The sequence below is a fragment of the Anas acuta genome, chromosome 23 (genome assembly GCF_963932015.1).
Source record: "Anas acuta chromosome 23, bAnaAcu1.1, whole genome shotgun sequence".
NCBI classification, from domain to species: domain Eukaryota; kingdom Metazoa; phylum Chordata; class Aves; order Anseriformes; family Anatidae; genus Anas; species Anas acuta.
The window spans coordinates 4,124,884-4,194,093 of NC_089001.1; the positions used below are offsets into that span (position 1 = coordinate 4,124,884).

The 69,210-nt window shown below is 45.4% G+C and overlaps 1 protein-coding gene and 1 long non-coding RNA gene across 3 annotated transcripts; one reads left to right on the plus strand and one right to left on the minus strand.

Moving 5' to 3' along the window:
* The first annotated feature begins 2,895 nt into the window (after nucleotides 1-2,895).
* SIK2 (salt inducible kinase 2) lies at nucleotides 2,896-51,315 on the plus strand. Of its 2 annotated transcripts, XM_068658991.1 has the most exons (15): nucleotides 2,896-3,140; nucleotides 11,021-11,137; nucleotides 11,957-12,020; nucleotides 21,686-21,847; nucleotides 32,273-32,397; nucleotides 34,454-34,577; nucleotides 36,577-36,797; nucleotides 38,002-38,154; nucleotides 39,769-39,933; nucleotides 42,748-42,976; nucleotides 43,644-43,928; nucleotides 44,038-44,201; nucleotides 45,286-45,399; nucleotides 46,108-46,199; nucleotides 47,530-51,315. In XM_068658991.1, the coding sequence occupies exons 1-15, from the start codon at nucleotides 2,970-2,972 to the stop codon at nucleotides 48,125-48,127; spliced, it is 2,784 nt and encodes a 927-aa protein (XP_068515092.1). In that variant the 5' UTR covers nucleotides 2,896-2,969; the 3' UTR covers nucleotides 48,128-51,315. The 2 variants fall into 2 exon arrangements, with proteins under 2 accessions (XP_068515092.1, XP_068515094.1); XM_068658993.1 differs by lacking the exon at nucleotides 45,286-45,399.
* LOC137843589 (uncharacterized) lies at nucleotides 13,561-22,030 on the minus strand. The gene is made up of 4 exons (XR_011089583.1): nucleotides 16,930-22,030; nucleotides 16,560-16,786; nucleotides 16,002-16,117; nucleotides 13,561-14,264 (listed from the first exon to the last, which is right to left on the minus strand). It is a non-coding gene; the product is annotated as an uncharacterized lncRNA (long non-coding RNA).
* Nucleotides 51,316-69,210: the final 17,895 nt, after the last annotated feature.

The window sequence follows — 69,210 nt, forward strand, 5'->3', positions numbered from 1 at the left end:
GCTATTTATGTCCTTTCCTTATTTTGTGCACGCAGTTTACATTTCAGAGGGCTTTTATTGTTTAAATTGTGTTGCGCTGGAAGTTAATGTCCATGGCCTCCAATCACAGTCACTACTTTTCTCACCTCAGGGATCTTGTCTGATTTTGAGATTAGAAAGGTAAGCAGAAGTATGAGTGTTTTCTCTCCTATCTGAATTCATTGTAAAAAAAAAAAAAAAAAAAAAAAAAAACAAAAAAATAAATAAAAATCTATCTTCTGTGCAGAACAGCTGATTGTGATGAGAAAAAAAAAAGTTCTTTTTGAAATGAGGGTAATTGAAATTCTTTGAAATACCCATGTCCCATTGCTGTTTCTCTGGGGATATTGTTTTTTATGCGACTGTGGCCAGATTGTACCACGAAACAGATCTTGTGGAAAGAGATGGCTTGGGAGTGACAGATACGCAAAACTTAACATTCCTCCAAAAATCAGCTCTTGCCAGTGCCTCTAAAATTTGATGAATTGAGTTAACTGTAATATTTGTCTCTTTTTGAAATGCATTCATAGTAACTTCTTGAGAAAGTGTACTTTTGTACTTGGAAACTGCATAGCTTTTGAGTTATCATAGGGAGAAATTTTCTCTCTGCTTTACATGGTGCCATAAACTTTTCTGGCCAGCTTTACTTTTCCCATCTGGAACAATTTTGCCCTAATCTGTTACGAAGCAGCTTGTAATAAACTGCAGTTCCTTGAATACAACTCTTATTATTGTCAGTGGCTTAATCCCCTACACAGCCTGCTATTGGTACCAAGGAAAATTGACACTGAAATTAAAATACAAAACAAGAACACTTTAAAGATCAGCTGCTGGATACTCCAGCACTTGTAACTTACCAGAGAAGTCTGTCTCCTTGATTTCTCTTCTTATAAATTCTTCAACATGCACATGACATTCTCGCAGCAGTTTGTTTGCCTGGAACATGTCTTACTGATGGTGAAGCATTCTTATGCTTATTTTAAGCACCAAGAAATGGCTTTTCCACTGAGTCACTGTGGAGGTTATTCAGCGTTCTAACACACTGGAGTTTCATTGCTGATGAACGATGTCTTGTACCAGTTTGGCCCTAGGGAGAAAATGGAATACTTTAGCATTGTGTCTTATCCCCATTTTACAGATCGGAAAGGTGGCCTAAGGTTACAGACTCTGCCAGAAGTGATGCCACCCAGTGACTGAACTGGAATTAGGAGAAAGTAAGAATGCACGCATCTAATCCACCACTTTAGGTATTGATGGCAGTGCTGGTTCTTAACCTGGCTTTGTTTCTGTATACCACAGGCCACTCTAACCTCTGTTAGGCACGTAACCTTGTGCACAAAGGAAAAACAGAAATTAAAAGCATTTGCCTGTAGAAATACAGATAGGTGGTATCATTTCTTTGGCATTGAGTGCTTGCTAGTGTTGGGTCTGCAAGAATGTGAGTTGCATTTACAACTTCAATCCTGATAAAAGGAAAATCTCCCATGAAACAGCCTTAATGGGATATACAAGGAAACTGCTTCTCTGTTTAAATCTATTCTATTAAACTCTCATTCTCACTGCTGAAATCCATTCCTAAAATGACACCAAGGATAAACCAACTAAGAGAATTTAAACTTAACTTTGAAGGGTAGTGTTGGGTTATGTGCCTAATCCCCCCTGGAGATTTATCTCAAACCTTTATCGTTTTGTTTCCCCTCACACTATAAAATGTTACTGGGCAGCGAAGTGTGCGTTCCTTCACTTATCCTTCACTTATCCATCTGCAGTGCTTTTGTTCTAATGCGATACCTGGGTGAGGAAAAGGTAATTTTCTGATCTTTGACATCTGGAATTAGCAGAGCACCGTAGCTGCAGTGTTATGTGGCAGAAGCAGCAGCCACTAGAGGGCAAATGTGCTTTACAGTTGCTGTCAGTCGGCTGTTGAAAATTGCCTGGACGTGCTCCTCTTATTTTGTCCAAGAAAAAAAATATTTTGTTCCGAGGAGCACTTGAATTACCTTCTTTGAAGCACAGCAAAAGCCATTAGTGGCTCTGGACAAAGAGTGGTTTTGTGACTGCCGTTCCTCCAGCAGCGGCATGAAGAAATGCTTTTGCAACCCGACTTTTCAGGCCAGAAATGACATTATGCTGTGTGGCATGAGAAAGTTTCTGCAAACAAAGTTTTCTGTTGCAAATGAAAAATATTTTATAATTGATACTGGGCCAACGTTGTCAAGTTTTACATGGATTAGAGCGGGCGGCAATAAAGTTAACTTTTGACTAGTAAGATTTTGTATGGATATGTGAGTGTGAACAGGAACCAGGCAATATTTTGTCCTTCTTTTGGTGGTACAGAGCAGCACCATGTAGGGATTTAGAATAAAAAAGCTACTTTTAGCATCGTGAGCTTCATCGTGCTAGCATGACTGAGTGGCTGGTGGCTGGGGTTTCTGGAACCGCCACGAGGCGTTGTCAGGTAGGTGAGCAGGAGGGAGGTTTCACAAGCAGCAGCCCGGGCTTGCATCATGCTTGGTGCATGCAGGATTACGGGGAGCTTGATTATGGGGAGCTTGATTACTGGGAGCTTGCTCACATCCCCATCCATCACCACCAGGAAGGGTGGATGGCTGACTAACCCCCCTCAGTCCCCACCGGGGCTTCATGTGGGGGCTGAGCGGGGCGGCAACCCCACGGTGCTTTCACACAGCAGCGATACCACGGCGAGGCACGTTGCAGGAGGGCCCCCACATGAGGCCAAATTCCCCCATTCCCCCTTATCCCCTCCCGTTCCCCCCCCCGGCGCCATTTTGGCCCCGGTTGCCACGGCGACGCCGCGCCCGGGCTGACGCGGGCCGTGACGAGAGGGGCGGGAGCGGGGCCGGGGGTTGAGGGGGGCGGGCCCGGGCGGGGCGGGGCCGCGGGGCCGCAGCCGGAGCCGGGCCGGAGCCGCCGCCGCCGCCGCTCCCAGCATGGTGATGGCCGAGCCCCGGCGGCCGCCCCCTGCGCTGCTGCCGCTGCCCCGCGGGGCCGTGGCCGGGGCCGGGGCAGTCCGAGTGGGCTTCTACGACATCGAGGGCACGCTGGGCAAAGGCAACTTCGCCGTGGTCAAGCTGGCGAGGCACCGCATCACGCGCAGCGAGGTGAGCGGAGACCCCCCCAGTGTCCCCCCGGTGCCCCTCTCGGTGTCCCCCCCGGTGCTCCCGGTGCCCTCACGGTACCCCCGGGGACGGGTCGCAGCCGTATCCCCCGCGGCCTGCAGCCCCGCGGCCTGGGGAGGGGGCTCCGGGTGGTCCCGGGCTCGGTGCCCCCCGGGCTCGGTGCCCCCCGTGGGGCTCGGTCCCCTCCGGTGCCGTTGTGCGACCCCCGGAGGGGGACAGGCGAGGCAGCGGCTGGGGTCGCCCCCCGGCCCCGGTGCTGTGCTGGGAAGGGCTGCCCGCAGTGCCCTGCACCGGGGGGAAGGGGTTGGGGAGCAAACAAAACCCCCAAATCCCGTTTTTTTGAGGTCAATAATGGGAAAACACCCGCAAGGAGCCGGTTACCGGGCGCTGAGGTGGTAAGCTCGCTCCTCGCAGCAATAAAAAACGCCCCTGGTTTGGACTTCTAACAAAAACAAACACGTTGTTCTCGCCCTGCCGCGGCGGCCGAGCCTCGCATCCCAAATATTGAGTTTCTCGTTCCTCCGCTTGCCCAACGCCGCGGTAATCGCCCCTAAATCCTTCCTCGGGAGTTGAGCAAAGACCTGGCGGCGTTGGGGCGCTCCGTGCCGAGTTGGCTGCCACATGCCCAACTTCCAAGGGCTTGGCTTGCAGGCTGGGGGTGGCTGTTTACTCTGCGGCCCCCAGGCAGGCTGTGCGATGGGTATAAAAACTTCAATCCCGAGTCTGAGTTGTCGTTTTAGAACATCTGCTTGTTGGCGATTAACAGCTCCCCAATCCAGCTTGGCTTCCCCACCTGCACCTTAACAGACCGCTGAATTCCCGTGCATCCCGATCAGTGCGAGCTTGAGTGTTGTCAACCGCCTTTCCTTTATTGAGGAGCCAAGGCTCTGGTCTGCAGCTTTTTCTGCACCATTTTCACAGCAGGTTTGCCCGTGTTAGGGGTCTGCATCCAGGTCTTTCCGTTCCTCAGTACAGCTTCGTTGACTTTCTGCAGCCGGAGGTGCAAGCGCGTTGCCTGGAGCTTAGCCGAGGTAGTTGCTGGAAGTATTCACACGGTCTTTGAGGAAGAGGAACCCTATCAAGAGCACTTCTGGTGATGTCAGGGGAAACTTATTCCAGCCAAGAACTACTTCAAATAAGTGCTTCAAGATTGGGCCAACCTCACTTAATTTAGTGTTAGCTGACTGCACACGTAGGAAAGTACAAATCCTGCTAATGCTGTTTTTGGTGGAAGACTGTTCCTATTCCAGGCTTGTTCTAAGCTGTAGTTTATGTTTCTTGAGTTGCTAACTTTTCAGTTCATCTGTGTGCAGAGTAGGACAGCCTCTACTAAAGTTCCAGCGGAATAATATGTAGCTGCTTAGGTTCTGGCACGAACTCACCCTCAGGTCCGTACTGCAGGGAGATCTGCAGTGTGCTGCTCTGAGACCTGCTCAGAAAGTCCTTAAAAGAAGCTCTTCCACTGTCTGAGGTCCTCCTGAATGTTCCTGTTTGAACGGCCCGAATCCCAAGCCTGTTTGTTGTTTGGCCCTTTTACTGTGGGTACTTGGAAACCGTGTTTTAGGTGGCTTTGACATATGAAAATATATTTGCTTGGTTTTTTACATAACTGTGACTAGCTAGTAACTGTCAGATTAAAAGAAAAGATGGCATTTACTATCTTGAAAGGTCATAATTTAGGCAGTGTGTAAAGAATCCATCCTCTTTATGGGAAATCTAAGCAAAACATAGGTCAAAATAAAAAGAAACCAGGCCTGAAGCAAGAGATACCCCATTTCCTACCCTGTCTTGTGTGCATACAATCTCAGAAACTGCAGGTTGAATCCTACATTCATGCAACAATGAAACTACATGATTAAATAGTCAAACAGAAGGGTGAAAGTTGACAAAAGTGGGGGGATTGAATACATGTTTATAGTGACCCTCCTTAATGACAGACTATGCTGGCTGCTTCGGAGGGGACTGCGTGGCTGAATATGACCTTTGCTTTGCTGCCTGTTTGTGTTTGTTGCCATTTAAGTTAATGACACGTGTTTTCCTGCCATGCTTATTTATCACGTTGCCAAGAAATCCTGTGATCTCAGAGTAACTTTTGTTAACGAAACATGCACAAATAAGCAACTTTTTTTTTTTCCTTGGAAGGAGGAGAGACTAAGAAAAGACAACATAAATGATCGGAAACATAAAGTTGAGGAAGGTGTGTGTTTGCTTCTAGTGAAATATGATGAGGTGTGAAATATGAATGGTAGCAAGAGACTTTTGCTTGCTGTTGCCAATAGGTGAAGGTAGCAAAAAGCAACTCACTTTAAAGATGATGGCAAGTCTTTGAGAATGATCTGCATGGGAGAACTACGTCACTTCCACCCCTGAGCTCTGCACTTAACATCCCCTGGGGTTTGTCACCCCCAGGAGAGTGCTGGCCGCTGCCTCTCAAATGAAAATTAAACCCTTCCGACTGATAGTTCCTCGCGGGGCACAGTGATGCTTTTAGCTATGTTACGTTATGGGTGATTCATGCTGTTCTCTGAGAAATCCCAGCTCCTGGTAGCAGACAGGAGGCTGGTTTACGTGCGAGGAACGTGTAAAAGGGAGTGACAAAGTAGAGAGAGCAGCTCCCTGCACTGTGCAGCCAGCAGTTTGGCTTAGTGGAGTAATTCGGTGGGAAAATGAAGCCATTGCCAAAAAAGACTCCGGGTACAGATCTGTTTGCAGCCGTGGGCTCTGTGGATGTGTCGCAAGGGGCACAGGAGGAAAGCGTTTGTGCAGGCAGAGCAGAGCAGCCCCGCAGGTACACCGGGCTGCAGCTCCGGCAGGTAACGCTACACAAATTCCTGGTAGCCAAACCCTTGGCTGTTGCAAACTGGAGTTGCTCCAGATTGCGGAAGGACACTTGCTAATTCCAATGCCTCTTACTTCTCTGATGCATTGGGTTAGCAACTCAAGTCTGAACTTCTCTAACCTGGGTGAACCTTAAAGCTTACACTGATGTGGACAAACTTTGTCTGTTAACTTGTCAGGCCATGTTAGGGGGATGTTCTTGGAAAGACTAGTAAGAGAGGTAGATGGATGATGTGAAACCAACGGAAATTGAAACCTGGAGCAGCTGAAGGACAGAGCAACTTTCTTCTAACAAGCCTTGCAGCTTTGCTGCTTGACAGTTTCAGTTCCCAGATGCCAGATGAGGGTTGAGCAAACTCCAGTTCGCTAACTCTCTAGCAAAAGAGGGAAGGAAGTGTGTGCTATCCCTAATATTTTTTTTTTCTAAATTAAAAATGAATAATGTTCAAGCATGTCTTTGCAGCGTTCGTAAGTTTTTAAGCAGCAAAAATGGGCAAGGGAGGAAGAGAAGGGAAGGAACAGCCTAGCAGAATTTCTGCTTTTCTCATTTTCTTCAGTGACCTTGAAGTTGTCTTGGAGTACATATTCATATGTCATGTTTGGTTGTACTTTTTTGTTTTCTTTTTAGGAGATGTGATAACTTTTATTTAAAAAATAAATAAAAATAAATGCTAGAATCACAGAATCTGTGTAACTGTCCTTAATCTGGCATGTGCTAAGTTGGCTTATTCGTGTTGAGGTAATGATTGAGCATAGCAGAGAAATGAGAATTCATTGCTACGTGCAGTCAGTCTCTGTGCATTGCTTTCAGAAGATCAAAGTGATGCCACAGCATCTCTAATATGCTGGTAGTTGTTAGCAAGATGTATATTCAGGAAGAAAACACACTTTTCATTGAGGAAACTCTTCCCCATCCTGAAGCAGCTTCTCCACCTCTAAGAATTACTTCCCCTTTTCCTGTCATCGTGACACAGCTGAGATTACGGACAAAAATGAGCCGCTGCTGCTGAATGCACTGTTCCTTCCCATGGCGTTGTGAAGAAGTGGCTGGATTTTAAGTATTTCCAAGTGCTTTTTCTCTAAACCTCCTAGGGACCTGACAAGATGCATGAGAGCTGAAGATTGAGAATAGGCTGAGATATCTCATCTGCATTTGACTGCAGAAGCAGCGGTGCCAGCTGCTCCTGTGCTTCTTTTCACACAGAAGCCTGCTGCTGTGTGCATGTACATAATATGCACATTGAGAGTTGTACCAAGATTGCAAATACCTTTTTTTCCTTCAAGTAGCCACATGCTTTTCCTGTGTGTTCAAAAAACAACTGCTTAATAGTACCAAATAATTCCACGTTATAAGGCAAAAGCGGTTTGCTCTAATGTGTTTTTTGTTTTAATTAAAACCCTATTTCAAGTGCAAGTATGGCTTACTCTTCATTATTTTGCTTGACTTCCTCTTGCATCTCAAATAACGTATTCCTGATTTAGGGGAGAACTGTGCTTGGGATTATTTCAGATACTTGAGGTTGAACTAAGGTGGATAAACAACACATCTAAGCCCTTATGTATAGAGAGCCGTCCAGTGGAAGTATTCAATCTTTAAAAGTGAAGAAGGAGAAATGAGTTTTATCTAATTTTTTTCTGGGGCAATAGATACTTTTGTAATCTGGGCCAGCAAAGTTAAAAGCTGCTTGGAACTCCTTGCGGACGTTAGGAGCTGGGAGCTGCAGCGCTCCGAGTTGTGCGTGGTATCTGGAGAAAGCTGGCAACAGCCATCGGGAGACCGGCTTGGAAGTGGTAACAGGCTGTATTTGAAATATTTATACTTTCAGTAAAAGGAATACTTAAAATTTAAGAGCAAACTGTGGAAGTGCCAAACTATACTGGAAGAAACGCCAAGAGTCTGTGTACTTGCAAAGCTAGATTGCTTCAATAGGGTGAGGTGATGGGAGTCGAGCTTCGATGGAAAAAGTGGCAACAGCAAACTGTAAGCTGCACAGCCCCCCCCCAGCCTGCTCTGTTCAGCAAGAGCCACAGAGGATGGGCTGCTGTTACTTGCTTCAAATTGCCCAAAAAACTCTTTAATTTATTACTTTGCAGTCTCACTGTTGTGTGTTTTTTTTTTTTTTTTCTCTTCCACGGTAGACCAAGCCCCTTTTATTTGCAGTTCTGTATAGGTTTGCTTTTATTAGCTTCTCTGCACTGCATGCATTCCGATGTGCAAGAAGAGTAAATAAGAAAAAGTTACTCTAAGTTACTCTTTGTTTTTTTGCTTGCTTTTTAAGAGAGTTTCATAAATGAAAATGCTCAGTGACAAGAAGGAGAAATTAAATGGACCGGAGCCTGGGGAGTCCAGAAGTTAAGTGCTGTGGGTTTTAGGCAAGGTTTCTGCACCGTGCTGTCTGTGTGAAGAATCATAGGAACAGAATATCCGAGCTGGAAGGGATCACAAGGATCATCGAGTCCCAACTCCTGGAGGTGAAGAAAGAAGCTGCTGTGAATGCCTCAAGTTAGCAAGACTGACGCTGTGTAAATCACTAATTAGGGTGCCAGTAAAGTTTAAATACCGAACAAGGCAGCAAGATTTTATTGCATTACACTAGGTTGATGAAGAAGGCATTTGGACTGTCCAGAACACCAGATCTACCCAAGATGAGAGAGGGCTTGTTGCTTGACTGAAAGATGCATTACTGGTTTGTGATGGGAATGCAAGATTGCCCCAGATTGATCTTTTCATTGGTTTGTAAATAAGAAAGAGTGGTTTCCATTTCTTTTAATTTTGGAGGTCACCCAAATAACAGGTGTAAACCAGGGCAGATGTGGAGAAGGAATAAGAAACCGTCTTGTGTCTCTGGTTGTTTCCAGAGAGGCAGCAGAAAATAAATTAGAGGAAGTGGGGAAATGAGACACGTGGTTTGTTTTTTAATAAATATTTCCTGATGTATGTTTAAGAACTTGGTCTGGCTTCAGTGGTTTGCTTTGATTTCTTTGATATTTTGCAACTTTCTAGCAAAGGGATTTCTTCGGGCTAATAAATTCTGCCCGGAAAAAAACAGTCAGTTTATTAGGTGTGATCTTACGTTAGGCTAGGGAGATTTAAAGGGGGGGGTGTGGTGGGTTTTCTGTAAGCTGTAGGAACGAGGCTTTGCATCCTCTGCTGCCACACGGCATGAAGTCAGGCCAAAAAAGGAAGCAGTTTGCTGCTCTGCCTGGGCCAGCGCAGGGACCTGCAGGGAGAGGAGCTGCTGGGGAGCAGGCTCAGCGCGAGCCTGGAGCTGTGTGTTGGGACAGCCCCATCCGATGAATGCTGTTTTGCTTCCTCTCCTGTCCTGTTTCTTTGCGGGGGTGAAGGCAGGCATTTATTATCCAGCTTTATGCGTGCACTGAGCATCAGACAGCAAATAGGTGGTGTAGCTGGAAGGAAGGGGAGCAGGACAGGAGGGTAACGGGTCAGAACAGAAGCAGGTTATCTGTGTTTACCTTTGTGCTTTAAAGGTGTTCTCTTCTGAGTGAAAAGACCAACTTTGAACAGGAGATGCAAAATCTCTTAGGACCTGTTGTGGGCAATACAGTTCCTGAGCACTTCTCAGTGCACACTGACAGCATGCGGGAGCAGGCAGGGGAGGTGCTGCAAATACAGGTAGCTGGCAGGAGCACGTTTTGAAAGAAGACAAAGACATTTCCGAGACGTTTTTTGAAGGGAAAACGTGTTTTGACAAGATCAGGCATCAGGATCCTCTAAGTTGGCGCATGTCATGTGGGGATGGAAGGTGAGAACTGGGGAGGAGGAGGAGGTGGAGGTCAGTAGGGAGTGCTTGAAAAGCATTTTCAGTGCTTTCTTCCCAAGTGTCCACTGCTAAGCTTTGAAAAATAAAGGCCCTGGAGTAGTTGAGTGTTTAATGATGAGGGATATGGAACTTTAGGTTTCTTTGCTTTATCTTTAATGCGTCATTAAAAAGCATATTGTTTTTGATGAAAAAGTTCACTGAGTGGCAGTGAATTCTGCATTAATCAAACATCGTTTAAAAACAAATCCATTAAAAATATTTGATTTGAAAAGCTGAACCTTGTTCCGTCTCATCTAAGTAGGAGTGCATCCTGCATCTTAAAACCAAGCATTCTTCATTGACTACAAGGCTAGATCAGCTTACTTGCTCATAGCAGAATCTTATTTTTCTGGGGGTTTGGTTAGACAAGTAGACCTCTGAGGAGGCTGTCAAGGAAAAGCACACTGAAATGAAGTCAGTAAACAGTTAATTCTGAATTCAGGTGGGTCCATAATCAGCCTTGCTGGAGATAATGAGGTTCACCTCCTGTGGATTTTGTCTCCTGCATAACAGCTGTCTCCTATAGTTCAATACCTTGTGAAATGCAGTTATAATTGGAAGCATTTGTGTGATTTGCATTGTTTGCTCCTGCTTCAGCATTAATAATGTGATATTCAGGGTGAATAAACACTATTTTATATTTAATACTTAGTATTGTAATCCTTTGTGTGATTTTTAGCAGCTATATTTTTGCTCCTTCTTGGTGTAAAAAAAAACACGTTTAGTTTCTTACTCTTTCCTGTTTAAAATGTTTGGTCTCCTAACCAGCTGTCACTCTCTGCAATTCACTTTGCAGATATTGACTAAAAATAGTCAGTAGGACCCTGATCTGTTCCTGAACTAATTGAGACGAGGTTTGACTGACAGATGTATCCGTAGAGGTTTTTCCCTGAGTGGATGAATTGCAGTTGTCCCTTTATAATAGCATATTAATTGAAATTAAAACAAGCATATAACAGTTGAAAATACCCGGACCGCTGTGTTTTGATTCTTTGTGTTGAGCCATCAGTTTTTCTTTTCAAATACCACTTTTGCATCTGTGGAATTCAAATGGACTACCTTGGCCCCAGAAATGGATATCATTAGGCTTCCTATAAAGTTTTTTATTTTTTTAAAACACTTCTGTGTGTCCTCAGTTGTTCCCACTTGCTGCTGATAAATTTGGGGGAGAGTTTTAATCTCACTTTTGCTATTTGGCTGCAGGTGGCAATAAAAATCATTGACAAATCTCAGCTGGATGCTGTGAATCTGGAGAAGATCTACCGAGAGGTGCAGATAATGAAGATGCTTGATCATCCACACATTATAAAGCTCTACCAGGTATGGTTAGCAGTGTCTTTTCCTTTCTTGTCCTCTCTGCTCCTGTTTCAAGAGTTTGCACTGTTGTCTTCTTGTAGATTAGCAGTACAAGACAAACTCAACTATTCTGGAATTGATTTGCATTGGATGGGTGTTTAACATTTTTGAAAGCACATCGTTTGAGGTCTTGTTCATTCTACTGTAGCAACTAGGCTGCCCTTGTTAGATACTGAAAAGTATCTGAAATCTGCATGAAATACACAGAAAGCTGTAAATGTGATGTTAGTGAAAGAGCTGAGTTTGAGATACCTGGTGATGAAACTTTGATGTGTGTAATTAGAAAAGGTACGATGTAAGCTAGAGCAAGGTGGGAATATTCAACGTGATGTCTACAACGAGCACGAGCTAGAAGGATCGCTGTGGAGGACGTCATGGTTTTCTTTGGTTGAGCCTTGGCTGAGAGAGCAAGCTGAGGAGTACTTGTAGCTTTTCTTATCTTTGGATAAGATATGAGGATGTGTCAGTCCAGACTCTGCAAATGTGTTCGTGGTGTAAATGCACGTACCAAGCAAGAGGTACCCAAAGACTTTATCTTGAAGTGCATTTACTAGAAGACAGATAACTAGTTGTTCCGTAGGTTTGTTTCTGCTGTGTGAACACTCCCCTTGAAATTGCTGAGATAACTTGCAGAAACAAATTGAAAAATTGTGATAATTGGATGTCTAAGACAGACTTTCACCTCTTTACCAAGAGAATACTATGAAAATAAGTACTATTGTGGCTTTGTTTGCTTTTTGCTCTTCCTACAACTTACTTAATGTACAATTTCTCCATCAACAGGTGATGGAGACCAAAAGCATGCTGTACCTTGTGACAGAATTTGCCAAAAATGGAGAAATTTTTGGTAAGCAAGAGAATGTTTCAAATGTTAAGTTCAGCGCTTTAACTTCAGCAATTTGAAAACTGTATTTATTTTGCCCAAAAATTCATTTTTATTTTAGCATGTAATTTTCTTTTCTGTCTCGAAAAACACGTGACAACTGGCACTGCTGCTCTATTTAGTTCTAAAAACTTTAGGAAAAACCATTACAGTTTGAGTTTCCAACATAAATTTTTGCTGTAAGGGGAATTAGCTGCTGTACAGTTGGAATTAATATGTACAGTTGGAATTAATATGCTCTTGATCTGGAACGTATATTGTTGTGTCTCACCTTCAAAATGTGAGTTGAAAAATGACAAAAGAGATGATGAAATATGAATTTGCATGGGGAGAGATTGAGTTAAAATGGTTATTAGTCAGGTTTTGTTGGGCACCTACTGAGTAGAGTGACCTGTCTTTTGTGGTGCTAGATAGAAGTGTTAAAGTACTATTTAATAGCAAGAAGTATATTTCCAGGAGTGATGCAAAGGTAAAGTGACTGGGGTAGTAAGTTACTACAGTGAGACAGTGGGTTTTGACCTGAGAGTTTGTTGGAACTGGAAAAAAACTCATGGATTTTAATTTCACAATGCAACATAGCATGTGCACAGTACAGTTGACTCACTTTTTCCTGTCTTTCTTAACACTGAGTTAATTTTTCATCCAAGATGGAAACAAGATGGATATTTGTCATGTGAGCCTATTTAGGCTTAGCATGATTTAACAAAATGTAGCAATATGCAAATAGATTTATCATATCAGTGCAGTGGGAGACTAACGACCGTGTATGATCATCTATTGATGATCAAACTCCATTGTGCCATTACCAGCTGAGGGTTTAACACAGCAATGAAGGGATTATACTCAAAGAGAGAGGAGCTGGAGGCTGGTGACCCTTGGGCTTGTGTGAACGAGGCGGTGAGACCTCATCTGTAGAAATAGTGCTCCCAGGTACATCTTCTTGCTTGGACAGTGTAATACCAGCACAACTCATCCTGAAAATGTTGGTCCCGTTCTGTTAGAGCTTGTTTGGCCACATTATTTGTTAGCAATATTTGAGTGTAGGTCTAGGAAAGCTGGAAGTTGGAAAGAGCACTGTTAAGATGCATGCTGCTCATGAACTGTTACGTGTTGTTTGTGGAGTAAACCTACAGGAATCTAAAGAGATTCCTGGAGGAACTCAGATGTCTGAGGCAGTACTAATGTTCTTGTTGATTTGGAAAAATTGTGCAGTTACTGTTACGGAAAGGCAATCATGCTGATGTGTGATTCAGACTTCATGTAGCATCTTCCCATAACTTGAGAGGTGGAGATAATATGCAATGAAAACAGGATAAGAGATTGAAATACTGGTGTGTTGTTTGCCTTACAAATGCCGCCAGGGCCCCCTGGAGGGCCCTAGTGATTGGAGAGCAGAAGAGGTGGAGCGTGACTGATTTTCATTTTTTGCACTGGGGGACGGGGGTGGATTTCATGGAAACAAATCAAATGTTCAAAGTCCCTTCTTTGTTTTCTGGGTTATCTCTTTTTTTTTTTTTCCACCTTTAGGTCCTTATCTTTGGACTGTTTGTAATAAGCAGGATATCACGTCCGCGGCAATTTCAACATAACTTGGAAGTAGAGAAAATCTGGGGTAGTATTTATGAAAAATAAATATTTAAATAAATATAAACAGAAGTAGAAAGGAGACTCAAGCTGCACCATGTTTTCCTTTTTCCCATCTTGATCATTCATTGGGTGTGCTGAATTTGTCACTTCCAGACTAATGGGGTATGAAATAGTCTCACTTTTCCACCATTAGTTTTCAAACAGCGCAGACAGTGGGATGGTCCTCTGCAGTTCTGTACCCAAGTGTCTTTGAAGTTTTTAACGTTTTGCTGTGTGTCTTTGTGGTCTAGAAGTTTTTACTTTTTCTCTCCTAAAGCAAGGTGATTAGAAACCTGTGGAACCTGCTGTTACTTCAGTTAATCGGCCTCCTGGCATCATTTAACTATTGTGCTCAGGTTTGTTCTTTGACTGACCTGTGACTGCACTGGAGGGGGATTTAAAACAACAACAACAAAAAAATCTCTAGGTTTGTGGCAAGATTTAAGTTTTTACCTGAAAAGCCGATCCCTCTGTTACCCGCTGGGAGTGAGAGGCCTCTCGGGGATCTGGTTCGGAGCGAGGCCTTACAGAGCTTCGACTCTCCCTCCACAGGAGCCTCTCCTTTTCTGACTGCAGAAGGAGCTGAGAGAGAGAGAGTAAACCCAGTAAGTTGAAGTTGACCTTTGTGGTCACTCCTCTGAGAAACTCAATGATTTAGAAATTTTTTGAGAGTATAAAGTTGTCCCTTCCGACCTTCCCCTTTCAGGAGGTGCTGTAAAGAGCACAGCGTGCTCTTCAGGATGGGTCTCGGTAGACTGATTGGCGAATGTTCCCTTAATGCCTTGTCACACTTTCAGGATCACTGTGAGTAGCCTGGTGCTAACCTCACTGAGGCTTTTCAGTTCTGCTAACCCATCAGTTCATAGTGCTGACTGGTGGTTCCCGGACAGGATTACTTTTATCCCCTACACCGATATTCTTTGCTGTCTTCATAGCTACAGTAACGTTTTCTGCACTCAGCAGTTGTGAATTTTACCTTTTGCCAGCTAATATTGTTGCAGTAAATACTGTTTTTAGTCTAGGCACTTCAAATGTGGTTACATTTTTCTTTTCTTTTTTTTTTTTAAAAAAAAGAACAAGTCCTTAGACTTAATAAAATACTTGAAAAAAGGTTTCAGTTGTGCTTATTCTACTTTACAGATCTACAAAGTTTTAAACTTGCTGTTTCTGCTGATTTTTTTTGAAGTATCTTTACAGCCACCACTTTGTAACCTTCAGCATCACTCACCTGAAGCCTCTTAAACAGCTGAGACACAGATTAACTGTTAGCTAAACTAATTACAGTCAACCTATTCTGAAGGGCTAATTCTCTAGTTTTTCATTAGTGACCATTGGGTTTCTTTATATTACAAAAATCCAGACTGTGGAGGGTGAAGCTGACTATTAAGCCTAAAAATAACCCAACTGTTCAGCAAGGGGAAAATGAATATCCAAGGCTTCGGATAGTTTTTTTTCCTACTACTGTGAAAGTAGTTCACCCCCTCTTGCCTGCTGTCTGGCATGCTCACTACAGGTGTATTTTTAAAGCAGTAAACATGACCAAAAGAGTTCAAGACTGACTATCAGCTTGTGTGACTTTTGTCTGGTTGACCTTTTAACTATTTAAAGGAATTTGCTACTTTTGGCTGACATTTAAGAAAAATTCATTTGATCTTGTCCTTCAGTTTTCTGAGGGTGACTGTACCTGTGTATGTACTTTTCTGGTACTCTTTTTTTTCTACTACATCCTGGAAATGTGAAGGAGAAAGAGACTAAAGCATAGGTAAGAGGCATTTCAATTACCAGCTATGGTCCTTGGAAGAACAGCTTAACTATATTTGCCTACTCACTTCTGTTATCTTTCATCTCACAGCTGACTTTCCTAATGTGTTTAGGTGTTCCTTACAACCTTCAGCCTGTTTTGCAACCGGGCAGTAGATACTGAGGACCTTGCAGCCTTTTAGAGAAGCTGCAGGGAACAGTGGGTTAGTGCCAGGCTGTACTCTTGTGCCCATAGTACAGAGAGACAGAGAGATAATGATTCCCCTTGTAACTAGTACTTTGCAATATTGCAGTATCCTTGCTCAGTAGATAAAGACAACAGCGTCTTCCAACTACTCTAGACTCTTTCAGCATAAATATTAATCCTTAGGGAGGCATTTGATACTATAAACCTCTGTACTTACATTTTCAGCTTCTCAGAATCTTGGTCCCGTTTCAGTGAACAATAACCTTGCAGTCTCTCCAGAAACACTTCTCCGTAAAGGAGACATTCAGGCATGTCTTTCGTTTGTTAGAGTATTAATAATTATGTCTGTATCTGTAAGATCCTAGTCTTACCTAGCGGTTTGTCGTGGACAATTTCATTTGTTTTTGGGCACAGTTGGAAAGCTGGACTGGAATAGGCTTGAGCAGCTCTCAGTTTTGTCCTAGCCTTGGCACAGGATCATCTGTCTCTAGAAAGAGGGATATTGTAACCTCATTAGACAAGAATATACAGGATCTGTTTTTTTTAGTTTAATAGTTATTCTTCCTCGTGGATCATCTGGATTTCCTTACCTGAAGTTCTAACCCATTATTATCACTCGTGTTAATAGGCATTCATAAGACTGGAAATGCAGTGTGTCCCCCTAATATGCAAATAGTCATTCTTTACTAAGCTTGAACTGTGTGAGTGATGTTTTGCCTGTCTTACACTGAACCCAAATCATCAAATAGTTGAGGCTGGAAGGGATGTGTAGGGAATGTCTAGTCCAGCCCTGTGGCTCAGAGCAGGGTCAACCAGAGCAGGTTGCACAGGATCACGGGTGAATACTCTGCAGTCTCTGTGGCCAACCTGTTCTAGCATTTGACAACATGCACAGAGGGAAGAAAAAAAACATGTTTAAATGGGATTACCTTGTTTCAGTCTGTTCCTCTTGTCCTTTCACTGGCTATTGGTAATAAAAGTGACTTTTTTTCCTCCTGTCAAGTATTTATACACAGCTATACAATTCCTTTCTGAACGTGGTCTTCAGGCTGAATGCCCTCCGCTCTCTCAGCCTCCCACCGTGTGATGGGCACTCCAGTCCTTTAACCATCCTCATTGTGCTTCACTGTGCTCTCTCCAGCCTGTCCCTGTCTCCCTAGCAGAGAGAACATAGCAAAAAACATACGCAGTTGTTCACCTAGCTGAAGGACAGTAATTTGAGTGAAAAGCACTGGCCAGTGCTTGACAACGTCTCTGAGTCATGTTTTGAAGTGGATGCCATCTTCATGTTTCACTTACCCAGTAAACAGATGTACTCTGTGGTACTGAAAAGGTCGGACAGGAAGCTGCTTTTGAGCAAAAGTCCTGCTTCTGCCTGCTGTGGATCCAGCTGAATCTAAGATGACTTCTGGTTTCTATCTCACTACAGAAAAATGGAGGAAAAAAAACAAACAACTTAAAGCTTGTAGATGAAGGGTATGAAGTGAGGATGAGATTCACCAAACTATGTTTATAAAGGCATATAAAGGCTTTGTCATTTCTGTAGTTGCAAATTACAAGGGGGTGCTTTGCTCTTCACCTAAGTTACTCCTGGGTGCTAGCTCCAGAACTACACGTGAGTGTGCAACCAGCGTCCAGCCTCGAGCTGTGATGGCAGGATGTCTCTAGCAAATTTCAGCTGCCTTTAAGTCCTTGCTGAAATCCAGGAGCTGGCACCATGCCTGTGTCCCAGCCTGTCCTATTTGAAACTAGTTAATGTACAAACAGTATCCTTGTGTGCACCAGCTTCACCTGTTAGGAGAGATCATGGCATATTCTACTTCACCAGGAGATAAAGTAGCGTATTTCAGAATAAATTGCCCATTCCATGCAGGCTGCTAGACTTGGTGGAAAGTGCAAGGCCAAGACTACTGCTAAAGGCGGTTTGGAAGCTCTAAATGAGCCCTGACAGGCTAAAGCTGTGAAAGCAAATGACAGTTTAGGTCCATTAACGTATTTGCTGCATTGCTAACAAAGGATGGATTAACAGCTTACAGGGCTGGCTTGCATTCAGTGTGATTTAGTTTGTGTCTTTGATATCTGACTTCACCTTGCCATCATGTGATTTGTCAGTCACTCTGTGACTGAGTGATATTTTGCTTGCAAATATTATGATCTCCCCTTGCTGCCAGGCTTTTGTTTGTTCTCGTGCTTTGCCAAGTTAAACCAGCTGAAAAGGCATTAAGACCCAAGCAGGTTAGAAGCTCTGAGGAGAGTTTTTAGATCTGCAGCTTTTGTAGATCAGATCGAACAAAGTGCTGAAAAATGTTTGTGAGGGTTGCTGAAACGATTGTACTGCAGCTGAGGTCTCTCTTGTTGCACTCCAACTGAGATCCCCCAAGAAAACATCTTTGAAACAAACCTGTTTTACTGAGCATATTAACAGGATGATGTATTAATGATTGCAAGGGTTATTTAAACCATATGAGTGACGATGTATTTCAGAACTATCAATTCTTCAATTATCAATGCTCCACGCAGTAGCAGCATTGCCTCATTGCCCAAGTAGCAGCAAAGAACTTGTCATGTACAAGAGCACGAGGTCAGCGAGGTTGTTGGTCTTACACGATCCAACGACAATATTTTTTTCATGGTTTTACTAATTTCTGCAAGAATTCTCATGGTTTGTGCCCCCTTCCTCTGAACAGCATATTTCTTCCTTTGACTTTTCTTCTAGTAACAACAAAGCTGACATTCACCTTCTGTGAAGTTTTACTGGAAATGTATTTTCTGGTTTTAGTGTGCTTGATACGAGCTGTGTATCACAGAGAAAGCAGAACAGCTTAAATGAAAACATCACGAGCACCTATAACGCCCATAAACAATATGATGTTAGCTTAAAAAAACAAGCAAACAAACCACACAACCTAACAAAACCAGGTATTCTGTGTTACCTTGCTGCTTTGGCATCGTGTTGGGCACGATGATCCTTTTTGGGTCATTGAGGTTACGTAACTAGCTTGGAAGAGCTGATTAATCATTTACTTAGGGATTTTGTCACAGATCCTTGTAAGTAAACAGAGGTAGACCGAAAACCTCCGTTCCGTTGTGTTCTTTTTCCTGCTTGCAGAAGCAGCTGTTTTAACCTGCTAACTGAATTCAGACTGAAATGGTTGTGCCAGCTGGTCTCTAAATGATGAGTCTTGTTCGTGGGACCTTTGCGTAAATGATAATTAGAAGGGACTGGTGGCAGCTCAAACAGTTATTTTAAGACTTATTTCATAAATTTCCTAGTTTTGCGTCATTGAATTTGAACGTATTAAGCAGTGGTTTTTTTTTGTTGCTGTTTGTTTGTTTTTTCCTCACGTATTCCTTAGCTTTGAAAGAGCATTTCAAGACAGGACTCCGTGCTGAGGGAAGGCAGTCAGAGACCAGGGACTCGAGCTGTAGTCTTCCACATTTTCAGGGTACTGCCTTCATCCTGCGTGTACCTGCAGGCTGGTGAAATCTTCCAGTGATTTGGCTGGTAATGCCAGTAGGGAAGGAGAGTGTTTCGTGCCTCCACTAGCTGTATTCAAGTGGAATTTGTTAGCTGGTGTTCTGTGATGCAGTGAGATACAATCTTCAAGTCATCACTGCATTGCTATGTTTTATTCTGTATCTCCTAGATATTGCAATCAATTTTTTTTAATGTTAAATTATTAGCTCTAGTTTCACTGCTGATATATTTTTTCATGTTGCTCAGATGCCGTTAGTGTATTCTTAAACTAATGATAAGCTGGTTTTAAATTGTTACTGTAAATAAAAAAAAAATACAAAAAAGTTTTGTTTACCTAATCTGAAAGGCTTTGGCTTTGCCAAAACAAATCAAACAGCTCAGCGCGCTGATGTAGAGCTGAAATGGCACAGGAGAACTGCTGACAGCACAGTGAAATTGCTGAAACAAAAGATACACAGTTGTGTTTTTTAAATCCCCAATTTAAAATTGTTAGGTAGTTGAGTGTTGCTCAGTGGCACTCCGTTGCACGTCCCGTTGCAGTGTGCACAACAGCCCAGCTTCCCCGGGGGTGCTTTCCATGGTGTGCCATACAGCATCGGGGTATTCACGGGGTCACGTAAGCATTTGTGGCAGAACTGAGGAATCCAGAGCTGATGAGGAAATCTTCTCCTGATGGCACCGCCATGACACAGTTCCTACACATCTTCGTACTGCTGTTCCTCTGCATTTTTTCTAGTTCGGACTGAAAGTTGATGTCTTTGCGGTATGCTAAGGCCAGTCGTCTTGCACAAACATGAGTCCAAAGCAGTTCTGCTAAATTTGGCTAATTTTCCATAGCTTTACAGGTAACTGAAAGCACAACTCTGGTTGTCTCACGTTCCTGTTGGTCCTTTGCCCGCTTATTTGCCAAATATCAGTAAAGCACCTTCTTTAGTGTTTTGGAAAGTTAGTATTCATACAGTAACTCATTAGGCTGTACTTCATCACCTCACTGTGAGTACAGAGTAAGCTTACCTGCCATGGAAATGAAACGTGGGACTGCAAGTTAATGTAACAACATTATAATGTTATTAGGAACCAAAGTACCAACTTATTTTAGGAACATTAGATTATATAAATTTAATTTTGTCTTTTCTGATTTATCCAAGCAGAAATCAACAGTCCATAGGCAAGCTTTTCCAAAAGCTTATTGGGTCATTGATCATCATATGTGTGACTTAAGTGCATTATATTGTAGATCATGGGTAGCTGCTATTGCCCTGTCCAGCTAGTCTGTTCCCGACTGCATTTCTTTTCCTCCTAGCCCCTCTGATAGATGTGGGGAGAGGGATGAAAATCCATGCACAGGTTATGTTACGTGACTGGACATTCTACGTGATTAGCACATTCAGAACACCTCTGTATGTGATGTCTGATAACATCACATTACGTACACGAGTAAATAGTCCTCACAATTAAAAGCTGAGCTTGTATCAACTTGTACAAGGGGAGGTGTGTTTGTGTGATGCAGGAGGCCATGGCATAGCCTCACATCCCTCTGTCATCTCACAGAAAGAAAGGGGCACCGATTGTGCATCTTGTAAACAAAATCTGCTTTTTTTAATCTTGGAAAAAAAATAACCAAACTCTTATAATTCATCCCATAAGCTCATTTCTTGCTCTCTGTTTTGCTGTTTAATTTCAGTGCTAGTTGTGCTGCAGCAATTGGCTGGAGATTGGTTAGTGTTAGGTCAGAGGTTGGACTCGATGATCTTGAGGTCTCTTCCAAGCTAGACAATTCTGTGAGAAACGCCCAGCCTTTGCCCGTCATCCCTGCCCAGCACACCGATGTGCATTTTCTGCACCTTGGCCATTAACCACGTTCTTTGTGGGATGTAGGAGGCAATTCTGAACCCATCCTAATGGCTGGTTCTTTGCTTTTTCTGCGTTGTAAGAGCAAGAAAAGAACTGGCTGTAGAAGCTGTTTCTGTCAAGACTCGCACAGCTGCTGCTTCGCTTGTTTTTGTTCTTGGGGATAAATGACGTCGTCAGCTTCAGAGCTATCATTTGTTTCAGGGCTAACATTAGTTTTACAACATAATCAAATATGAAAACAAAATGTTCTTTCTGCTTGTGATGCAACGAAGACAAGAGAGAGGTCAGGATGGGTACCTTATGGTTATTTGTTTTAATTTCCGAAGGAAAAATGCTTTTAGCCACCACATAGTGTGCTGAGGCTGGGCAGGAAGGTGTGTGGCGTGAAGCTGCTGGGAATTGATGAGAAGCTGAAAAGCACCTGGTGATGGGGAAGCAAGATACTCCAAGTATTCCTCATTCCACAGGAGTTATGTGAAAATATTTATCAGAATAGTCAGCCGTAAAAGAAGAAATAAAAGGTTGAGTTTCACAGTTCCACTAGGCAGCAGCTTTTTTGTCCCTACTCTTTAGGAGAGGAGAATGCAAGAATAATGTGTTAGAAGCTGGGATCAGCTGAAATTTTGAGTAGTTGATGCATTTGAGTATATTTGACAGAAATCACTTAATTTCCAGGGTTACTGCTTGCTGTCTAATCTGTTTAAACCGACTTTATTTTAACAGATTACCTCGCCAGCCATGGCCGTCTGAGTGAGTCTGAGGCCAGGCGCAAATTCTGGCAGATCCTCTCGGCAGTGGAGTATTGCCATGGCCGAAAGATTGTGCACCGTGACCTGAAGGCTGAAAATCTTCTGCTCGACAACAACATGAACATCAAAATAGCAGGTACCCAGAATGCAGATGCTATTCAGTCACACCTGATTTTTGTGAAGGTTGCTCCAGCAGTTCCCTTGCTGCTGCCCAAGAAATCCTGCTGTGCTTAAGGCAGAGAAAATCAGAGTGGTAATGCATACAATATCTTTGCACGATGGATATCACAGTGCACATAGCTCAAAGAAATCCTAGATTAGCTCTATTATAGTTTCAGGAAAAAGGAAATAATTTTTAGAGTTATGGTTGTTTTTTTGTGGGTGTCATAACATGCCTATAATGCTGCCAGATGTTCAGGTTAAAACAGAGTTAATCAAATAACTTCTTTCAACGTTAGAAAAACTCAAAATGGAAGCTTATTGATTTTTTTCTTTTTGCATGCATGATTTCATTTTAATTATAAATTTAGACACAGCAGATGTTGCTAGCAATGGAAATCATTTTGTCGGTTGTCAACTCATTACAATTCCACGAATCCTTCCATACTGACTTTAGCCTGGAGACACTTGAAACGGCAAGGCTAGATAACATCTTGATTTGGAGGACTGTTGAACTTCAATCATCAATAATACAGGAGCAGGAAAGGAAGACTAACTGCTGGAAGAAGCTGGTTTGTATTGGTGTAAGCTTGTGAGTTGTGAGAAGGAAGTGTGAATAGACTTTCAATTGGCTGAGAAGGATGAAGTGATGAAACATTTCTGAGTTATAGATCATGGCTGGATTATTTTACCCTTGAATTTCCTCTCTGGCATTTCTGAAATGGATGAACTGAAAATGCATCTAGATCTCTAATGCCTTCTGTAAGGGTAAGGCTTCAGAAAAGTGTTACATGTACCAGCAGATCTCTAAAACATGTGCTCCTTTTTATCTATGGAGTATGAAGACAGCATCCCGAAAGATTTTGAAGGAAATTTAGCATCTGTTTAATTGGTTAGCATCTGTCACGAAGATTCACCCCTTTCTCAGTGATACTACCGTAGATGTTGGGAAGACTAAGCATTCACTCTATTTCTGGGGATTAACTTCCTCCTTAGGAAAAATCTTTCAAATTCTTTCAAGTCACCTTTATCAGAATGGAAAATCAACACAATCTTTTACAATGAGCACGTCACCTTTGAGATCAAAACTATTGCTCGAGCAAGAAATTTTATCCTTCTTTTAACCTGTAGCCATTGCTCACAAAACGGGTTATCGTTGGATATAATACGGGATGTTTCTGATGGACTAAGAAGGATTTCTTACCAGTGTATGTATCAGTGGGGCAGCTTTCCCAGATCCTGGATGTGTTTGTTGCTTTTGTATTGACCTTTACTTTTGTCTGTACATTGGAAACATTCCGTTCTTCATTCCTGTACCCCCACCTTCCCACCTCTAGCATGTTTTTCTAATGGCTGAAGAGTTTACAGAAAGGTTAAGTAAGGGAAAGGTTACGGAAAATTGTGATGTGCGTTGGAGAGCCGTGATTTGAATAGATTATTAGGCTAATTTTTGTTAGTCAAATCTGAACGTCAGGCGTTTTGTTTTGGCAGAAGGAATGGTGCATAAAACAGATTCTCTGAAGCTAAAAAGGGAAGCCTAGTAATCTGCTCTTTGATGACAAGTGCTCTGTATTTCATGGCTCTTTAGCATGTCAGAGTGGGAATTCTACAGAAGGTTCATGAAAGCAGTAAAAATGGTTTTGTTGTTTAATGCTTCATATAAATAGCGGAGGTTTTGCAGCAGCCTCTATTTGATTTTATATTAAGCTATTTAAGGCTAACTTTTAATTTTCTCTATACTCTATTGTTGGGTTTCATATTACTGTTGGAATGTAATGATATTAAAAGTTACTATTATGAATCAATATATATGAAGCAAAAGGATTTTACAACTGTTGTAGCAGGAAGGTGCAGTTCTGGTATGAGTTTGAGTTCTAACTTAGGGCTTTTGATGCCTGAAGAAAACAGAAGAAACAGTGTAGGATAGAGATGATGTCTGGACTTGATGCCAAAGTGGCCCAAGTATAAGTCACGGAGTGGGGCCCTCATCAGTGGTCTCTCTTCGTTAGCACTGTAGGCAAGCACATTCCCTGCCTCCATGAACACTGCAGTGAGAGCATAACAAAGGCTCCCAAAAATACTTCCTCAAAGGCATCTCAGGAGACCTGTTACCCAGGGAAAGGCTAGAGACGTTGACTGCTCTGTCACAGGGAATTTCGATGTACAGGTTCTCCAGAGACTCGGTAATAACCGAAAGCACTGATAAATGGTTGTTACCAGATTCCATCAGCTGCTGCTGTCTCTTCTCTCCTCTTGGCTGCTCTTGTGCTCTACCTCTGTATTGCAGAAAGCTAATTACAGATGGTCTGTATGTAAATGATTACATTAACTAGTGGTGATTCACATGGTCTGTTTCTTTGGCGTAGCTTTGTCGAGCTTTATCAGATTGATAGCACTTCCCGTGTCCAGCTGCAGTGATAAAGTAACTGGAGAAAAGTTAAGCTTGCCAGAAACCGTGTCGTGATTTGTCCCAAACCAGTTATTTTATTTTTCTCTGCAAAGGAGATAGATGATAAACCATTCTGTGCAATTCATCTGAGATTTTGGAGTTAGCCAGCACTGCACAGATCCCCGAGAACAGTCTCTTCCAGTGGCTCATATTCTTCATGGTTCATTTATCAAATTGTGCAAGAACAAAGGGCAGCCAGGATCCCAACTCTGATAGCTAGAATTACTCTCTAATTAGAATTAATCTAGCAATTTAAAAACAGCACAGTAACTGATGAATTATTTTGATAGAAAGCTCTGCAGCATCGGTGTCTGCATTGGGCCCAGCACTGTGTGTGGGGCTGGACCTTGCTGAACACTCCAAGCAGCTACGAAATCCACATAGATACTCGTGGCCATTCCAGGCTCCTCTTAACTTCCACAGGATCTCTTGATTTATTCTGATGGCTTCTAAGTCTTTTACTGAAGCTTTTAATCTTTAAGAATACAACTTTTTCAGTTAAATACTGAAACACGCGTAAAGTTATCTCTGTATTTCAGCTAGTAGGAGAATCAGCTAAGACTCGAAAGTAAGCATTCCTAAAACTATAAGCTGATGAGACTGCCACCTTTTATGTTGAAACAAGTAAGCTGGATTGAGATGTAATGCTTTTGTGTTAATACTGCTCTAAAAGAAAGAGGATAGATCGAATTCCAAGGATCTTTCATTTCTATCCTAGTAACTGGGCAAGAAGCAGGGGATGCATTAAGGAATTGAGATGAGAGCTTTGATACTGTTATTTTCTAGAAGGTATTAGGGAGTTGGGAGCACAAGCCTCAAACTTAAATTTGAGCATATTTAACGTAAAAAATAGTCTTAATCGGATAAAATGGCCAGTGAGAAAATTACAGCTGAAGACTTCCAAACCAGGCATTCTCCATAAAATTTGTTTTTAGTACTGGCGAGGTAAAGCTCCTTTGTTCTTCTCAAAGTTATTGCCTGTGGGCAGCCAGTTTGTTCGTGTACCTTTCGCATTTTGCTGGTTTCTGAAGGGATCGCAGGGGCTGGATTTCAGTGGCTGATTGCTGATAAGCTGTGCTGCCATCAGATAAAACTTGTTCAGTTTCCATGCAGAGAGATGCCTCTGCAGCTGTGAGCAGAAAGTGCAGCTTAGAATTGAGGATGGAATAGTGAGGTTCTCTCCGTGTCCTTCCAGCCCCACAGAACCGCCAGATTAAGATGCTTTCTAAATGTGTCTGCAGAAATCATTGCATCCTGGTGGTAAAGCTGCTGCGTGCGAAGCAGATCAGGTAGGAGACTGTTATTTTGAAGGAGGTTGTAGTGCTGGCTCGTCTTGCTGGTGGACAGTAAAATATGCATTGACGTCAGAACTGGCTGATCAGCATTCAGTTCATGAAGTGGGTCAGGTTTGTTTCTAACACACTCATACCTTTCCTTTATCAGTACCTCTCCTCCCGATTATCTCCTCTGCTCGCTCCTATTGCTGTTGTAACAAAAGATCCATGTGGCTCTGTGAAGCCAGGCTGATTGAATCCTTTTGGCAATTTAAGAAGAGTGGATTAATTAGAGCTCGGAGGCTAGAATCCCTTCTGAAGGGTTTTTAGAGGTACAAATTAAAGACCACCTCATATTGCTAGATGCACAGCAGAAGTTGCAGTGGCTCTGGCAGGGAGCTTCTGTTTCTCAAATTGCAAACTGGTCTGAAATCTTACTCTGTTTCCATTTTTAACGGGAAAACAGATTCCATTTGAATGATGTATGTGCAAAAAATTATACCTTCTAAATTCAAGATTATTCTAAAGAGGGTAATGAGATTGAGAAACAAAATGCCCCAAATGTTGAGAGGCAGTATTTGCAGATTGCACAAACACGGAGTTTATTCAGCTGAACACAATGCCATAAATGACTGTATTTTTTTAACGTGCAGATTCAGGCAAATGTTAAGAAGATAAAGATCACTCCATTATATAATCTCAGTCCTCTGGTAACAAGTCCAATTTCGGTCCTTTTAGATTTCCGTGGTTGGGATGTGTTTTGTGGAGGGCTGGCACATGTTCCTTTAAATGCCGGTAATGTTCTTAAAATTTGTTTCTCTGTTATGAGAAACCGTAACACCGTGCTTAGGTTAAAAATGGTTACCTTTGATCCAGAATGATAGCGGTAGATCAGCAATTGCAAAGCAGAAACAAAGTAGGGGGGAGAGAAAGAGAGGCTAATGATTGTTTTGTGCTTAATTGAATCCTGGCTACTCTTAACACTTCAAAAAGTGGGACAACTACTCCGACAGTGCAGTAATTAAATGCTGAGGAAGCCCAATGGATCGAGCATCCAGTATGCTATCTAGACCTTTAACTTCTTCTTTGAAATGGCTTTAATGGATCCTATTAATTCTTGAGGTCCTAAAAAAAAAATGGTTTAGCATAATTGGAAGAAACAAGTGTGGAAAGTATGATGGAAACACAAGGAGGTAACCGTAATAATTTATGTGCCCTAGCAAATAATGCTGATCTCCCTGCACAGGTAATTATTTTGTCTAACAATAGAATGTAATTGGATTTCTAAAGGTAAGAGCAAATTGCTGAAATATGCATCACTGTGTTTTTAAGTTTTATGTCATGTGAAAAAGTGCAGCACAAATTAATAGATACCTGGCTTTTACTGTACTTTTAATTGTTGATGCATGCTATTTCTTCAGCAAAAACTTCAAACTGAAGGATAGTAGTATTCTTTGCCCTTGAAAAAGGGGAAGAAATTGAAGTTGCAGATCAAAGACAGCGTAAAGGAACCGTTTGCCAGGTTGTAAGACATACACTTCTAGGCAAGGTGCACAGACTGGTGAGGAAATTCCCTACTGGCTCAGATCCATCTGGCAGTGACCGGGACAGTACACAAAGCTGGCCACTTTTTGCAGCCTGCTGCCCTTGTTCTCATTTCCCTGAACCCCAGCAGCCAGTATTGTTTTATTGGAGCCTGTCTAGAGTGCACCTTTGCCTTCTTCTAGTATCAATTTATAGACCTTTCATTCATGGATTTGGCTAATAAAACTTAATCATCTCTGCCATCACAAGACCATCAGATGGAAGCAGACTGCTGCTGTTGCACTAGTCAAGCGCTGTCTTTATGGCATTAAATTCTGTGATTTGTTGCTCAGGAAGGGAGCAGAAGGTCGCAGCCTTGCAAGGACAGTGCCAGTAAGTTGTAAGACGTCCCTGCTCTTGAGCTACTTACGGTAAATGTAAAGAAAACTATTGTGTTACGAAATGAAGCATGTAAAGATAACAGCAAAAAGCAAAAATCCCAGTTATAACATAAACCTGCAGCTCCTCTAATACTGACCAGTCGTACTTGAAGGCTTTGTTCTGTCTTTCGCTGTTTGGATTTGTTTATTTTTCTTCCTGAATTGGCTTCGACGTGTTCACATTTACCAGAAACCTAACGTTAAATCCAGTCTGGATAGGCAAAAAGTTTCCCTTTCTTAGGAGCTGAAATTTAATGTATTTCCAGGCAGGTCATGCTTCCCGTAGCTGTGTTTACAAATATACCTACACCTACTTGTGAAGCTGGTACAAAGACTGAGGAGGGTGGCACCTGAGTAGGAGCTGCAGTTCAGAGATAAAGATTGATATTTATCTGCAGTGCTTAGAGGATGTTGAAAACCTGACAAACTCGAGATAAGTGAAAGGAGAGATCAAATCTAATGACACCTGTACAGACGGCAGAACGCTTCTGAGAGAAGAAATTGCTTCATGTCTCCCAAGTATTGTCAAGGTTGCCAAGCCAATGATGTGTGAAGAAAAGTCTCCTCAAAGAGAATAAAAAAAACTCACAACAAAAGTCTGGCTGTGATAAGAAGAAGGCAGGTGACACACAATTGGGGGATTTTATCTGTTTTAGGAGATTCTGTTGTTGCTCCCTCTGTTACTGCGCTGTTATGGATCTCCTGTGTGGTCTGACCTTCAGACGGCTTCTGGCATCGGAGCCTTCTCACGGATAGGCACTGGGGCTCTCTGATGATGACCAGGTCCTAAAAGTTCACTGCTGTGACTCTGGGTATCTGATTTTCAGGCTTTGAGCCAGTACAGTGACCTTGGACTGACTCTGGAGATTGTATTCTCTTGAGAGTTTCACCTGGAACAGGTCATTGCAGTAGCATAAGATGGTCTCTTGTAAGAAATGTTAATTTTCTGGAACACTGTTTTATGTTAAGGTTAAGTGTAGGGTTAATTTTAATTTAACATTGGGTTACATGGGAGTTTGGAGCTTAAATATTTGTCTTTTAAATGTCCAGTCTGACTGTTAGCAGTGCAAAGATGGTTGAGGGATGGGAGTGTCCCACGTCATCACAAAAATGATGATCATTAGCAGTCAGCACGCAGATACACAAATCCTAAATCCCTAAGGAGCTGGTGTTACTGTGGATCTGATTGAATCAATTGATTCAGTTGATTGAATTGAATTGATCACTGTGGCCAGCAAGCTCAATGATTTGTATTTAAGCGAGCATTTGCTTTAGAGAAATCCTTCAAATTTTTATTTAGACTTTTAAAGCAATCAATCCACCCAATGCTGCTCTGCTGACCTAGGAGATGATACTAAGTCAAACAGGGTAAGATAAATCATTAAGTCTAACAGTTTCAAAGTTATGTATGCCCCAGAGTCCCTTTATCCAAGCAGTTTGCTTAGGTCTGAAGACTCTACTCATCATCTTCCTTCCAGCAGATTCTCACGATTTATTTCTTCCAAACTGAAGCTTTGGACTGCAGCTCCTTAGTTGTCCCTAGGACTGCTTGAGCAGGTCTGGTGTCGGATCAGACTTACTGTTCTAATCTTGAATGGAGGTTGACAGGGCTATCTGATGATGTTCTGATCACCTGTTGCAGAACATTTTTGAAGATGCACTTACTGTGGCAGAACAACGCTGACAAGTGGTGTCGGTGAGGTTAGATGGCATTGCTGTATCGAGCTGTTCCTTCAGGATTACTACAAGTGAGCTTTAGAAAGAGGAGAAACACAAGGAGGACAGAAAGACATGAATTATGCGTGTGTAGCTGTGGCTGATCTGCAGTTCCCAGCTGCTTACCTAAATCAAATGGATCACCAGCACAAGGTGTGTAGAGAAGGCTGGTTTGTATTCCGGGTGCCCCCAGGAATATAACTGTTAAATGCAATAGTTATCTGTTACCTTATGGTGTGTGTTACCCGCTGTAGAGATTTCCATCCTGAGAGCTGGTTGGTTGCATAGTCTTGGCTCTCCATAATTCCTCTATTCTTCCTAATTAGTGCATTTCATTAGAGACAACTAAAAATATCCTACTTAGATTAGTGGTTCTTCGCAACACAATGGAGACTTGCAGTGCAATGCGGTAAGGAAGCAGAGGTGAGGAAGGCATTAAAGGGGAAGTCTTTGTCATAAGAATGAGCCTGTGGTACAAAAAGACTTGGGATCTCCTTCCAAGTCGTGTAGATGTCTTGCTGAAATCATTAGTGAACTCATAGTTAAAAGAATTAATGACAACAGCCAAAAGGCCTGTGAGGTCATGCTTTTTTTTATGGGACTCAGATAACTTTTGAACCTGTTGCTTGGCTGTAACCAAATTTGACAGAGAGTAGAAGTCTCAAAGGGCAAAAACATTCCTGCAGCTCGTGTGTAGGTGCTGTGGCAGTAGGTGATAAGTCTTGCCCACGGATGCAGTTGCAAAAGGAGCCTATACCGTGGTACATGCTAAGGAAAATTACTCTTAAAGGCAGTTTTGGTGTTCCTGAAGCTGCCTCCTCTGCCTGTGTTCGCTTTTTGATGTACGCTGCAGGAGTTCTGTTCAATGAAGTGCTGGAGCTCGTGTCCTTCTGTTAGGAAAAAGCAGCCAAATACCTTTGTGAAGTTAAACAGAAGGTACAATTCCCTTTCCACACTGCTCCTCCACAACAATAACAGGTTAGCTTTATCTAAGCCTAGAAAGTTTTTCTGTTTAATATCTCTGTGTTGCTTTGATTCCGAGGGCTGTCTCATGGTTTATAGCTCAGGACATAAAACAGGAGCCAGGCCCTTCCCTCTGCGTAACGCAGCCCGTGCAAACAGCAGTAAAAGAGGTTGGACCAGCAGCGCCTCTACGGTGTCTGGTAACCACAGCGGTTATCAGCGCTGCTATCTGCTGATCAGCATTGTAATAACATACCTCTGAGGTATTCGGGGGTTGATAGCACTAAATCAACAGCCTGATTGCTGTACATCAGCACTGCTGAATTTCACAGGATTCCTCGAGTCACACCAGCGTTACTCCGCAGGAGCCTGGTGAGCTCCAAGGGTAAAAGCATTATCACTTCAGAAAAGAAACACAAAGCAACTTGTAACCAGCTGCATGCTTTGCTCCAGCGTGCAAAACGTAGCAGGGAACAGCTAAAGCTCCTTCACCCAGGAGCAAACCAGCGCTGAACAGCAGCAGTGTCACTGTGCTTGGGGGTCTCTGCATGTCACACGCTGATGCTCCGCTCTGTAGTTCCCTTGGAGATGCAGCTGACTTGTCAGTGCATTGAAGCTAGTTTGCCTGAAAGTCTTAAATCCAAAAAGTGTTTGTCCTTGTTATCAGATCTGTTTCCTTTGTTTTAGTATTAACAGCATTTGTTGTCACAGAGAGCACAGAGAGTGGGCCACAGCAGAAGTGGAACAGAGGGCTCAGCAGTGCTGCTGGGAGCAACAGGGAGAGGTGCTGGCTTTGCTGAAATCCATGAGAAAAGTGCTAGGCTTGAGCAGAGCCAGGATTTTGGTTCATGGCGTGAACGGGTCTGCCCTAATGTAGTACTTCAGTGGCTTTTATTACAGAAGACTGATGAATAAGTGGAGCCATGTATGATAATTCTGAGTAGTGTTACTGAAGGAGCACGTTCAGGATGTTTATCTGCAAGGGATGTACAAGAGACCATTAGGAGACAGTAAGAATAAAAAATGCTGAAGCAAAAGATGTGTGAACAAAGCAAAGGGAGCAAGAGGGATAGGTTATAAGAACTGGAAGGTCTGGGCTGTGAAGATCTCTAAAATACAGATAAAGGTGAAGTGAATGGCAAGACAGCTACAGGTTGGCCACCAGGGCATGGTAACACCTACCTGGAATCCTGCAGTTTGAAAACAATCAGCTTTAGATAAGCCAGTTTCCTCAATATCGTTGTTGTTGCTGTTTTGTTGTGGTAAAAAAAACCAACATGCAGTGAAGCTGAAAAAATCGCATCAGACTTTTTTCTGAATTCACCTCTCTATTCAGTTGTGGCTGTCATTTCGCTTTTCACTATTGGATTATTACCCATTGTGACTAATACCGAAGTCCCAAAGCCTGGTTCCATGTTAAGCCATAAAAAGCCATTTAAAAGAGCGGCTCAGTTGTAAAATGGCAAGTTTCACTTGGAGAATGAAGGGGTTGTAGACAATCCAAGGAGCAGAGCTTCCTCCCTAGCAGAAGGCTGCGTGTTTTCCCATGCCTGTTGCTTTTGGCAGAGTACCCTCCTCCCTTCTCCAGGATTGATGCTTTTGTTGTCAATATTTGTTGTTTGTTCAAGGCTAGAGAGCACCTAAAGAAAACTCAAGAAGTCTCAGATGCAGTGCTGAATCTCAGATATCTCTTGGCAAGTAAATAAGCTCATATGTATGCGATGTGATTGTCAGCTCGTTGAATTTTAGTGATAGCTGTTTCTAAACTGGGATTTAGCAAACTGGTAGAAGTTTACTCGAAGTTCCTACAGGTTGTGAAGTTTTGCAGAGTATTTTTATAATCATGCAGTTGTGAAAATAGCTGTATAGGGCATTCAGCATCCTAATAATGCTTTCAGTGAGCGTAATGATAAAAAGGTCTGTGACAGAGCCTTTTGTGAATGACAGTGAATTTCCAGGTCCAGCCTATGCATATAATTATTAGGTTTGTTGCCCAACTGGAGATGGGAGTGACTTTCCCCTTAATTTCTTCACAGATTTTGGATTTGGAAATTTCTATAAGAGTGGCGAGCCTCTGACAACATGGTGTGGAAGCCCACCATACGCAGCCCCAGAAGTCTTTGAAGGACAGCAATACGAGGGACCCCAGCTGGATATTTGGGTATTGTTTTTCTTTTTTTTTATATGGATTCAAGTCAACTTCAGGAAAGTTGGAACAAAGTTTTACCTTTGAGTTTTCTTAAGCTGCAGACAAGCTGTTCTTCTTTGGCTTCATTTCTTGACTGTCATAAAATGCTTCGTAACACTAAATGAAATTGAAGTTACCCATCCAAGTGGCTATTAAATGTACGTTGTAGATCTACGTAAGCACAGCAGAGGAAAAATTGTACCTCCTCCAAAAGCTGTCTGGACTGAATGCATGCACTTTGCTGTTTCAGTGCATTTAGTATCTTCTGTATTAAGTTTGAATTGAACCTGTAAGGCTGGTAAGTTCTTCACTCTGAGCAACTGAAACATGGTAGAGATGAGGAGTGTTTTCCTCAGCCACAGTTGTGCCACAAACATTTGTAGTGCAGGCAGCTGCACGGTTTTGAATCTGTGTGCGTTCATGGGTTCTCTGTGGAAGAGGACAGAGAGAGCAACCACATTCCTGTGCAATGGAAAAGGGACTGAAAGGAACTGAAGTGGTTCTCTGTACCCTTCGTGCATTGTCAGAGTTTGCTTTGCATTCCTTTTTTTAAAAATTTATTTCAGTATTCTGGTACTTACAGTGACAGATTCGTATTCTGAAACAAGCAGAGACAGTGCAAGTTGGCAGTCTCTGATCTGGCATTAGGCTTGCAGTGATAACGTTATACATTTCACAACACGCACGCTGACATTTTCGTCAGAGCCTGGTACGCAACAGGACTAAGTCACCTTTCAGCTGCTAACCTCATTTAAGTTATTCTAGTCAACAAATAAACACTGTGCTTTTATGGGCATGTGTGTGTATGCATCTGTCTATCGTATATCACACACACATATATGTAAAACCTGTAGTAACTGGCACATAAACCTACAGCAGACCTCAGCTCCATTATTCTTCTAAGCAGCACAGGCACTGTTTGAATGGCAAAAGTGAACCTCCAAGCTTTGGTAAATATTTCTTTAAATGCATTACATCCTAAATCATGAACTGAATAAAAGTGCTACAAAGAGAAGCACATGTGCATTTATAGGTGAGATAAAACCCATTATCTTCTTCACTTATCTTCTGAGATAAGGACTCTGTATTTCTTTTGCGACATCCAGTTGCAGAATAGGTCTGCTGCAAGTGCTAAGCTGGCAGGAAGAATGCAGCAATCCCCAGTTCAAATTTTGTCAGGGCAAGGAAGGAAATGACTTTTTAAAATACATATTTGATTTTAAAATCTCTGTGTACTTAAAAGGTTTTAAGGTGAATATTAAATACTTGCTTTTTTTCCCTGGAGGAATCCAGTGCTGTGACTCTCTGTGCCAGCTGATGGCATGAGGGTTTGGTGTGGTTATTTCATCTGCTGTGGTTATTTCGTCTAGTGTGGCGCTGTATTTCTCTTGGCCTATACTGCAAGACTATTTCCACTTGCAGTGCCAATTAACTTGCATACTTTAAAAAATGAGTCTGGCAGTTGGATGAGGGCTATTGCCCAAATTGTCTCCTTTTGCTCATTTTACATAATCCCTCGTGCTCAGCACCATATGCAGCAAGGCAGAGTCATTAGGTGGTGTTCCCCTGAAGCTCACTGTTGGTGAAGTTACCGGCGTGCTTCTTACCCAGGTTTTGCAAGCTGGTAAATGTGAGAAGTTGCAATTTCTAATTTTGGGTGGCTGTTTGAGGTTTGGTTTTGTTTGAACAAAGTTCAAATTAATAGTCTCTAATTGTCACCTGAAGTGGGGGCTCACTTTGCAGCTCTCATTTAGTCACATGTGGCTCTAGCAGGATGCTCACTCTCTGACCTGTTACACTTCACTTTACCTGCTTATCAGCACGAGGTGCCGCCAGCCTTAGCTGTTTGAGGTGAGCTGACAGTTCCTAATGCCTAGGGATCTCCAGAAATGTAACTCTTTTTTTGTATAAATTTCCTGTTTCTGCAGAACATAATTTATTTTTTTTCCTCTGATAGGATTTAGCTAACCAACCCCAACAACCTTGCAGGTAGCTTGACAAATGAAACAAATATTCTCTTTTTTTACAGAGCATGGGTGTAGTTCTTTATGTTTTGGTCTGTGGAGCATTACCTTTTGATGGGCCAACACTCCCCATCCTGAGGCAACGAGTTCTGGAAGGAAGGTTCAGGATACCTTATTTTATGTCAGAAGGTAACAATTTGTCCTCTCCTACTCTTATCAAATTAAACCTTGAATAAATTCTAGAACAATCTCTGTTGTGATACAGTGAAGGGTGGTGCACTTGCCCACCAGACTAGAGCATGGCAGGCTGTTTTTCATTTTGCTAAGAAACACAAGTAAGCCTAGGTGAGTTGTATGCCTTTGCTGCTAGGTAGGGGAACCAGCCCATCTTTCCTAGAGACCACGGTGTGGCTTGCCTAAGGGCAAGGAGAGATCTGAAATGGAAGGTGAAGGACCTCTCATCCTACAGTGACCAGAAATATGGGGGTGCAGAGGGAGAGGCGCATTTGTGTAGCAATTCACTTTCATTCTGCAAGGCCATAAACATTTCAATTGGGATAGAAAATCCACTGGGAGCAGTGTGGCTGCCCTGCTGAAGCTGTGCATTGGGTGTCTGCTAAACAGAAGCAAAGAAGTGCGCAACCAATTCACGTGCCAGGCTCTCAGAGTCATGTATCTGACACTCCCACACATGACAAAGAGTCTATCAGATCTCTCCCTTGATTAATTGCTGGGTTTCACTCTCCCTCGTGCCTGTTCAGACAAGAACAAATGGGGCCATTTTTGCACAGGGCTTGATGGTGTCCTTCAGCTTCCCTATACTAAAAGGGTCTAAAACCTGAGTACTTGATACCAACTTTGCTGAATCAAATCCCCCTTTCAGTATACTACTTTCTATGAGATTTTTTTTCTTTTTAAGGGAATTAAAAATAAGTTTTCAGCCCTGTTGTTCAGGATTCTGTGGTGCAAAACATTCTGTTCCTCCCCTTTTTCTTCCTGGCTGCGTCTCAAAATAGCCACTACAGAGTAGCTATAGCTGAGCTAGTTAGCTCAGCACTTGGTCGCTTTTAGCAGTGCAATTATGGCACCACAGCAAGCCTTCAGCTTCCTGGCACATTTTGCAGCCTGTGCTGAGCTGTGTTTGTGTCTGTGACTTTGCTGACATAAATACACGAGCTCGATCCAGGTACCTTGGTGCAAGCTGCGGTCCTCGCTGTGCCTGCAGCGCAGATCTGCTCTTTCACTTCCAGCTTTGCTGCTCCTCTTGCTGCTCACCCGGCGCTGCAGGGAGTGGGGAAGGGTGTGCCTGGTAGCAAAACATTGAAACCGAAAGAGGTCAATGGGAATAAATAGCCAGAAATCTCTCTCTAAACTATTTGTCATAGCTACCTGAGTGGCCTGACTCATGGCGACTGCACTGAAGTGATGTTTTTAACCCTGTCCAATGTGTAGTAGTCAGAAAGCAGCAATGGCCTGGGATATTCAGAATTATTCAGCCACCTACAGCACTGATTGTGCTTTGGTCCTGGAATTAAAACAGATAAACCTGCTGTCGTAGTCACCATCTGCTATTCAAAGCCACAGAGGTGTTACTTTCACCTTTGTTTCTGTGACTACTGGTGTGGAAATTTAAAACAAAATTAAAACAGAAGACAATAATCCAGATTTAAAGTGCAGCTTTGCCAATCCCTTCCTCCACGAGCCTGGACAAGCTATTTCAGACTGATAGGGGAGAGTGTGAATTAGTCCACACGCACAATTCAGAGGATTTTTGAAGCTTTATCAGTTAATGTTGGCACTGTACTTAGAAAAGCACAAGTGGCTTCAAAGAGGTATTAAATATTACCATTACCCTTGTGCAGGGGCTGTGTAGGTGTAATTACTGGACCCTTCAGGTTGGAAAAGACTTCTAAGATACCTGGTCCCCCCTTTACCCTAGAGCTGTTGAGTCCACCACCTAACCATGCTCCCAAGGTCTGCATCTACACGTTTCTTGAAGCCCTGCAGGGATTTAAAGTAGTTGAGCTTTTGTCCTTTTAGGTGTGACTTTTAATCTTGTTTTGAAAGATGGTTTTAGCCTCCAGGAAATGTTTATAGCGCAGAAGCTCGGCAGCTTCCTGTTGTGCCCCGTACTGGTGGGTGTCAGGTGAAGCTCTGCAGGTGGGTAACGTGGGGTTCTTCCCAACAGAGTGCGAGCATCTCATCAGGCGAATGTTGGTCCTGGACCCATCCAAACGGCTGACGATTGCTCAGATTAAGGAGCACAAGTGGATGCTTGTCGAGGTTCCTGCCCAGAGACCTGTTCTTTACCCGCCAGGCCAGGAGAACGAGCCCTCCATCGGAGAGTACAACGAGCAAGTTCTGCGGCTCATGCACAGCCTGGGGATAGACCAGCAGAAAACCATCGAGGTAAAACACACTCCAAGGGTTAGCTGTCCCTGGTGGGAGGGCTCCTGCCCCATTTCAGTGGCTGGAACCTATTACTTGAGTTCCTTACAACATTCTTCATTTCAGCACTTGGAAAAATCAAAACTGGTGGTTTATTTTCTAGGTCAGACCCTAGAAAAAGGAAGCATTTTATAAGGCTCTGCTGCTTTCTTCCTGTCCTGCTAATGTCTTGGTCTGTGCCAGCAGGCTGGTGAGGAAGAGGAGAGTCATCCCTCTAGAAAATTTCCTAAAGATCAGCCCTGGCAGGGCAAAAGTATCTGTGTTATGCAGGCAAACAAGTTGTGTGATGGCCCCCCAGACAATTTCACCTGCGTGCCTCACTCTGGCTGGCCACAAACAGCCACAGTCCAGTCCAAGGCATTCTTTGCCCACCACAGGAAAGCAAGCTGCTGAAAGGGCAGTACTGTGGGAGGCAAGATCCTCCTCTGTGTCAGGAATCTGAAGTAGAACCCATGGGAGAGAATAATGCGTTCTGCTTCCACATCCCAGGGCTCCGTACTGTTCTTTTAGATTTCCTGGGTGGGGATGGATAAACCATAACTTGTCAAAGGGAGAGAGAGGAGGGAAAAACAGAAAACAAGTTAAATTCATCTTGAGCTTCTAAGAGGTTGGGAAATTAAATTAAAAAAGGATCATAAAAGTACTGAGCAGTTCTATGTCTCCCTCCAATCCCAAATTGTGCTGCTTGCCCAATGTAAATGCTGAAAGACTCCCCGTGGAGTTAACAACCATTTCCTCTGGCCTGGCTGATATTTTTAACCAGCGTGGAGGTTACGTTTGAGCACTTCCTGCCAGCAGAGGCTGCTTTCTCTGCTTTGCAGAGGCTCAGTTCCCTGCTGCTTTGAGTGATTTGGAAAGACCAGGTATATTCAGGAGGTCCCAGAGATCAGTCTCTTCTCCAGGTTCAGATTTTGGGGGCTCAGAACAGCACCTGAACGTGAAATACAAGCTCTGGTGACTTACAGGGGCCACTAAACTAAGGCCTTTCGTTGCCTGGCACTCTGGATTGAAATTTCTCAATTCAGAACAATGTTTGCCTACTTGGACACCTCTTAAATATCTTTTTTTTCTCTAGTTGACAACTCTTTCTTATTCCTGGTCTCACAGAACAGAAAAGGTAACACACATTTGGCCACACACAAACTCTTGTGCTTTTCTTTTCCAGTCTCTGCAGAACAAGAGCTACAACCACTTTGCTGCTATCTATTACTTGTTGGTGGAGAGACTCAAATCCCATCGAAGTAGCTTCCCTGTGGAGCAGAGACTTGACGCTCGCCAGCGCCGCCCAAGCACCATTGCTGAGCAGACCGTAGCCAAGGTGAGGTCTCTTTCTGAGCAGAGGTGGGTTTAAGGCTGTGCAAGACATTATTTTCTCCCGAAATTGTTTCTGTATTCACTTAGAAGTCACTGCTATTTTCTGATTTCTGTAGTATGTAGACTTGAGCATCATTTTGGAAAGATTTTTTTTGCATTTGGTTCCTGTCAGACTTCAATTTTTGAGAATTTCAAAACTTTTGCTGGGAAGTCAGTGGTTGAAGTGTTAGAGAAATACAGGTTCTGGAGGCTGCACAACACTTGGACTATCCTTACTGTGATCGACAAACAAGATGTTGAATTTATGGAGAGCTCTGCTAGCATGGGGCTAGAAGCGTGCAGGCTCGATTCAGTGTTATTAAACATAGGTACCCTAAAGGGACCTGTTGAAAATAAAATCACTTTCTCCCCTGCTGTTCTCTAGATACACTTTCTATCTCCCTTGAAATGAAGCATGGCAAGGAATAGGAAAGAGGTACCCAAGAGAAAATATTAGGATCAATCTATCAGGTTAAGATGCCATATCACTGTGATATCTGTGTAGGAAATATGAGTATCGCTGCTGTGAGACTCCGAGTCACTCAAGATTTATAGACATGTCCCTAAATAATGTCATTTCTGCCAAAACTTGCACCACTTTTTACTCCTGCTGCCCAGCAAGAGCCTGATTTTGCAGGAGATATCACAGCATGGCTGCAAAACCTCCGTGTGCATCGACCACGGAGCCATCGCGACGACTAATTGATTTAGGTCTTAAGGATGTCATGTGTGTTTTATCAAGAGCAATTCTGGGTGCTCCTTACATCTGGTGCCAGCCCATCCATTGCAGCAGGCTGTCCACTTAGCATCCTCTCTAATTATCCTGACTGATTCAGCACAGGCTCTACGGCTATTCAGCCAGCTTCTTCCCTAGTAATTTCCATCAGAAAGAAAGGTCATGTACAGTTTATTGTGTCTTATTCCAATAATTCTCAGATATTTTTTTTTACGTTCTTTTGTTTCATTAAGATACACAGACGTTGTACAGCTTTTGATTCCTTTTAATGCCTAACTGGAAACATGAAAGACTTGACCTCTTCAAAAGACTTGGCCTAAGATGACTCAGATTATCGTGGGCTCAAGTAAATATTCTCCCAAGTTCACAGCCTCTTAGGTACTGTATTGCTGCCGCATGGAACAAGGGCCTGGATTCTGCTTCCAGGAGAAATCACAACCATGCTGCTCCTTTTTCGCTTAAGGCAGCAAGGCATTATTTGGTTTCGCATTCTGCTGAAATGGAAGCCAAACCACTTCAACTGCAAAAAGCTAAGTCCAGGAACAATCTGGCTGGCAAAGATTTAAACCAGCTATTTTCTTAGATAGTAGTTCTAATGGCACAAAGACACAGGACAAAAAAAAAAAATCAGATTATTAATTACAGTATTAAAAGCAGATGGGTAGAGATAAGGAGCAAGGAGGAAGAGAAAAGGTCCAGAAAGTGGGCCTTCAGTGTACTAAGATCGGGTTCTGTGTGGGAAAAGCATCTGGTTTCTGATGGGATGGGTATTGTCTTATTTGTGACTTTGCATGCTGTTTTCTACCTAAAATTGTTCAGTTTTTGGAGTTTTTCATCTTTTAGGCACAAACTGTGGTGCCACCAGTGAACCTGCGTTCGCAAAATGCGAGGTTGCTGCGGTCTCCAGGACTTGCCCCAACTTCAGGAGCAGAAACCTTCTCGTTCCCTCCCTCCAACTGCCAGACAGAGACAGCGTTTATGGAAGAAGAAAGAGTTGAGACGCCAAAGGTACATAAAAGCATAAAATCACCCAACTGTTGTGTGAAAATTTAGTCAAACTAAAACGAGATTGTTGCTTGTTGAATTACTGCCTAGCAAAAGCCCAGCCAGCGGTAATACCTCTGGGTTAACACCTAAAGGAAGATCACTTCCTTTGCTGACAGGGAAGGGTGACGTTGGTCACCCTAACACAAAGCTGGAGTCAAGGCCAGAACCTTTACTGATCCAAACTCCTGTCACTTCCTTGATCTCAGTACCTCAGTACGCCTCCTGTGTCTTTTAACCATAGGTTTGGGTGGAAGGCACCTCCCAAGGGACCTTGTAGTCCACCATCCCATAGGCAGGGATGTCTTTCAGAGGATCTGGTTGCTGAAACCCCCATCCAGCCTGCCCCTGAACACCTCCAAAGAGCCACGATTTCCCTGGGCAGCCTGTTCCACTGCCTCACTATCCTCAACATAAAAAAAAATCCTTTTTATATCCAATCTAAATCTACCCTCCTTCAATTTAAAACTGCTACTAATCCTCCAAAACTGACGGCTGGCCTCTGCTCTATCTCCCTGAGCACTCTTCATGCTCAAAATCGAGAGGAACCTGCCTAGCTCCTCCTCCTAAAACTCAGAAAAATGAGAACAGGGGGGTGCAATGGAACACGCGCTGCCCTTGCCAGCTAAAGCTATTAAAATACCACGCTTAAAAGTCATTATCTACCAATTTCATAATAAGCCAGCCAAAGGAGTTACATTTTATTAATTTTTGTGTTGAATGGTAAATAGCCTGCAGGACCTGCGGGCTGTCAGAAACTATCAGAGCTGCAGCATCTCAAGCAGGCGGTCGCGGTTCGCAGCTCGGCCGTTCCTGTAACTAGGACTGCCTGTAAAGTCTCCTCTGGAGACCCGTCAGATTGCAGTCCCATCTAATGGGTTTTGTTTCCTGTAATCAGACGGGAAGACTTGGTGTAGGCTTCCCACACCTCCCAGCTACCAGCCCGAGCTGAGCTCACCTAATGGGACGTGACGGCTCCGCAGCCGTACAAATGTAGGGTTACAGCCGCGGCTCTCCAAAGGGAGCTTCGGGCTGACGCTTTTTGCCATCCAGCTCTGAGCTCGGTGACAACTCTCTGCAGGGCAGCAGAGACCGAGTGAAATGCGTGGGAGTTGGCAGCGGGGATAAAACTCGGGAGCATTTGTGAGGAAGGGGAAATTGCTTACGAGAACTATTTTTATGAAACGTATTATTCCCGTGAAACTTTTATTGTTCTCTATCACATCATATTATAACTTTAATTTTAGCATGTTGTATTCTGCCTGCTGCCAGACAGGGTTTTGATTTCATTCTTGCCATTTTGAAAGTTTTATTTGTCATTTACTGGTTAGTTTCTGACACTAAGAGCATGGCCCTGGATCTCATCACTGTTGTAAGTAACAACTTGTGTGGTCCCTTGCAGCTGGAAAGCAAAAAGTGGTTCAAAGAGATTTGGAACTTAACATTTCAAACTTTATTTCCTATCCTCCTTTGCTTTCATGCTTTTATAGATTCAGTTTGTCCAGAGTAAAATCAATAAATGGTGACTACAGCGAGGTGTCAAATCAGAATTGACTAGGGACCATTTCAGTGTCTGAGTATTACAGACCATAGCTGCTAAAACTTCCAAGCTCTGGTCCGTGTGCCATGGTAAACTGTAAAGAGCTGGCTGCACGCGTGCCCAGCTTTCCTTTTTAGCAGTTCACTAAATATTCTTTCCAGTGCTTTTGCTGCTATATGAACAGAAGGCATTTGAATGGGAAAGTCACAAATGGAAAAGGACAGTGTGCAAGAAATCAAGCTGAAAGATAAAATACATTAATTTTAAAATAGAGACACCAGATCCAGAATTTTCCTGTGCAAGTATCATCGTTGTACTGAAGCTCAGAATTTCTCAATACTGCTTTAAATACTTTCCCAGAATAGTTCAATATAGGCTGCTGCTAGGATCCTTTGTTAACAGCCGCTGTTAATGCAGTGAACCTTCTTGTCCAAATACACCGGTCTTGGAAACACCAGAGCTCTTGGCTGAAGAAAATCCAGGAATGGTTCATGAACAGTTTTCACCTGGAGCAGTGTAGTTTTATGCTAAATCAGGAGTATAAAAACAGAGTAAATATAGAAATAAAATTCTAGGAGTATTTCAGATAGGAAAGGTACGTCTAAAGGCCATCTCATCCAACCTCTTGCTAAACACTGGGCTTCAAAACTAGATGACGTTGCTCAGAATTGAGTGAATCCAAGGAAGGGGATTCCACAGCCTCTCTCTGTTTGTAGAAGAGCAGTTAAAGTCCAAAGGACTTTTGCTGGAAAGGGTGCGCATATTGTATTATTCTTGAGCACATCTCTACAGTTCTGCAAGAACGCTAGCAAATTAAATACAAGACAACTTCTTTCCATACTCATTTGAGCAAGATAAACGAGGAAGGTAAGTATAGTAAGGGGAAATACTAATGTTGTACATTCTGTAAACATTCTGTAAATATTCGTATTTGTGACTGAGCTGGCAAAGTTGGTTTGTTGTTTTGTTTTCAACAAGAAAGAGAAGCCCTGGAGAACACAGCTACTGGGCAAATGAGAGTGTTTAGAGTTAGGGAATCAAGTACCAAGAGAATGTCAGTGGTAATACCACCTGAAGGATTCATTTGTCTTGTGCAATTCTTAGCAAGTCCTACTTAACTCAGCAGGTTATAGGGAAGTGTTCATGCATTTAAATGACCAGGCTGCCTTCAGCCTACCTGGGGGTGATGCTGTGTGCAAGCAATTGAAAGCTGTCCATCTTCTCCTCGTGACATTTAGGTAAATGGCTGCCTGCTAGATCCCGTACCTCCCGTGGTGATGAGGAAGGGCTGCCAGTCACTGCCTACCAGCATGATGGAAACATCGATCGACGAAGGGATAGAGACAGAAGGCGAGTCAGAGGATGACCCTGCACAGGCATTTGCAGCTCTCCAAGCAGCTCGCTGTGGGAAGAGACGTCACACTCTGGCAGAAGTTACCAACCAGCTGGTGATGGTGCCAGGCACAGGTACGGAAGTTAGCACGGACGTCTCAAAGCCCATTTCCTGCTCTCACTACTCAATCTAATAAATTAGCCCAGGAGGAAAAACACTGGGTTTTAAAAGTGAGAAGCACAAGACAGAGTCTCTTGGGTTTTTCACTTTGTATTAGAAAGGAGAAAAAAACAAAAATGCAAATGTGCTGTACAGGTAGTGTAAAATCAAAGCTGCAATTAGACAGCTGGCTATGGCCATGTATCAACAGCAACTGGTGAAGTCTTTCAAGCTGGGGACATTCAGTTATGTGAGAAAGATCAAGACAAACTCTTCATCCCCTAAAGACATGCCGGGAGAGAACAGGGGGAGTGGGGAACAAAAACCTCTGGATTCTTGTGTATCCCAAAACCAACAAGGGGCTCCTAACTGAATGGGCTCCTAACTCCAGTAAACATCACCTGCATGGTGTCTTAATGCTGCAATAGTGTAAAAACATAAATTTCAAAAAAAAAATCCAGTGCAGCATGTGTTAAATGACAATTATTTTATGAAACTTGATTTTTTTTTTTTTGTTTAATTTCTTCCAAGACAGTCACTGGAGACATTATTGGCAGGAGTAGCTCAAGTCTGTGGCACTTCTGCCTTGCTAAAGCACTGCTGCACTCTCCTATTCTGGCTTTTGTGCTTTTTTTGTCACAGGGAAAGTCTACTCGTTGGATGAGAACTCATCTCTGGGCAGCATTGATGCAGAGTATGACACGGGCTCCATTCAGAGAGACGTCAGCTTCCTGGAGGACACCCCTTCCTTGAAGGAAATGGTGCTCACCACCCAGCCAGCACCCAGGATGACGCCGCCGTTCATCGGCCTGAGACCTGCCAACCCAGCCATGCAGGCCCTCACCTCCCAAAAGCGAGAGACACACAACCGCTCTCCCATCAGCTTCCGAGAGGGGCGCAGGGCTTCTGACACATCCCTCACCCAAGGTAACAAACGTGCTGCATGCATGGAGGCACCAAGGCAGCCTGGCTGTTGTGCAGCTCATCTCGCGTTAACCGATTTTCTGATGAGGAGTTTTGCTCTACTCTTGTACAGGAATTGTAGCATTCAGACAGCACCTCCAGAATCTGGCACGAACCAAAGGAATCCTGGAACTGAACAAAGTCCAGCTGCTGTATGAGCAGATGGGATCGGAAGAAGAACCTTCCCTGACATCAACTCCCACCCAGCTTCAGGACCTTGTCAACAGTCCTCCACAGGTACTGAAACCACAAAGAAATCAGCTCAGTCTTTCAGGTGCTAATGCTCTGGGACAGACAAAGAGAGGATAAGGTGTTCTGGAGATCTGAGAAGAGCTATTTTACAGATCAAGTTCCCTCCTCTCCTTCCTGGCTCCTGCAGAATGGAGACTGGGCATTTGCAGGTTCGCCTTTGTACCCTCATAGAAAGCTAACAAGGCTATCTCATGGACCCGGAGTCCAATGGTCTGTTATTGCTTCTAATTGAATGTTGTTTTAGATTTAACAAAGCCAAACTAACACCTTTCTGTGTTGGAATCAGCCTGCTGTAACTAAGAAGTGCAAAAGCTGAGAGATAACGGTTAGCTTGATTTGTATAGTGGAATGCTAAATAGCTTCTACCATTTCCCTAATTACTTGTTTGGAATGGAGCAGGTTGCAGGAAGCAGGAATAATGCCTTTGTTAGACCCCATGAATAAAATGAGTAAGCAGCACGCAGGCACTGTAAGCACCTAATGTTCCAGATTAAGGCTGCTATCCTTACAGCTCCAGCTCCATTTCTGTCTGCCTGTTTGCTGGAAAACTTCACCCTGACAGCCACAAAGTTGTGATGTTTTCATGAGAATCTCCCACTTGCCATAAACATCCTGAAGTGCTCATGGTATCCTCTCAACAACAGTTGACTCCCCTCCCATTTCAGCACTCCTCCTTGCTGGAGAAGCTGCTCTGTGCTTATCCTTTCCACCACTGGAAAGCTTTTCACAGCTTCTAAACTGAATGCAAAGCCACAGCGGCACAAAAGCACATGCAGAGGTTGGCCAGTGCTAACTCAGTACTGGTGGTTTTTCAGAGGGAAGCGAGTCACAAAATACATTATAAATATAATGTTTTGCTTACAGATGTAAACCCGTAGCGTTATGCAGCACAGATAGTTCAAAGCTTTGTAATTTAGGCTCCGCACCATGGAGGGAAAGCGGTGAGTGACGCCACAGCCCCACTTCACACGGCAGCTGTGGAACCTCTGGCAGGGGAAAATCCTTAAAGAAAGGCTTGAGGCAGAAAAGCTTTTTCTGGGGATGAAAATTCTTCCTCTTCTCTCTGCAGGAGGAAACATCTCAGCAGCAGGAGGCTGCATCTGCTTTCCCTAGTGGTGCACATCCCCCATTATTATCCAGACGGCAGAGCTTAGAAACCCAGATCTTACAGCACAGGCTCCAGGTACCATGCCTCCCCTCCGCTGCATTAAGCCAGACACTGCTGCTCCATGGCAGCCCAGCCCTTCAGCTCCTGTTATTCTCCTCGAGAAAAAAATAATCAGTCAAAGGCTAAATTAGCAGAACTGCTGAATTTGAAATTATGCTGCGTTTGTCTTTTGTCAGATGCTGACCCTAATTATACAAAAAGCATACTGTATCGCTGCTGTTTTCCTACTCTGTTACTGTACAGTGCTATTAAAGCAATTTGAGGTAACTGCTAGTGAATACATAATATCTGTGTTGCACCCCATAAGGGGCATACATCAGGATCTGAGGAGCATCTGCCCCACTTCTGACCCCCTGGGGCTTACTGTTTCTCTTCCCTCTTCTCTCCTCACTACCCCCCCCCCTCTTTTTTTTTTTAATCATTTTTCACATAGCTTGAGTTTATTAAAAACAAACTTTTTTCCTGTACAGCTTCTCTTTCACTTGGGAAGAAATCTTACCAAAGATTGTATTGTGCAAGTCCCTCATGTAAAGATCCTCTTCAACTAAGGAGTAGAAGTCAGTAAGCAGTAGGGACTGTGACTTTAGACAGCTCTAGTGACAGCTTCTGAAGATGGAGGTGGTCACTTAAACCATCATAAAGGGAGGCAGCTGTCATTCGCTTGCTTTCTGGATCGACGCATTAAGACAAATAAAATTTAAAACAATACCACTTTTCTTGCAGAAACCCACTCTGCTATCAAAAGCTCAGAATACTTGCGAGCTGTACTGCAAAGAACTACCCCGGAGTCTGGAACAGCAGTTACAGGAGCACAGGTAAGAACCACTGAAACTCTGCAGCTGAGTAATGGAAGAGCTGAGACTGTCTTGATTTAGGAAGTCTTTGAGAAGGAAAGCTTCACTTTAGAAGTTGTAATGTCACTGTTCTTTTCTTAAAGAGGGACAACAACCCTGCCACGAGTTTACAAAGTGCTGTGCAACAGGCTCTTTGTCAGCTAATGCTGCTACAGTGCAGGTAGACTGCAGCTGCCTGCATGCTTCTTTTACTGCTAATGGACAAATGGAAGCGTAGGAGAAAGCTACTCTACTTACACTGTTGTATTCATTTTCTGCCTCATCCCAACTACTCATTACATGTTGCAGTGTTAATGCTAAGTCAGAATGTGGCTCATGGTTTTCCACCTGCGCTCATTTAGGAATTTCCTGTCTTGTTCCCGTGATCCATCAATTTTACTGTCAAGAACACAAAAAGTGAATCAAACTTTTCTTATCCCTGAAAGATCAGAAATGATGCTTCTTTGAAAAATACACAGTAAAATAACTTAAGGCAGCAGATAGATTGCAAGTGTACCTTCATACCTGTCTGTATTACAGCAGACTGGGTCTTAATTGCCAAGTTAAAGGGTGGTTGGCTCCTTATGAATGCATCATTAAGTAATCATTAAACAAGCATGCAAGATAGATACTAAACACAGTTACTATCCCTGATTTTTGCAGAAGAATCGCAGAAAGAGATAGGAAAATAACAACTCAGTTACATGCTTTATAAGACTAAAAGACTGAGGACTTGACTGTAATCTAGAATTACTCTTTGATTTACGGCCGCTCCTGACAACTGATTAATTCTCATCAGCACCTTAACTGATACAATTGACAGCATTCAGAGCAGCTTGGTATAGTCCTGCAAGAAGAGGAGGTCTGCACAGAGAAATAAGCTGAGAAAGAACAGATTCCTTTTGTGAATGGTGTCAGCATGCAGCAGTACTCGGTTTCCTATTTCTACATGCTTTGGGAATTGGCTGGTGGGAGACCTCCCCTTTGTCATATCGCAGGAATTTGTTAAAGGTAGCTGTGTAACTGGGCATTGTGTTGGAAATCCTCCCTTTGTAAAGGGTCAAAACCATGGAGCTTCATAAAGCTTCACAGGGAGGAGAAAAGGAGTATGGGGGAAGGAGGCTTCGCTTGCTTCCTTTCCTAGCCACAGACACTCAACTCTTCAGGCCCCCAGAGTAAATTTCAATAAACAAGCAAGGCTGCCCAGGAATTTTCCTGCTGGAACCATTTGAGTGACTAGCATGCAGCACTCGTGCTAGTGCCTTAACACTTCAAAGGGCAAAAATAATTGCTGTTCGTGTCCTTGATTCAGGTTGCATCAGAAGCGGCTCTTTCTGCATAAGCAGTCCCAGCTGCAGGCCTATTTCAACCAGATGCAGATAGCCGAGAGCTCCTACCCACGGGCAAGCCAAATGCCACTGTCGTGCCAGGAGGAGCAGCAGCCACCGCCGCCAGCCCAGCAGCAGCAACCGGCCCCGTTCAGCTTGCAGCAGCCCCTGAGCCCCGTGCTGGAGCCTTCCTCGGAAGGAATGCAATACGACCCCTTCCTCAGCCACTACCCGAAGGTGCAGCTGGAGCCGCTGCCGCCCTCCCAGATCACCAGCTCGTCGCGCTTGTCGGCACCCATCCAGGTGCAGCAGCCGCCCCAGCCCTTACCGTATTCCTACCAGACTTGTGAGCTGCCCGTTGTCACCTCCTCTGAGCCAGACTTCCCCGAGCAGTGCCAGTATTCCCTGGAGCCAGCACAGCAGAGCAGCGCGGCGCTGCCCGACAGCCCGAGCAGCTCCGCGTCTCACGAGCCCCAGACAAACTACGACCCGTTAACCCTCTCAGAATTACCCGGGCTCTTTGACTGCGAAATGATGGAGACTGTAGACCCCCAGCACAGCGGCTACGTCCTGGTGAATTAGTACCCCGGGGTGTCTAACATCGGAGTGGAAGACGGGACAAATGGAGAAGCATGTGAATTTTTGTTTTTGTTCCAACCCAAAAGTTTTCAACCCTTGAAGCACCAGGGGAATTAAAAGTCCTCCTGACTGGAAAAAAAAAAAAAGCAGGAGATGGCTAGAAGGGTTTGGCCACTAGCTCCTCTTGCTAGTGGTTGGAGCTAGAGAACAGGCAGTGCAGTTTGGTCCCATAAAGAACCAGTTTGCATAGAAGGAGAGAGGAAAAAAAGTGAGTTTTAAAGGAAGGAAATGGTCCCTTCCAAAAGGAAAAAATAAAAAGGATAGTCTGGCAGCATTCACTAGGAGGAAGGAGAAGGAATGCATATTGCATTCTACTTTTTGGCAATAAAAGCAATAGTTTTCATTGAAATTCAGACTAGCTTTGGGTCTGAGCTGATGGCAACTGTCATACCCTTGAAACAGTAGCGTAAGGAGGATTTCAAGGGAAGTTGCACTTCAGCATCCAATTGCTGGTTGAGCTCCTGAGCTGCGACTCCTCCGTGGTAAATTGGAGAGCAGCAGGCATCGCAGGAGCCTGCGCTTCCTCCGGCCAGCCAGTGAGCAGTTATTTCCCAAGCCCGACAAGGAAATTTTAATTGTTCACTAAGGGAAGCTTCTGCATCTTTGCTAAGTGACGTACTGACTTTGTCAAAAGATACCTGGAACTGACACAGGGCACCACGGTGATTTGTAGAGACCTCGGGGTGGGGCTCAGGAAACTGAAAGATAAAGGATTAGCTAACAGAGAAGGGGGGGAGAGAGAAGTACCATGAGAAAATCAACAGCTGTAGCCAGTGACATCAAAAAAAAAATCCACCGGGGTGGCGTTTGCAATCAACCCATTTTGCAGACCGGCCTTCGTGGAGGGCTTGGTCTGGGAGAAGTTCTGATCACTGGAGAGGATCCATCTGTCCTGCGGCATTTGAAAAACAAGCAAACAAACTGTGTTTTGAGTTTGCAGTATGTGTTGCTGGTGGTTTATTGAGCTTTGTATATTTGGACAATTATTTAGGGTTTTAGAACTTAAGGATAAAAACAATGAGCTTAAACAAACCCCTGTGAAGTGATAGTGCTGTGCCTTTTTCGGTTCTTTATCAGACTATATGCTTTTTTCTGAAGAAAGTAGACAATACCCCATTTATATCCTTGCTACAGCCAAAGTCCCTTCAGAGCACACGTTCCACCGTGTGGAACATAATGTTTAACTTCGTTAGTGTTTTGATTGTTTGTGTATATATAACATTGAAAGTATTACAGCAATATTTAGCATCACGAACTGTTGATGTATCAACCATTTCACCAACTACGAACCCCAACAAGCAGTTGTGTCCCCAGGACTTTCCATCGTGAAACGTTAGGCATAGGAGGATTGTTCAGGAACCTGCAGAAAGCTGAGATCTCTAATTAGGGTTTTGTCTCAGGTCTTGAGATCTTGTGGGCTATTGTCTATCAGCCTGTAAGATGAGGCTCCCAGCTAGACAGTTCAACCCTTTTCTGAGCAAACTTAAAGCACAATTACAGAGTCATTAAAGCACAAAGAATGGTGGAGAAACCGTGCTGATAGCATATACAGAAAACACCACTATTTGCTGGAAAATTTCTCTAGTATTAAGTTTGGGGAGTTAAGATCCTGGACACTACAAATAAAGTAAGAGTAGTCAGCAAACACAAAGTTTGGGTGTTCAGGGCACGTAGTCACTTAAAATGGATAGACAAATATTGTAGTGTTCTAGATGCCATAGCAAAGCACTGGGTTGAGCAGGTAGCAGAATAGAGGGGGGGGAAAAGGTACCTCTGATCCATTGGGTCTTCTGTGCATGTGTCAAATCAGAGATCTTACCTAGCTAAAGGAGTTCTCAAAGCTGCTCTCTTTTCCTTCAGCAGAAAGGTGAAAAATCAGCCAGCATTTACAGCAATAAGACCCCAGTTAAGTGGAGGACAGGAGGACTTGAGGAGCATTGCAGGCTCTGGTCCAGCTGTGCAGCTGGATTCAGTCCAGGAGTGCCCAGCTTCTACCTCGGCTAGCGGAGCGATTCCCAAGGCATCAGCAAAGAGGAATTTTAAGAGCAGGGATCCCATCCACACACTGATTGCTTATTAGATGCAAGATAAAGAAGGCTGGAAAGCTCTAGTTTAAAGAGCTGATGTAGACCAATTTCCTTTTGAAGGGAATTCCCACAATAATCCCCTTTTCTGGCAGTGTCAATAGCAGTGGCACAGACACCCCCACCCCAGGTGCCTACCAAAGGGCCGGGGACTAGCTGAAGCACACGGCAGCATCACAGACCAGGCATTTCACTACTGCACAAGAGCAAAGGAGGCAACCACAAGTTCTGTCCTTTCACTTCCTCATCCACAGGATAACACAATTTACCCTTTCTGTAATTCTAAGAGATCAGACGAGTGCTCGAGGAACTACAAAGCCAAAACGTGACCGGGACGCAGCTGCAGCGCTGGGCTCAGCTCTGTGCCAGGAGCTGGGTTACTGCCCTGACCACCTCCCTCCCCATCACCTACATTTCAGGACACACTGAGAACTAATTCTGAGTTAACTGATTCTTTAATCAGAATGTGCCAACTCGGCTCAGCTCCTCTGAGCTTGGCAGTGCTGGTAAGGGGGAAGTGACATTTTTTGAATGTAGTTTAGGCTCTTTCCCTCAACCAACAGCCTCTGTCACATCACACGTAATTTCCTTTAAGCCAATTAGAATAAAAGGCTCCTAATGCCTTCTGATAGAGCAGAGGATCCACTGGGCACCACTTCACGTTCACGCTACTTGGAAGTGGCTCTTTTGTTCCAGTCTGTTACGTCTAACATTAGAGGACCGCGTACACTACTGTTAGAGGAATTCTTAGCTTTATTATCTCCTATTACAGGCTCCTTTGAAGAGACTTTGGTGTGATGTATTTGGGGTAAAAAAATTTCATATGGAGAAAAGTGCAATATATGTGTGTGTGTGGTACGTTCTTTAATGTATTTTTTTAAGGAGTTAGAGGGTTTAGTCTCTGCTTTGGGATAAATGCACTAGTATTGTGAGCTCCAGTTTGGCAAGTTCATCTGTAGTATTTACATGCAACTGATACGCTGGACTCTGTAAAGCAATTACAGTGTATTAATACAAAATAAAGAATATGTACATTTCATTTTTAAATACGTAGTGAGCTAACACAGCCTCCCCAGCTCTGTGTTCTTTAGCAGCCTCTTTGTGCGTTCCTCTCTGGCACACCAAGCTGCAAATCACAAAGAGAAAATTCTGCCAAGGCTGGCTTCTCTACACTGAAGTTGGCTTCCTATCACTGTAATGCACACAGGGCAGTTGACACCACAAATTTCTCAAGGCAAATGGAGGAAGCTGTCTAATAGCTTCACCAAAAATAACCGCACGTCTTTACTGCCTGCGCTGCCATGAAATCTGTCTCGTGTTTTCGGAGTACGCCTCCACTCTGAGAATCCAAGACAGCTCTTTATGAGTTGCATCCTGTTTGCTACTTTCCTTGAAGCCTTTCACCTTGATCTAAGGTGTAAGAGGCTTACTTTGACTTAGCCTAGGACAATCTGGGACTTTCTCCTCTTAGAAAAGCTTTTTCACTCCAGAACTATCAGCAACAGCAGTGAAAAAATCATCTTTTTCTTTTGCTTGAAGCGCTACACCACCATTGAGGTAAAACAAAACATGGAACCACATCAGTTCTCTGATAATTTAGGTAGAGAGGTCACATTTACAGAAAGAATGGGCAGCTCCCAAAGAGGCTGTGGGGGAAAGCAAAATGCCACGCTCTCTATAGGAGGGAGCATCAGAAACAGGAAAATACCTGAAGCAGGCAAAACATCCCATCACAGCTTCTGCTGTAGGACTGCAACAAGAGCTACATGCCAGGAAAGGTCATACAAGCATGGATATGTGAAAAAATCTCAATAACTCTGTCCTTTACAACTAACATCACTCTTGTGACCCCCAGGCTTTCCTCAGTCAGAAACACACGTTGCTCAGAGGAACTTTGAGCAGAATTAGCGTAGAGCCCAGCACATTGACCTAGCTCCCCACAAACCCTGCTGTCCCCGTTGCCTTTGTGCAGCGACCTCAACTGCAATCGGCCATGAACAGCTGCAGCTGAGGGCAGCAGTTCTTGGTGTGACGCACGGGGACACAAAACACTTGGCATCAGCTCTGGGGTTTTTGTTTGTACGGGTTCTGACCGACCGACTGATCGGCCTCCACGCTGCCACGAAACACCAGTGCCAAGGAGCCCTGAGGCTACAGCTTCGAGCTACCAGAACGCGGTGCCTTCACCCTACCCAAGGTTGATTTGTACGGTGCAGCCCTTGTGGCTGCTTTCCCACCTACTCTGCTCCCCTGCTGTCTCCTAAATCTCCTGAGAGAGTCTGGGGTGATGATCCAAGCCAGAAGGGTGAAGCATGGTGCCCGCATGCCCCGCTTATCCAGAGACAGGAGGAGGACTCAAGCTGCAGGGACCGGGGCTGTAAGGCACTCCTCCTGCAGCACAGAACTAGGATGTGCTTTCCGTACACACTCCTTTGCTGCTAGCACTAAAGGCAAAACCAGAGAAGGTGACACCTCGAGGGGTTACCTCAGCCAACCTTACGAGCTGCCTGGAAGCCCCTCTCCCCCCGAAACGCAAAGGCTAAGCCCTCCTTATCCCAGCAGAGCCAGGAGGAAGCCCTCCCCCTCGCTGGGATCAGTTCTGACTTACAGACTAGGTCACAGCCTTTAAACCCCGTGCAAAGTTGCAGAGCACAGCATTTCTCTGCCGGGCTGCGGGCCAGCAGCGCTCTCCTTTTCAGCGCTGCCTGGCTGACACCGCTCAGTTCAGTCCCTGGCAGATGGACCAGGGGCAGCCGGGGGAACACAACACGCACGGGGCAGCAGCCGACCGTGGCACAGCTTACGCACGGGGCGTGAGCAGAATGCACGCACGTCACTCCTGCTGTTTGGGTTTTGGCAATCTGAACAGTGAGGTGCATCTTCAGAGCTCTTTGTCTGAAGGTCGTGCCTAAGACTTGTGTGGGTGCAAGCTTCAGCTTCTTCTTACCTTCCCCCAGTGTCCTGAACGTATTTAAGATAAGCTTTGGAAAGCTTCCCTGAGTCCTCTGGTAGAGAGCAAAGCAGCAGCGAGGGAGATAAGCTGGTGAACGAGTGGAGAGCCTATGGAAGAACGGCTGCACGAGGGAGAGACAAAGGGAGATGTCCAGGAGACGGCAGCAGGAGCTGACAGCCCCAGATCGATAGCCCCAGACAGTAAATACTCTAAAGAAAGACAGACAAAACCCACACGTGCTGCAAAACAGATCCTCCGTGCGTAGAGAGCAGGAAAGGCTCCCGCAGCCCAGAGCACAGACACAGAGCCAGCAAAGCTCGAGGAGCGATACAGCTGCAGCTGGAAGCTTTGGTCCTGCAAGGCAGAAGCCAAATCTTGGTTCCTCGAGGTGCAGGCAGGTCTGCCACTTGGGCTGGGGAGCAGCACCAAACAGGAACGGGGCTGCTTGCAGTGACCTGGGGCCGTACTGACGCAGGCACTGCGAGGATCAGGAGCCCAGCTGCAGGACGGAGCTGGCCAATTCCCCACAGGTTGGTCAGCTCAAGGTTAAATCTGCCCCCAGCTCTGCTCTTGGACACCAACCCAGGGTTATCTGGCACAAGCGCAGGCAGGCCGCAGAGCTCAGCACAGCCCGAGTACACAGCGGTGCCCAGTCCTTGCCACCCAGCACGTCACAGCCCTGCTTCTGCCCAGCTTGAGTCCAGCACCACCTGCATGCAGTGCCTGCACACAACACTGTGCAGTCACGCCAGAGTCACGCCAGAAGGATGTGGGACTGGGAACAGCACTGAGAGGAGTCCCTGCCTTGCTGGGAAGAACAGCCCAGGAGATGTGTGCAGGACACCACAGCCATCGCCCCATCTTCCACCCCTGCCACTGCAAGGAATCCCAACCACACCACACAGATACACACATCTGGTGCTGTGAGCACACGGACACAAGTGCAAGTCAGAGCCATTTCATTCTAAATTTAAACTCCTTTTCCTCCCCTGTGAGATCTCACATCGTCACACCAGTGTTTTCCACACTAACCCAAGAAGGTGCAGGTGTGCTATCTTAATTTCTGGACAACACGAAAAGGAAACACGTTTGCTAGGTTTTATGCTAGGGATGTTTTGGGATATTTAAGGAAAAAAAAAACAACAAACAATCAGTCTTATCCTTAGAGATTAATGGCTGGTATTTCAAGTAAGACTGGAGCGATGCTACGTGGCAAGCAGCAGACAGGACTACATTACCACCTTTGTGTATTTTCTAACAGGGGAGCAGAGAATGACCGCCCAGCCATTGCTAAGAGCACCTTAAACATGAAATTGAAACAGATTTGAGACTGAATATAAGATTATAGCAGAAATTATTCCCCCCCCACACGCACTGTTTGACATTCAAAGTGCGTCAATGGAAAATGCTAAGTGGGTTCTGCAGTGATGACCCTGCCAGGGACAAAGTACAAGGAACATTGCCAAGCAGGTCAGCCCAGCGTGGACAATCACACGTTAGGACAACAGAAGTGCTGTGATTTGCACAGATTCAGGTTGTTTTCTGATGGGAATATTACATCGCGTGGTTGAAGTGGAGGTCAGATAGCAGAAAGCTCGTTTTAAATATGAGGAAAAGAAATGTCTAATTGGGTGAATCTCACAGGGAATCAGCTGTGAATCAGGTACAGAAAATCTCAGAGGAATACTAAGCAGAGAAATTGCAGATTTAGCTACTCCAGCAGCAGCCAGCCTGGGGTGCACAGAGCAAATAGCAATGGCAGCTAGTTCAGCACAATGGCACCAAGGCAGAAAGGAAGAGGAGAAATTCATAAATTGATGTTGGAACATTTTACCTGCTACCTGGAAACAGAGACACACTAAATAATGGCGTGGGATGGTGCAGGAACAGGTGCCAAAAGACTGGATCCAGAACTGAGATGTGCATGATGTGGTGTGTGAAAACCAGCCCGTGCTATTGCACACTGTCTGCTGATTTCCTGCTTAGAGGGTTCAGAGCCTTCCAGCATCTGTGTATGAGAAGAAGACTTAAATATTCAAAATTGACACCCTAAAAGATACAATTTGCCGGCTACAAATGCCACAGCTAAAGTCAAACAGAAGAAAGGAACTGGAGCGGGATGATCAGTAGAGAGATAAAAAATGCAGGGAGGGAAAAGGGAGGAGAAGGGAAAGAAAAAAAAAAAGGATTATCCAATTTGAAAGCTTTGCCAAGCAAAAGAAACTCTCGCTGGAGACACCATGCCTCCTACTGTTAATGGCAATGGCAAAAAAAGCAACGTTTTTGCCTCCGCTGCTTTGAGGGTTATAGGAAGTGATTGCCAAAGTGTGTTCTTACACCTCAGGATGCAAAGAATAGCACTGTGCCACTGACTGAGATTTCCAAGTCTGTGGGAATATACATGTGCTCCGTGGGGACTAGCAGCAGTATTGACCTGATTGGGACAGGTTATTCTGATCCTCAGTGGTTGAAAATTAGTGTGACGTGGTAATTATAACAGAGCATGGGCTCCCAGACAGACCGGGAACTTTAAGGTTAAGCCAAATGAGAAATCCCAGGACTGCACAAAACCTAAAACCAGGAACGGGACACGTCTAGCCCACCATAACATCTAATTTAAATTAAAGACACCTAATGAGAAATCAAAGTCACCATTTTAGCAACAGAGGAGACCATTCAGTGCCATAATTTGCTATCCATAAGCAGACATAAACCAGCAAAACTATGTATTATGTTAAGAAATCAACAAATATTACACAGGACAGTAAGTTAATCCTGGTGGCTCACATAGGAACCAGAGGGGCAGGGAGTGAGGGGTAAAATTCAGAGGCTAAGCCTTATCAGCTCCTAAAGGGGTTGGGAAGGTGTATCCAAACCTACATGCCACCACCAGTCTCTGAACAGACAAGGAGCTGCATGCAGGATGCCTGTCTTCAGCATCACTGCAGGGAAACCCAGACAGACCTCACGGATACGCACATCATGGCACCGTGCTCGTGAGCGTGTGGGTACAAGGCTGTAAGCAACCCAAGTCGGGCTTGTTCCACACTAAAATCACTTTCCCCTCCTGCAACATCTCACTCTGTGGTTTGCTACTGCCACAACTCTTTCTAAACAGCTCAGCCTGCGTGGGCGATCTTCCCTCTCCCCCCAGCAGCAGAGCACAGGAGCACGCACCAGGAACCTCTCTTGCCTCCCTCGTGGCCACGCAGAGCTAGAGGCGAGGAGGGCAGCTCAGCACGTAGCTCAGCACCATGCTCCAAAGCCATCTGCAAACCCAGGCAGACAGCTCTGCTGCAGTGACACTCAGCTCACATGAGAGCAGCTTTCTCTACCCTGAACTGCTAGAACCAAATGTTTTTCATCAAAGCTGAGCCTGAAATGCACACTAGCAGCGCCGCATGGCAACACTGGGATGCCCAAAACATTTTCTGAGCCCAACCTGCAGCTAAAAACCAAACAGAACCAAACCATGAGACAATCATTTTTGTTCCCGTACAGGCATCGGTATCAATTAATGTTATTCAGGGAAAGCGAGACTCACACACCACATATTACCTTCCCAGTTTATTTCTAAAGCTTTACCTGCCCATTTTTTCAGGTCTTTCAAGCAAGGATTCAATACATTATCCCTAAAGGGAGGGCTCCGTTTCCCATATAGCTGCCACTCAGCGTTAGGGAGCTTGAAATATGGTGGTTTTGAGAAGAGATCTCAGTGCTCAAAAAGGTACATTAATGGGGTAATTTTCTGCAAGGAAAATGCCATAATACAGTTTTATATAACAGTGCCTGCTGAACTGACTTATCAGCAAATAAAGGCTACAGTGTTTTGATAAGAAGCCATGCGGTGTTGGTTTGCAGAATAGGAGCAAAATGAGTTAACGCTTTGGAAAGCTAATAGGAGGTTTGATCCTAAAATACTCACAAATGGACATTTACTTAGCCGAGAATTATATGCTGAGTTCTGGAAAGGTTAGGCGCATTTAGGGAGTTCATAAGCTGTCTGCAGCTCGTCTCCTGCAGGCTGCTATAGTGGAGAGAAGCCGAGAGCATGCAGCTGCTGACGTCAATAGGGTAAATAATACCGTGCACTGAAATCACCTGGGTATGCATTACCCTTTCAACAGAGCCTGCTGAGCTGCAAAGCGCTCTGGGAAGCCCAGGTGTCTGCTTGCACGGAAAATACCACAGCAGATCCAGTAAATATTCTTCAAGACCACCACCCCCCCACAGAAAAAAAAAAAAAAAAAAAAGAAAAGGAAAAAAAAAGGTAATTTCAGCATCTCAGACCTTGTTATCTCTCCCTTTGCAAGCACAGTTATCATCCACATGCTGTGACGCGCACACCAAGTGCCAAAACCCCATAGAAGAGAGGGACGCTCCAGAACAGGCTGTTCTGTTCGCAATTAACAGCTTCCATTTTAATCACTTGGTGAGGCCACTTCGCTGCTGCTCCGGGGAGCTGCCGCACACACACCCTGGGGTGCTGAACTCCATCCTAGGGCTGTGCAGGCACATCGAGCTCACTGCCCAGGGCTGGCACCACGACACCCCAACAATCACACTACCAGCAGATAAACACAGGCAATTAATTACCTGTTTTAACACCTATGGGAGCAGATTGCCCCCTCTGCTCGCAGCAGCAGTGCCAGAGCTGAGCACTGCGCTCGCAGCATCCCCCAAAGCCCAGCCTGGTGCCCTAGCCACTAGGCCACACGGTTTCTCCAGCAAGCGAGGTCTGCTGCCTTCCAAACAGGCTGAAAAGGAGCCTAAGGCTCAGGTCCTGCCTGGCAGCTCCCAACCCAGCAAGCTCCAAGCTCTGAGCACCTCAGCCCCTCTGGGACAGAGAGGGGAGCAGGGATCAGACCCACCGAGCAGCCAGCCTGCCTTTAACCTCCCTCCCTGTCATGTCTGCTGCGAGCAGAAGCAGGAGGACGTTGTTATTAACGCAGCAAATTAGCGGCCGGGTCCCGTTAGAGCTGCTCACGTCACGGCAGCTGCATTAGAGGCTGCTCGGGAGACGGATGAATTATTCACAGGGATTGGGGCGCCCGACAGCGAGCTCGGGGGGCACGGCCGGGGCAGGCCTGCGGCACCTCGCCCTGACGGAGGCCAGCTGCTCCCCGCTCCTGACAAGCGTTTCCTTGGAGCCGTTGCCATGTCGACACATCTGTCTAGGCCATCCTACTTGGAGAAAGTTGAAGGTAATTTAGCACAGAAAGCCAAGGAAGGTTCTCAAGCGCTTTAACCCTTCGGAGGCACTGAGCGAGCTCTTCCCCAGAAGAGCGGCTGCGAGCCGGTTTGCAGAGCTCCTGGAGGAAACAGGCAGGATGAGCTGCCACATTTCCCCTCCCGAGGGAATGACTGACTTCTCAAGATGCTGCAAGGTCAAGGGAAAAGGAAGAAAAAAAATAAAATTTGAAAAAAAAAAAAAAAAAAGAACATGACCTCTGTGACAACATTACTCCTGAAGGAAGAGCTAGGGCCAGCTCTGAGGGGTTCAGGCTCCTGCAAAGCCTACCCCGTACCCATACAGAACAGCCAAAACCACGTACTGTTTCCTCAGCAAGCCTGTAACAGGAGCAAGCAAAACTCAACCATGGTATCACGAGGCCCGAAGGCTGTTTCTCCCCCGGTACCTCAGCTTGCCACATACTCACTCGGGTGCCAAGTTGCAGCTAAATAAGCAGGGCCATGACCTCCTCCTGGAGCCACACAGCTCTAACCTTTAGCCCTTCTGGTTTCAGCCAGGCCCTTAACCTCGAGCTCCACAGACACTCTTGTGGTCCCAAGCACTTCACCTTGCTTTATTAATGTTTATTTAAAGTAATCACATGTTTGAGGAGAGGCCAGAGCTCTGGTTCAGTGCTGCTGGCCTAAAAAGATCAGATGTTTGTCAGTTCCCCAGCACAACTGGGCCCAAATGCCGATTAATGACAATTAATTAATGCTTTATACACCAAGGTGGACTCGGAAGGTAAACTCTTGGACTGCCATTCACTTCTTTTCAGCAGAAGCTGTCACAATGACAAGAGGAATTTTGGGGAAGCCACCACGAGGAAAGGCCACACAACATGCTACAAAGAACCCCTGAAGAGCGTCTGCCCCTTGAGAAACCACTCATGGAGCCCAGAGAAGCCCTGCTAACTCCCTGCTTACCTGCTCAGATAACACAATCAGATCAAGATAAACACACAAGCACAGCACGAGCATAAAATGGGGCTCATAAGCACCTCACTGATCTGTTGTCACCCCACCTCAGAACTGGGGCCTGACTTCGGTAACAAAACCCCATCCAGTGTAAGGCCTACCCAGGCATTTTCGCTTTATTTTGAACACGTTGCCTGGAGCCTTGGCACGACATACCCAGATTTTTGTCTTTCCCTGGGGTATTTGTCCCAGAATACCAGTCTTTAAAAGGGCTGATTTTTATATCAACAGTTTCTTAGAAACCACAACAGCAATTTTTTTTTTTTTTTTTCCTGCAAGAGAATTAATTGTAAATTGCCTAAAAATAAGCCTGGAAAAACTCAGAGGGGAAAGCAACGTCAGCTCCTGGCAGCTTTATTGCAGCAGTCTTGGTGCCGTGTGGCCTCCATTGTTCCGAGCTGGGTCACTGGGGGATGGGGGAAACCTCCGAGGCGAGCCAAGGGACCTGCGGTCACAGAGCAGCTCGGACATAGAGATTCAGAGCAAAGGGGAAGAGCTACACCGTGCCAATGGCCACCAGAAGGACCATATTTAGCAGCTCCTTTTCCACAGCAACCCTCACCTCTGAAATCCGACCATACACATGAACAAGGGCAGCCTGTCTGCCCTGAGCATGGAGCAGTGGCTACGGTGGCTGACCAGGAATTACGTGCTAGGACAGACTGGAAGCCACTGAGGGCAGGGACCCCACAGCCTGTGCAGTGCCCGATAGAGATGGCTATAGAGAAGACGCAGGAACACAGAACCAGAGCCCCAGTCTGGGGTTGCACAGAGCCACCAGTGTGGTGCCACCCCACTTCCAAGCCCCCCTCACTCCTCCAGTCTTACCTCCAGCTATCCACGAGCTCCACACACCCTGCCTGCCTTAGGAAGGACTACAGAGAAGCTTTGAGTGCCCTCAGTGGCACCCAGGTGGTGGCAATTTGAGTGCCTTTGGTGGCACCCAGGTGGTGACAATTTGAGTGCCCTCCTGGCACCCAGGTGGTGACAATCAGGGCTCCTTGCAGCAGCCCGGCAGGCAGAGGAGCTCCAGGAGCACAGAGCTGGTGCTGTGATGCCCCACAGGGCAGGGAACTGTGTCTGGGGGCTGTGCATGCTCCGGCTGCTGCACTTCTGCCCTGAGGCGTGTGTCCTAACGGGCTTCACAGTGCAAAAGCCACTGGTGTGAGGCTGATGTGATCCAAATGTCACCTCTGGAAGGCACAAGGCTGCAGGACAAGATGCTGTAATGCACATAAAGGGCTCTCTCTTATGACCAAATGTCCTAGTCTGTGGCGAGCATCCCTTGGTGGGGATGCTCTTGCTGGCATCTAGGCTTTGGTTCACAAAAAAGAAACGTGTCAGGGTGTTGCCCTCACAGGTGCTGATCCTAGGCAGGGACCTTCCCATACCAGCAAGGAGCCCAGGAGCTGGCTCCTGCTGGGTGTCACCCACCCACAGCGCAAAGCATCTCCCTCTCCTTTACCTTCCAGGAACATGGAGCTGGGGCAGGAGGGGAGGCAGCAGGTGAGGGGTTAAGGGAGCAGCACACCCATTCGGGCTGTATCTAAACAGAAAGGAAAATGGCCAAAACATTTCTTAAGAGGAGAGGCAGCTGACGCCAGTAGCATCTGATCTCCTGCTGCCAACAGGCAGTTCAGGCACCCGGGGGGGTTGCAGCCAGGATCAGCTGCTGCGCTTTGTTGTCAGTTGTGCCCTTCTCCCTCTTTCTGAAGTAGGTCTCAGTCACACGGCAGGCGAGGCTAAAACATTTGCTGGGAGGGATTTGTCTTGTCAGAGGGGATTTTGGAAACAGTGCTACCAAGTCCGCTGTCTGCAAGGGTTAGAAAGGCTCAGGAAGGTAATTTTTTTTTAAGACAAAAGTGACACTCCCTATTTTATAACAGAGAACATCCAAAAAACTCAGCACCGGCTCTTGAGTGGTTTTAAAAATCCAAGTGGGAATAATCTGACTTTTCTAACCAGATCATGAAGATAAGGCATTAGTTGTTAGCAACGAGCTTACCACCAGGCACAACGGGTATTTCCAAGGTCACCCAAAAATACCCAGCAAGTGAGCCTGTGGGTAAATTTAGCCGAGTCAGATCCCCGGTGCTGCACAGCACCTCGCTGTGACGTACCCACACATCTCTGAGGGTTTCCCTGGAGCAGGTCCAGCAGTCGCCCCGTTTATTGGAGAAGCAAGGTGAAGGTCAGACGGAGCAGGGAGAGCCACGTGCTTGGCCATGCTGGCTCTAGCAGTGATCCAGCTCTGTGGGACTGCTGCTGGGGCTGTGAAGGATGAACTCAGCTCCCTGCAGAAGCTGCTGCTAGCTGAAGGCACATCACCTGCTGGGGATTTCAGGAAGCTGCTGTACCCCACGCTGAATGGCTCACTTGAGAATTATCCTGGGACTCCAGCCTTCCCTGGGCACACAGGTGATACCTTTTGGCTTGCTGAACCACGGTTTCCTCTCTGCAGTGGTCTAAAAGCATTGTCCCACCTGCAAAAGGGAGCTGTAGGATCACTAGAGTCAGGCAACCCAAAAGGATAACCCTTCTAAGCCACATTCTCCAGTTCTGGAAAGCAAGTTCCCTGCCTGCTCTGCCCCCAGACAGGGAGAAGCTTACAATTTCTCAGCCATGATTAATTTCATTTTAAAATATTGCTTGCAAGGAATGCCCGTTCCCATCCTTGTTTCAGCAGCACTTGCTGGGTGAATGATGTCAGTGCCAACAGCACTCACTGACGGCAGCTCTGTAACAACCCCGCTGCGTTTCCCCTTCACACTGACCAACCTGTGCCTGTTGTACCTTCCAGGTACAAATCTCTTAGTGCCTAATACAAATTTTCATCTAAATCAGCGATCACAGCAGCTCAAGAGGCAGAACAAAAGCTCAAGCCCTCAGCAGTGGAGCAGTCCACTGAAGCCAGGCCGTTTCGCTGCAGTTTTCAAGGATTTTGTGCTTTGTCTTCAGGGAAGTGCACACTTTGGAAGCGGAGCTGTTTCATCAGCACAGTCTTTCCCTGATGTTACTTCTCATTAGAGGAAGCGTCCTTGAAAGCACGCAGAACTGCTGCTGGAGGTAGAGCTGCTGCCCTTTTCACTTGTGTAAGCAGGTCACGGTAAGCACTGCCGGGAGGTTTACATCACCCTGCTGGCGTCTGCAAATCCTGCGGGCACCTCTTCCAGGCTAGGTCTTTCCCAAACAGTTTTCCCTCATAGTATGCAAAACCCGAGCATCTGCCCTATAAGAATTCCTCATGTGGCAGTAACAGTAATCAAATAAGCACCTTTTTCATTTCTTTCCCCAGCAAATTAAGGGAGGATGCACTAGAGCAAACAGAAAACCTCCCGGGAGCTGCGGGGCAGGCCCAGTGCTAACAGGGCACCACCAAAATCACGTTTTGGCTGGTTCAGCCTGGTCCTTCACGCCGTCAGATTCCTCAGGAATGAGTTTGCCATTCCTTACTAACTCATACATCGACCTTTAAGTCAACTTTGGGAGCTGCTTTGCAAGGGAAGGGAGAAAACACGCCAGTCACTCACCCTCCCTTCCCTGCTTGCTTGCCTAATCCTTCAGAATGTAGTTTTTGACTATAAAAAGCCGGAAGAAAAGTCTGAGGAACATCTGATGGGGCCCAGCAGCATGTTTGCTGTGTTACTCTGTGGACTGTGGTTACTGAACACAGCAGCCTTTCCTTACAGCAGGGAGCAGGCTTGCTCTGCCCTTACCCCTGGTAACTTCCCTGCCTGAGAGGCTGCTGCTCGGTAAGTTATTGCTGCAGTAAAACACCACCACCAAAGACACTGGTAATGAAAATGTTCAGTAAGACTGGCCCCAGTGCTGACCCCTGGGTACTCCTCTCATTGCTGGCACCCAGCCCTTTGTAGTGCTGCTGCCCTGATGGCAGCACACCGTACAAACACAGCCTGGCACCTAGGCTGGTGGTGTCAGGAAGGTGTCTCCTGAGCAAGCTCTCAGCCCCCTTGCTGCCACTCGTCTGCAAGGCAGGATTCACCGTGGCCTCGTCCAAGAAAGCCCCAAGCTGGGGCTCAGGAGACTGCACTTGATTTCTCAGCGTTGCCACTACCTTTCCTGGAGGCTGCAGCCTTTCATGGCTCAGCTTCCCTCCTCCAGACAGCGTCAGCCTCTCCTCATGCTGGTTCCTGACCCGTTCTCCCCTCTGGATTAGGCAATTACCTGCTGCTTTTATCCGTAACAAGTTTTTAAGTGTCTGGGGGGGCCCGACTGCTGAAGGAAGCACCTGGCTGAAAGCTGCTCCTCTGCACGTCTCCGGTGCTGCGTCTCGTACAAAGTGCGCTGCTGGCTGGGCTCCCAGAGGCAGGAGCTGCCAGGAGCTCTCAGTAGGTACACGCCAGCATTTGGGGGCAGATCTCACGAAGCCCGGCTCCATTTACTCTGATTTGGCCCCCTCTGAGCTGTGTTTTTCTGCTGATGTTGAAGGAGCAGATGCCTCCCCTCCAGGCAGCGTGCTGGAAACCACCTCTGAAAAGGAGCTGGTGGTAGAAACTGAACCCCTGCTCTCTAGCTGACAGCGCAAAGAGCTCAGCAAACAAGAACAAATCCTACTTCACCCTTCCTTGCAAAGGGAGCATTTCCTCTGTTTGACACGGCTCTCCCACTTCTGTCAGCAATAGGATTTGGAACGAGATCTTGAGATGCAAAGACACAGGTTTAAGTGCAAGCCCCATCCTTCCTGGCACACGAAACGAGCAATTTAGCAGGGTTAGAAGTTCCTGAGCTCTTCTCTCCACCTGGAGCTAAAAGAACAAGCAACCTGAATTCACAGAGCCTGAATAAAACACCCCCCATTGGACAGCCTGCACTTACTAACCAGATCTGCTCCCCGCCAGGAATATCAGCCAAGTCCCAAGGAATGACATAGCAACCTTTGCCATTTGTAATTTAAAATGAATAGATACTCTGAGAGTTTTTAATTACAGCATCTATACATACTGTATTATTTCTGCTATTATTTCTATGTGCTCACAACTGCTCATTAACCACACGTCAGCCAAAAATCACCTGAAAAATTCCACGTACTCCCTGTAAACTGTCAGCCAAAGGAATGCAACCACCCCAAAGCAAAACCTGCCACGTTTGTGACTTTCTGCCTTACGCTGTACACCTGCAAGAGCTGGAGAATCCATTCCCCTGCAACCAAACCAATCTGCCTCATGTTGCTGGGGAAGCAAGCTTTGGAAGTTGATTTTCTAACTCGTGAAACTGCTCCCGGGGCTGTGGTACAGAAGCTCTCCGGAATAAAGGATTCAAAGCAGCAGTGGTTGTGCAAGAGGAGAGCTGTGTATTCTGCAGCTGCCCCGGCTGTTTCACTTTGCCCCACAGCTGCTGCAAACGTTCCTCCTCTAGTTCTGAAAATTCAGGCTAACTGGGGCCATAATATTCTGACGGGTTTAGGGAAAGATATTCCCCATTTCTCTACTGAGAGACCAAACCACGACAGCCTGTCTTTGGGGACGGATGAGCTTTAAGCCCCTCTCTCCCCTGCAAGGGAGTAAACAGTACCTGAAAAGGCTCCGTGCTCTAATAATTATCAAACTGGGATTTTGAATAAACTTCTCACAACAGTTACAGGTGGAAAGAAGAGAAGGGCAGAGGCCAGCTAACTCAAACTAGTGTGAATGGACCAAATGACCACCACCAAGAGAGACTAATCCAGCAGGTGAACACCTTTGCCATGAATTCCTTCTTTCCCAGGACTGGGGCAGGGCCACCCCGGGACTGGAAGCCCCAAATTAAGGCACAGCCATCCCAAGCTCATGCTCTGGGGACAGGGACTGTGGCTGGGGACCAATAACAAGGCTGGGCAAAGGACAAGGAGCTCCTGGAGGTTGGCAGAAACCCGGGGGCTCCAGACAAAAGGAAGGCAATGATGTTGATACTTAAAACCAGTATCACAGGAGGAAAGTCACATCATAAGCTCTAGACCTGAGTGAGCTCGCTGCCTTTAATCACAAGCCAGGGACCTGTACGTAGCCAACTCCACAGACGTGCAGGCCAGCAAGAGACAGTTTGGAGAACAGCCCAGGGTAGAGGCTTCCCTTCTCCCTTTCCAGTCTTGTCTGCCTGGACTCTAAACCAAGAGAACCAGCGCAAATCACCTTTCAACCCAATGCAGGGCTGACAAACAAGAGCTTTAAATGTTCCCCCTCGAGCCAACCACCCCCTGGTTATAAATCCCGGGAGGGATGAGCTCTTGGAAGCAGGCTCACTCGGTCAGGAGCTGCAAAGCACGAGGGACCAGCGGGGGTATGGTTTTGGCTTCAGCTCCGAGGGCATAAAGATAGATTTCACTTGGCTACATTGCAGAACGCAATTAAGGACCGTGCTGCCTTCCCCTGCTAGCAGAGCAGAGAAGTTTCTTAATGGAGCCAAATGCTTTGACAAAGTAATTTGCACAGTGAAGATCTTTGGGCTTCTTGTTAGAGAACCAGAAAAGTAACAGCAAGTGTACAGAGAGGTATGGCAGCAAAAGTCATCCTTCTTTTAAAAAAAATGCTTGGTATTATAGGAAATTGTAATAATGAGGAAACTGAAATAATTGAAAATAAAGAGAGAGGACTGCTAGGCCAAGGACTTGCAGTGGCAAAGCTCCAGCTTACGTGACATGCAAGCTGTATCCAAGTGATGCACACACAAAATCAATGAGGACTGGGCTTTGGGCAAGGTTTTCTATCAGGATTCCCCAAAAGCTATTGCTAGAGAGCATCATTGATGCCTTTATGCTGCAAGTATGTAATGCAGGCATGGATTGTCCTCACCAGAGCCCAGCACATGCAGAGGACAGAGCAACACAGCCAGAAGTGCCCCCGTTGTACACGTGCCGAGCTGCCTGGTCCTGATCCGCCCTGACCCCTCTGTCTCAGCAAACTGCACCCTGGGGTGCGAGCCGCTCACATTCCAGCATCCCTGGAACCAAAGGGCAGAGGTGACCGGGTTGCTGGGTGCCCCTGACACCAGCTGAGCCCACATTTTCTCCAGATGCCGTCTCACTTTTTCTTGTACGTCCACTTACTGTTACAGGGCGCTTCCCTGGAGGCACAGGGAACACCAGGACTGCAGGCGTAGGACGCAGGGATGGAGCACAGAAAGGCAGACGGGAACCTGGGGAGGTGATGATGGCCCCAGGAGGCTGGGATGCCCTTATCCTGGGAACACAGGGTGCAAAGAAACTCATGAGAGACACGAGGAGTCTTCGCATGAATCTTACTGGAACCAAGACTTCACCTTAGGGCTGAATAAATGCTCCTGTGGCTTTCTCTTCCCAAACTCCAGCCTTTCTTGAAGCAGATGGGCTGAGACACTCTCCTTACACGACGGAAAATGACAACGTGACCTGGCAGCCGCTGGGAGCTCCCCCAGCCTCGCCTCCCACGAACGCCCACGTGTCACTGCTACACGAACAGGCTGCCAACGTGGGAGACTCTGGGGCAGTATTCCAGCAAGACAGGAGAAACAAACACCAAAACAAGAGAGCAGCAGCGTTTTAACAGCTTGTGTGGAAGAACAAATATTGACTGGTTGACTGGGAAATGTCGGTGCATTCTCCCTGTTGCTGGAGGCGGATCTGGCACAGAGGAGGTGCCCTCACAAGCCAGCAGGCACAGCGGGCTGACTAAATGCTGCAAGGCCTTTTGTAACGCACGTTTTTGGAAGGTGCTGCTGGAGGTCGGAGTTGCTCAAGGGCTCTGCTCATGACCAAAAGCATCCCAAAGACTGTCTGCAACTTCTAAAGGGTAAGCTGAAACATTCAGGCAATTCATCAGGGTTAAGAGGCTGGGTTCCCTGCACACCTCGCTGCCCCAGCCAACAAGGGTGGCTGCAGGATTTGAGCAGATGGCCAGAAGCTGCAAGTGCCCCAGCTGAGCTGCAAACTGAACCCAGCTCCTCCAGCAAGATGCTGGCCACTGGTCTGCCTTCTTCTGCAAGGAGTTCCTTCCTTCAAGAGGTTCAACCACTCCGTTTTTGCCTGCACCAGCTTCCCACGGCGGTAGTTACTGCCAGAGCACCACCACCATCTCAGCCAGCTGATGGAGAACTGCCCAAAGCTATTTGGGGCTTGAAGACCAAGCGCAAACACACATCAGCGATTTTCATCAGCCCTCTGCTAGGTACAAAGCCCACAGAAACGCATCTGTGAGCCCACCAGCAAGCTACACTGAAATGCACAGCCTTTTACTGGTGTAACTGGAGTGTCCTACGGGGTGACTGTCAGAGAAACAGAGTAAAAAGGTGGCTTTTTGGGGTTGTAACACAGCTCCAGTGCCATCCCACTCTCACAGACATCAGAGTTGCTCTGATACTGAAAGCTCAGACACACACACGCTGCTATTCCCGTAAATCATACATGCAGCAGGCATGTCAGACCACAGCTGACATTTAAGAGGCAGCCCTATTAATGCCCAGCCCATTGGCACACACCTTGTCTTCTTTTCTTTGCCTGTGTTCAGAAGAAAATACCTCCCTGCCCAAGTACTATGAAATATAGGCTGTGGCCAAAATCCCAGGGAGTTTCCATGATGTCAAAAAAAAAAAAAAAAAGAAAAAAGAAGTAAATAAATGAAAAGCCCTCCAGCTAGCAGCTCTGCCTTGCTCTCCCCGTTCTCACACAATGTAGAAATCCGACTGCCCACATCCCTGCCTACAGCACCCCAAGAAATGGCCCTAAAAGTGGATGAGGACTGGACTTCTTCCTGCCCAGGGGCTCCCACCTCCAGGCCTGCTCTTGCTGGGAAAGACCAGGACATCCTTGGATCCTGCACCAGCCCTGTACAAGGCTCACTGTTTGTTTTGGACCACCAGAAAGAATGAGTTCGTCAGCAAATTCTACAAGATAGAGGACAGGGAGCCTAACTGAAAGGAAGCAATTAATCATTCATTTTCCTTACCGACACGGATTGCCTGTCAATGTGCGTAAACTCTCCAGGGAAACTGTGATCCAGAAATAATCCCAATTAGGCAGGACAGTTTCCTGGGTTGCTGTAGGAATAGAGAGCCTCGCTTTGCCAGAAGGCCCTGGGTCTGCTTCACATCTCTTGTGCAAGGAAGTAAAGGGATGATCGGCAGTCCCCAAGCAGGAAAGCTCTCGGCACAGTGTGGCAGCATCAAGAATTTCCTCACTCCCTGCCCATTCACAGCACCTCCACCTCCCACACTCACACACGTGCTCCAAACTTCTCCACCGATGGCAGATTTCAGTGCTGAAGCACTGACCCGAGGGAGACGAGCCCAAGGATGCAGAGGGAAGGAGCCAGCTCCAGCCACGAGCCCTCCTGCACCCCTCGCAGCGTGACCTGAGCATCCCCACCAGCAAGCCCAGCCCTGCCGCACAGCCCTGAAACCCAACTTGGATCCCACTTTGGGGTACGAGCTCCCCTCAGCACAGACAGAGCCTGGGAGGCTGGAACAGGGAGGAGGACGAGCTCAGGTAGGAAGGAGCAACAACAGCAGGGGCAGGCAGACTCCGGAGAAGCCAAGCTCCCCTTTTTCTTGCCAGCTTCCCTAGCAAAGAGCCGGTGAGAAAATAATGGGTATTTATAAGCAAACCTGTCTCTAAGGCAGCATTTTCCAAAGTCTAATAATAGGGTTTGGACTTGCTTATCGTGTGATTCAGACGGCGTTGCATAAAGCTGCTGGAAAGCTCCTGAATGTCCCCTGAGCATGTTCCTGGGAAGCAGGGGCAGGGTGGGCTGTGGAAAACAAGCTCCAAAGTCTCCTCCCAGGGAAAGCCAACCACACCGCCTGTCCTGAAG

Coding starts and splice junctions, on each gene's coding strand:
- SIK2 (XM_068658991.1), top strand. CDS start 2,970: ATGGTGATGGCCGAGCCCCGGCGGCCGCCCCCTGCGCTGCTGCCGCTG. Junction 34,578..36,576: donor ACCTTATTTTATGTCAGAAG/GTAACAATTTGT, acceptor TCTTCCCAACAG/AGTGCGAGCATCTCATCAGG. Junction 36,798..38,001: donor ACCAGCAGAAAACCATCGAG/GTAAAACACACT, acceptor TTTCTTTTCCAG/TCTCTGCAGAACAAGAGCTA.